The sequence below is a fragment of the Scomber scombrus genome, chromosome 23 (genome assembly GCF_963691925.1).
Source record: "Scomber scombrus chromosome 23, fScoSco1.1, whole genome shotgun sequence".
Lineage (NCBI taxonomy): Eukaryota > Metazoa > Chordata > Actinopteri > Scombriformes > Scombridae > Scomber > Scomber scombrus.
The window spans coordinates 10,362,796-10,429,908 of NC_084992.1; the positions used below are offsets into that span (position 1 = coordinate 10,362,796).

The following is a 67,113-nucleotide window of genomic DNA, read 5'->3' on the forward strand; positions in this document are numbered from 1 at the left end:
TTGCATTTACATGCTTAATTTACAATTAACACAAAACCCCCCACCTCAATTGGATATGTGAAACAGGGAAACGAAGAGTGATCTCTTGCTGCAAAGTTCCCTGTTGGGTTACAGCCTCTCAGAGACGATAAACTTGTATCATCTAAACTGTAAACTGCTCCGGGAAGTAGCCTAATTAGTTTGGCCATTTGTCACTCAAACGTAACTATATGTAATTTTTGGGCGACTGACGTTGCGACCTTTTGTGCCACTTTTCTTGCAAGTAGGCCTACTCTTTCTTGTAAAACAGCTGTATTTACAATACAGTGACATTGAAACTGTAAGAGCTAAATTAAATTCCATAATTAATTGTATTAGTTACACCTGTGCTTTACCTATTGTTTTATGTTATATCTTCCAGGAAAATGTACCATCCGTTGACAATAAGGTGGACATTAGTGCTAAATGATGATTTCAGTTATGTGAAGTTCTATAGCTTTTAATTGATTTACAGATCAGTCTAACATTTTTCCGGAAGTCTTTGGAATAAAAAAAATCTAAATGATCTGCAGTGCTGAACAGATGGTATCTCATTTAGTACAGAAGTACAATTTTTTATAGTTCAAATATGGCCTTGCAGGTGGGTTCTTAAAATAAAGCTTCCGTAATATCCCTTAGGGTACAACTAATCTATCTAATTGGCTAATCTAACAGCGCATAAAGGGTCGGAGACAATAAGAGTAATCCACATCCTCTGACCATTTCTGGTTTCATTATGTGATGGCCGGCTGCCTGTAAGTATTACCAGATTTTTCTCCGGCCGGTTTTTAGACAATGTTTTTAATTCCTTTCAGTCATTTGTTTTGAACTGCAGATATTTATTATGTTGTTCTCTATTATTAGTGAGAACTGTTTTACAAAATAATTTGCAAAACAAATACGCAGTGCTGTGACGAATCATCTAAAAAGTATTTTTGTTGTGCCTATTCATTTGAAACACGTATTAAATTCAGTGTTATTGAACTCGGTTATTTAAAGTATTATTGCGTGTGGTTGAGTACTTTTGCGACTAATACCGAGAAGTTCACTCAGCAAATGCTGACAAAACATTATCATTGTTGCTTAGTTTAGTTCACTGCATGTGAATTTAAAGAGACGGAGAGCAGCAGTGGGTTTCAAAAGGTTAAAGATAATAATTTATAATGTGATTATACATACAAAATAAACTCTAAAATCAACAGGGAGAAATTTTGTGATAAAATAAGATTTGGGAACAGCTTTTGTATTTGACAAAATAATCTCTTATATCGGAGAATAAAAGGAGCACAGAAATAAGATTACAAATAAAATCTCAAATTCCAGTCCATCCAAATATGACACAAATTATCTACAGGACCATTTTTGCTTTGGTTTGACTAATTGACTTTAAATCGAAAAAGACAATTAAGTTTCAGAGACTATCAATGTTTCTTGCAGTTATAGAACTGAAACCGGTATAAACTAATATACATAGATGGCGCCATCTCTTGGACTAGACTGCATGTCATAAAAGCAGGAGTGGCTTTGAATAGTATAGTATAATTATATTTTATAATCTCAGTGTAACCATTACTTAGACAGTCCAGCATTGCATTAAAAGCTCGTAAAATTACTATAAAGTCGTAATATTAAGCACATGAGGAATAATATTCATATCATAATATTACAGGAATAAAGTAGTACTTTTAAAACAAAAGGGGAAGGGGGGTATTGGAGGAGCATCCTGCTGCATGAGCGTTATGTATGTACTTAATGTACTTTTATCTCACAAATAACAAAATACTCCATCATAATAGGCTACAGGGTCTTGAGCAAGAGATGTGTGTTTGATCTTGTAACAAATAGTCTGTGTATCAGTCAGAAAGAGAGATCATGACATAAAAACCACAGCTGGAGATGTGAAGCACAGTCAGATAATAATTTGGAAGACGTAATAAAAGTCTTTAAATATAACAAAATAACATTTTGTCCTCAGGAGAAGATTCAGGAGGAAAGATGAGCAGCTCCAGCCAACGACCCTCTAAGCTGGAGTCTCCACCAAAAGCTGAGAAGAAGAAACAAAAAGGTAATTCAGACACTTATTAAGTAAAAAAAACAACAAAAAACAAAGGTGAGTGAGAGAGGGAGAGAGAGAGAGATTGCATTCCATGTTGAAAAACGAAAATAAAAGCAAGATTTTATATTTTCAATGGATCTCTTTTTTAGAACATCAAAAATATAACTTCTCACTTGGAAAAATCTAAATAAATGCGAATTGGGGAGACCACATTGTGTCGATAACTGTTCAAATGATTTAATTTCATTATCCCCAAATGTGTCCAAATGTACATCAACCTTTAGACGCCTACACTCTAAAAGTCTGATCAATTTTGTAAGGAGTGAAGTCTGGATCAGTTCTGTCTTTAAAAAAAATATTATCCTCAGGAGGAGATTCAAGAAAACGCCCCTCGGAGGTGGAACCTCTGGTGAAAGAAGAGAACAAGAAACAAAAAGGTACAGTAAACAAGAAGCAGTGACCCTCATTGTCAAAACAAATAAAACAGCAGAAATACAGAAATTAATTTCTAATTAAAACAATTACACTCAAAAACGAGCACAAAAAAAAATGAGCAATTACCTTATTTACCACTGCCATCAGTTAAATGGCTTTTAATCATTATTGTTATTCAACCAAGATATGTTTCCAACTCATTGTCAATAATGTATTTTTGTTTATCATCAGGTTTTTTAGCTACTTGGTGGTCTTACTTGTGTGGTAAGTAATGATCACCTCTCTGAAATACAACGGGTGCTATCACCTGAGCTATCACGTTAAAATGAACAGATTATTTCATCAAACCCACAGACTTTTTCAAAAGCAAACAAGCCACACCACACCATGAAAACCATGATGTGGAGAAGTTGCCAGATGAAGAACATCATGTACAAATGGGAACTGATGATGAAAAGAAGACAGAGATGGGTCAAAGTGACATTGGTGAGGGATATGTAACAGGTGCTATCACTTAAGATATACTTTATTAGTAACAGATTATTTCTTAATGGATTACTAACTAAATTACTTTTCCTCCACTTCAAACCCACAGAGCATCGTGTGACCGATTTGGAAAGTCTGACAGACAATGCAGCTGAAAAACAGCACAACACCAGTGATGTAGACAAACAAGATGAGGTGGAACACAAAAGAAAAAAAGTAAAAATGGGCACTCATGATGAGGAGAAGACACAGATGGGTCACAGTGACATTGGTGAGGGATAGATAGATTGATATGAATATATGGACAATAATGTAAGTACTACTTATTTGAGGTAAAAATCTGAGAATGAGGCAAAGCATATCAACAATACTAAATGTGGGAAAATTTGATATATTTACCCATGTAGACAGAATCAATGTGTCTTTACAAAAACACTTTAATGAGCTATAGACGACATTACTTAAACAAATATGAATATTCTTCAATTCAGACTGTTATAAATTAATGAAAATGGTCTAATGACATTTTTTTTCCTAAGATCTCCAAGCCCAACCACAGAGATGTCATTATGGCCTGTACAACCAGGGAGCCACATGTTACCTCAACAGTGTCCTACAAGTTCTCTTCATGACAGCAGAGATCCACAACAGGTCTGAAATAGCAGCTTCCCTTTGTAGCAAAGTACTAGAGAAATAATTAAAATATAAACAGAATTATCTTAAAGGGATCCTCTTTGTCACAATGTACCCATCTCTTTCTCGTTTTGTGTCTGCGTGTAGCCAACCACTCAGTATCACAAAATTTTGGCAGCCTGTGGACAGAAATTCTTTTTTTTCATGACACATGACTTTCAAACAAATGAAAACTCTTTCAATTTGAGGTATCTTCTGTGCCCCCAGCATGTTTTCAGTTGTTCAGTTTTTCAAAAACAGTTTTTTCTATTTCTATTTACTATTTCTGCAACATCACTACATATTTAACCATGACAAGATTTTGTCCTTGTTTTTTTCCTTATTATATCAGTATGTTGAGCTCTGCTGGCAAGTATTTTCTTCATTGTCGATTTTAAAGATATCCTTAAAATTTGTATATAATATAATAAAAATAATATAATTTATGGCTATCGGTTTGAATTATTTTGCCTTAGATTCTGAGAAGTGAAGTGTTAGTTTTTAATTAAACTTGCTTCATTACCTATGAGCCTCATTGGAGGCTTTGGAGACAAAGACTTATATTTACTATTATATCTGCTATTTATTTTTAATTACCCAAATCTGAATGCCACTATCTAAAAGTTTCATAGCGAGTGATTGTAAAATAGGAAATTGCTCATTTAATTGTATATTTCCAAGAATATGTGGCTGAGGATGTTATTTAATATGAAATCATCTTTCCTGAAATATAGAATGTTTCCTCTATTAAGGGATTTCTTTCTCTCTCTCTCTCTCTCTCTCTCTCTCTCTCTCTCTCTCTCTCTCTCTCTCCCTCTCTCTCTCTCTCTCTCTCTCTCTCTCTCTCTCTCTCTCTCTCTCTCTCTCTCTCTCTCTCTCTCTCTCTCTCTCTCTCTCTCTCTCTCTGTGTGTGTGTGTGTATCTAGGGTTTTTTGTTATGAGAAATGTTAAGGATATTGTTAAAATTGGCATAGAGGAAAATAATTCCCAGCAGTGGGTCCTCAGGTCTGCCTACCGGACTGGTAAATAAAATAAAAACATACAAACAAAGATTTAACCTTTTGGTTAAATGTTGAGTAATGTAGTGGTTATAGTAAAAAAAAAAAAAAAAAAAGAGAAATTAATGGGATACATTTTGTGACAATTTCACAAACTGCCATGAGAGAGGGCTGGCCTGTATTATAAGGTCATTCATATATATTCACCAGTGAGCATGTTAATACAAAGAGTAAATTGTTTAACACAACTGAACAAATAAAATTCACATAGAAACTACTCTCTCCCTTAAGGTTGGATCCAAAATCTGAAACAGATCTGCAGCTCAAAAACATCTTTGAAGAGTTGAAAAAAACAACATGTGGAACAAAAAGTATTACAGACACATTCAGGATTAAAAATGGTAAATAAATAAATAATAATCAAGGCACAATCCATAAGAAAGTCACATGTCAGTGGTAAATTGAGTGAAATGCTTTGATGAAATTAATAATCAGAATAAATTTCTTAAATTTAATGTATTCTTTTAAAGTTCATGAACAGCGTGATGCAGCTGAATGCCTGGAGATGATTTTATGCAAGATTAGCGAACAAGCCTCTGAAGTGAGCACTTATAAAATAAACATTATAATTTACAGGTGAACAAATTTGAATGTAAAATAATGCTGTCTATTTATTTTTTAGGCTTTCAAAGGAGAGCTCACAGTCACTATAAAATGCTCTGAAGGCCACAGTATCAACGAAGAGACAAATTCATTCTGGACTCTTCCACTGTCGCTGTCAAAAGATCCTCTGGATAAAAACTACAGTGTGGTGAGCAGAATTTAAAGATCAGAGCTCTAGTTTTTTATTTTTATGTGATGTGAACTTGATAAGAGAATGTAATACTTGTCTATCGTTTGTTTATGTTGTTGTTGTTTTTTACAGGGAACAGGATTTGAGAACATTTTCCAGCCTAAATCATTGAACATGGTGTATTGCAAAGAATGTAAAAAGAAAACAGGGGCAGGCAAAGTGAGTTTGACTTTAAACACAAATTGTAGGCAGGCCAAAAGTTTAAATAGAAATCAAATTAATAATTTGTTTGTTAGTACAATACTGTGATCAAAGGATATAGTGTTTATTAATGTTTCGTGTGGTTTTTAGGAATGTGAGATGGTGAAATTTCCTCAAATTTTGACTCTACTCTTGAAAAGATTTGACTTTGACTACAACACCATGTCACATGTCAAGTCAGACTGTTGTGTGGATGTGCCACGTACATTACAGATAAAGGCAAGGAGAAGTAACTTTTACGTATGATTTATATCTGAATAATGTGCCTTATATTTGCTTTTAAAACCTTTTTATTTGCCTGACTGTGATCTTAACTGTAGGAAAAGAAGTATGAACTCTATGGAACAGTGAATCACATTGGCAGTATAAGAGGAGGCCATTACACAGCCACCATCCTGCCCAAAGGGGAAAAAACCTGGTACGAGTTTAATGACACTGATGTCAAAAAGGTAAGCTGTGTTTTTACCTCATCCACACATGGCACACATTCAAACATACCAATAGAAAGATAAATTAATTGAATGGAAATTTGTTGACATTGATTTTGTTTTTTTTGAATGGTTAGGTTGAAGAAAAACTTTATGAAAAATCCAGCAATCAATACAAGTGAGTTTAATGTAGTCCATTTTAGTAAATCTGACATTTCTTACATGATCTATACAGAAGTGTTTAATGAAAGTTGCACATTTTTGTTCTATACTAACAGCAAATTCAAAATTGCTGTTCAACAGGTCCAGGACTGCATATCTACTGAGTTATATCTACAGAGGTAGGATCAACAATATGTTTATGAAAACATATGAACGGAAAGCTGTAATTTCAATATTAAGAATTAAGAATCATAGAAACATATATCTAACTATCCACAGATCCAAAAGTAGAAGAATCACCATCCCCATCACCACCTGCTGCCCCGACAGATACAACACCACCACCATCGTCATCCCAATTGTCTTCATCACTACCAACACAACAAGCAGAATCACTATTTCCAACATCAACACCATCTGATGATGAAGAAAAATCACAGGTGGAACAAACTGAAGAGGAATTGAACGGAAACGAGGCGGAAGACAAACCAAATGCAGTAGAAATATCCCCATCACCACCTGCTGCCCCGACAGATACAACACCACCAACATCATCATCCCAATCACTGTCATCACTGCCAACACAACAAGCAGAATCACTATCTCCCACATCAACGCCATCTGATGATGAAGAAAAATCACAGGTGAAACAAACTGAAGAGGAATTGAACGGAAACGAGGCGGAAGACAAACCAAATGCAGTAGAAATATCCCCATCACCACCTGCTGCCCCGACAGATACAACACCACCAACATCATCATCCCAATCAATGTCATCACTGCCAACACAACAAGCAGAATCACTATCTCCCACATCAACGCCATCTGATGATGAAGAAAAATCACAGGTGAAACAAACTGAAGAGGAATTGAACGGAAACGAGGCGGAAGACAAACCAAATGCAGTAGAAATATCCCCATCACCACCTGCTGCCCCGACAGATACAACACCACCAACATCATCATCCCAATCAATGTCATCACTGCCAACACAACAAGCAGAATCACTATCTCCAACATCAACACCATCTGATGATGAAGAAAAATCAAAGGTGGAACAAACTGAAGAGGAATTGAACGGAAACGAGGCGGAAGGAAAACCAAATGCAGAAGAAAGATCCCCATCACCACCTGCAGCCCCGACAGATACAACACCACCAACATCATCATCCCAATCATTGTCACCACTGCCAACACAACAAGCAGAATCACTATCTCCAACATCAACACCATCTGATGATGAAGAAAAATCACAGGTGGAACAAACTGAAGAGGAATTGAACGGAAACGAGGCGGAAGACAAACCAAATGCAGAAGAAATATCCCCATCACCACCTGCTGCCCCAACAGATACAACACCATCAACATCATCATCCCAATCATTGTCATCACTGCCAACACAACAAGCAGAATCACTATCTCCAACATCAACACCATCTGATGATGAAGAAAAATCACAGGTGGAACAAACTGAAGAGGAATTGAACGGAAACGAGGCGGAAGACAAACCAAATGCAGTAGAAATATCCCCATCACCACCTGCTGCCCCGACAGATACAACACCACCAACATCATCATCCCAATCACTGTCATCACTGCCAACACAACAAGCAGAATCACTATCTCCAACATCAACACCATCTGATGATGAAGAAAAATCAAAGGTGGAACAAACTGAAGAGGAATTGAACGGAAACGAGGCGGAAGACAAACCAAATGCAGAAGAAAGATCCCCATCACCACCTGCAGCCCCAACAGATACAACATCACCAACATCATCATCCCAATCACTGTCATCACTGCCAACACAACAAGCAGAATCACTATCTCCAACATCAACACCATCTGATGATGAAGAAAAATCACAGGTGGAACAAACTGAAGAGGAATTGGAAGGAAACGAGGCGGAAGACAAACCAAATGCAGAAGAAAGATCCCCATCACCACCTGCAGCCCCGACAGATACAACACCACCAACATCATCATCCCAATCATTGTCATCACTGCCAACACAACAAGCAGAATCACTATCTCCAACATCAACACCATCTGATGATGAAGAAAAATCACAGGTGGAACAAACTGAAGAGGAATTGAAAGGAAACGAGGCGGAAGACAAACCAAATTCAGTAGAAATATCCCATTCACCACCTGCTGCCCCGACAGATACAACACCACCAACATCATCATCCCAATCACTGTCATCACTGCCAACACAACAAGCAGAATCACTATCTCCAACATCAACACCATCTGATGATGAAGAAAAATCACAGGTGGAACAAACTGAAGAGGAATTGAACGGAAACGAGGCGGAAGGAAAACCAAATGCAGAAGAAAGATCCCCATCACCACCTGCAGCCCCGACAGATACAAAACCACCAACATCATCATCCCAATCATTGTCACCACTGCCAACACAACAAGCAGAATCACTATCTCCAACATCAACACCATCTGATGATGAAGAAAAATCACAGGTGGAACAAACTGAAGAGGAATTGAAAGGAAACGAGGCGGAAGACAAACCAAATGCAGAAGAAATATCCCCATCCCCACCTGCAGCCCCAACAGATACAACACCATCAACATCATCATCCCAATCATTGTCATCACTGCCAACACAACAAGCAGAATCACTATCTCCCACATCAACACCATCTGATGATGAAGAAAAATCACAGGTGGAACAAACTGAAGAGGAATTGAACGGAAACGAGGCGGAAGACAAACCAAATGCAGAAGAAAGATCCCCATCACCACCTGTAGCCCCAACAGATACAACATCACCAACATCATCATCCCAATCATTGTCATCACTGCCAACACAACAAGCAGAATCACTATCTCCAACATCAACACCATCTGATGATGAAGAAAAATCACAGGTGGAACAAACTGAAGAGGAATTGAAAGGAAACGAGGCGGAAGACAAACCAAATTCAGTAGAAATATCCCATTCACCACCTGCTGCCCCGACAGATACAACACCACCAACATCATCATCCCAATCACTGTCATCACTGCCAACACAACAAGCAGAATCACTATCTCCAACATCAACACCATCTGATGATGAAGAAAAATCACAGGTGGAACAAACTGAAGAGGAATTGAACGGAAACGAGGCGGAAGGAAAACCAAATGCAGAAGAAAGATCCCCATCACCACCTGCAGCCCCGACAGATACAAAACCACCAACATCATCATCCCAATCATTGTCACCACTGCCAACACAACAAGCAGAATCACTATCTCCAACATCAACACCATCTGATGATGAAGAAAAATCACAGGTGGAACAAACTGAAGAGGAATTGAAAGGAAACGAGGCGGAAGACAAACCAAATGCAGAAGAAATATCCCCATCCCCACCTGCAGCCCCAACAGATACAACACCATCAACATCATCATCCCAATCATTGTCATCACTGCCAACACAACAAGCAGAATCACTATCTCCCACATCAACACCATCTGATGATGAAGAAAAATCACAGGTGGAACAAACTGAAGAGGAATTGAACGGAAACGAGGCGGAAGACAAACCAAATGCAGAAGAAAGATCCCCATCACCACCTGTAGCCCCAACAGATACAACATCACCAACATCATCATCCCAATCATTGTCATCACTGCCAACACAACAAGCAGAATCACTATCTCCAACATCAACACCATCTGATGATGAAGAAAAATCACAGGTGGAACAAACTGAAGAGGAATTGAACGGAAACGAGGCGGAAGACAAACCAAATGCAGAAGAAAGATCCCCATCACCACCTGCAGCCCCGACAGATACAACACCACCAACATCATCATCCCAATCATTGTCATCACTGCCAACACAACAAGCAGAATCACTATCTCCAACATCAACACCATCTGATGATGAAGAAATATCACAGGTGGAACAAACTGAAGAGGAATTGAAAGGAAACGAGGCGGAAGACAAACCAAATGCAGAAGAAATATCCCCATCACCACCTGCAGCCCCAACAGATACAACACCATCAACATCATCATCCCAATCATTGTCATCACTGCCAACACAACAAGCAGAATCACTATCTCCCACATCAACACCATCTGATGATGAAGAAAAATCACAGGTGGAACAAACTGAAGAGGAATTCAACGGAAACGAGGCGGAAGACAAACCAAATGCAGTAGAAATATCCCCATCACCACCTGCTGCCCCGACAGATACAACACCACCAACATCATCATCCCAATCACTGTCATCACTGCCAACACAACAAGCAGAATCACTATCTCCAACATCAACACCATCTGATGATGAAGAAAAATCACAGGTGGAACAAACTGAAGAGGAATTGAACGGAAACGAGGCGGAAGACAAACCAAATGCAGAAGAAAGATCCCCATCACCAGCTGCAGCCCCAACAGATACAACACCACCAACATCATCATCCCAATCATTGTCATCACTGCCAACACAACAAGTGTCAGTTTTGGTGGATGGTGAGATCAATAAATCTTAAAGGGTACCAACACGTTTCGCTTCCTGCAGGATCTAAACAGCAATCAAAAGTACCTTTGTGTTGCATTATCTTCCTTTTTTGTGGAAAATGGGTCTCAGAACCACGTCTGCTTCCGTAGGAAAGCTGCTCTGCTGCCACTTAGTGATTTTATCAACAAGAAAAGCATCTGTATATCTGTAGTTAAAACATCTGTACTGATCTGTTAATGAATGTGGGTGATTCTTACATTTTCTGTTATCCAAAGCTGTTCATACTGTAGGACTGATATGTTGATTATTGTGCAGCCTCTGAGATGCAGCACAGAGCACAGTGCCATTACGCACAGCCACTCACTGTTCATTAAATCAAATGATGAAACCAGGCTGCTACAGTATAAGGGTCAGTGACAAAATAAGTTGGCGAGATGAAAAATGTCTTAAGAAAAGGTTAACAAGCATTCATCAGTTTTATTCATATCTATATTTTGTGTTTTTGTTGGCTTTATGTCATTTGAAATTATACATTTGCTTTAATCAAAAGTAAGACTGAGTGCTGATGAAAGTGTCCCATGGTGTAACCACAAACAATGATAAATAATAAATATTTGAATCACCTACAGTGTATTTAAGTGCATTTATAAAAAAATATTTCTTCATTTTAAAACATCAAATGAAAAGAAAACAAATTGGAGCATTCCTTCATTTAGATTTAAATGTCAATATTGAGCATGACATATCCTAAAAACAACCATTTCTTCTATAAATTGGGGCCAATGATGTAAAATTTGTTAAAAACCCTTTTGTTGTGTTGCCAAAGTGGATTACATTTATTCCACATTTTAGTCCATGTTTTTTTCCTGTACATAATAAGAAAATACTGCTTACACCACACTGGGTTGCATCAATGGATGTAACCAGTATTTTCCATAAAAATCAGATACACTGCCTGACCATGTTCCTTCTTCAGTCAAATGCCATTGATTGTTGAAGAAATGGACATTGAAAAATCAAATATGACAACAAATTCAGTCAAGAAACAATCATTGTAATTTCATTTAATAAATGAGCTCATTCCTTCACCTGTAAATTCTGTGCTAAAATAAACATTTAACAACAACAATCATGGTAACTTAATTTTAAAATGTAACTCATTCGTTGCATCGTAGAGAAAAGAAAGAAATGACCTGACAACAACAACTCATAAGTTAACTCATAACGTGTCTTCTATTGCGAATACAGTTGATAAATATTTAATCTGACAATAAGAATTTTGGATAGTATTTTTAAAAGATGTTTGTGGACAGACAGAAAGAGAGGAACTGGTTCCAGTCCTCCGTCATGAGTTCACAGGTTCTGGCTCAGAGTGTATGTAATTATATTATAAAGAGGTCTGGTGGTTCAGATTATGTTATTATATTATAAAGAGGTCAGGTGAAGACATTCTTTCCACCCAGCTGTTTCATGCAGCAGCATTCACACATGCTCTGTGATGAGCCACGTTTTCCTTGTTAGAAGATGGCATCTAATGGAGAAAATCCATTTAATTTTTTGTGTGTTATTGTTTTAGTTTTGTGTATATTAGTAATGAAATAGCAGACATGTGAATAATTATATTTCACAGAAATGATGTTTTAATAACTTCTCATTTAAATGAATTATTCTTTTTTTAGGCATTTTAAAGCTACTGTACATGTTAAAAAGTAGTTTTTTATGATCCATCTTTAATTAGCATCATCAATGACTGATATCTAACAAAATTAAAATCATAAACCACTGATATTTGACAAAACTGTCCTCTAACAGAAAGGTTTTTTAATAGGACTCAAATGACATAAGCAGAATTTTGACATTTCATTTAAAAAATTTGACACCTGTGTAAGCACATGGCTTTGGTCCCAATATTTGAAATGTGAAATTCTTAAAATTAATATTTTAATGAATTAACAATGTTTTTCCATTGGACATGTAAACAGAGCAAACCTGACTAAGTCCAAAAAACATCAGTTTATGAGTAATTGTTAAGAGCTTCTAACCTTGTTAGGCAGCAGATGTGATCATCAGGGGTCCTTCTCTGTAAAACCACTTCCTGTTATATGGCCTTCTTCACAATTTTAACAAAATGGCCTCTTAAATGGTGGTTACACTTTGAGACACTTCATGTAGTTTACGTGACTTGACATGATTAGATTTAGAACAATTGTATTCCATTAACCTTTATTGAAATGAAAGAGTGATAATGTATGATTATGCCAAACTAGTTGATGTGGTGTTTTATTGAGAATTTCAGGGGTTTTAAGCTGGTTACACCACTGGGACATTTTTCCCATAATCCTCTAATGTAGTCTTTCAAAATGGATTAAAAGCAGAAATTTTATACTCGGTTCAAAAGAAAAGAATGTGTGCAACGTATTCATTTTAAAATTTGAACCTTTTTAAAATTTGACTAAACCCACAAACACACACACCTCTACACTCATCAGACTGGTCGGTTGTATAGATAGATAGCGTCTGACTTCTGTCTTACGAGTGTTTGCAGGAGAAAATTTAATGATAAATGTGTTGTGTTTTTTTTGTGTTTTTTTTTATAGGTGAAGGAGCTATGTTTGGCTCTCTGTCAACCTGTCAGAACAGCTCCTCATCCTTTTTCTGCACTGTACACATACGTATAAATCTTTAAGTAGGATGTGGGTCATTTTTTCCTTTATACGTTCATTTCCAGCATGGATATTTTCTTTATTCCTCATTCCCATTGGACTCGGGTGTCATTATCTTCACATCCACAAGGGGGAGTCAGACTGATCCATACCTGGGGGGTATTCCAGAAAGCGGGTTATGTGAAAACTCAGAGTAAGTTAACCCTTAGATGAGGGAAACTCCGTGTTATCCGTTCCAGAAAGAGAGGTAACTGAAACTCTGAGTCAGTCACCATGGTAACTGAAACTCTGAGTCAGTCACCATGGTAACTGACTCTGTGAACATAACCTGTTCGCTGACAGGTTTTCTTTAAAAAACCCGGAGTTTCTACCTGTCTCCTCCCACCTGCCAGACAGCAAGCTGCCAGACATGGGTTGTCCGTTTCTTCGCAATCCGATAGATATCGAGGCAGAATTAATTCGCAATGCCTTATGTCGGGAGATGTACTCAGGGCTCAATTGGATGTGCTTTCATTCCGAGATGAATATCTGTTAGTACGGTATCACTGTTCATTACAATCAATCCTTTCTTAACATTGTCCGGCCATATCTGCCTTCTTCTTAATCTAATTTTTAGGAAGTATTTTCTTAATTTTCTATTAATATTTACTTTGTTTAATAGCCTACGTCAAATATGAATGAAATCAAAGCGAGGTACAATCATAGCCCAGCAAAATGTGCCTTACTTTTCTGAATTATGTTTTTTTATTTCATTTTTAGCTGCTTCCAAATACGTTACACCACTTTTTCACCTGTATGCTACAATTTTAAGTGAGGTAAGTTAAGTCAGTGGAGTAGTGCATTACAACTTAAGAATTGACTCTCTCTCCTTAGCGTCTGCAGCGGTGTTACTTTTTGTGAAATATATATATTCGCCACAGGCCTGCAGGGGGAGCTCCAGTTACAGTGAGGTGACGTAACTCGAGCTTTTTTTCTCAGTAGTTGCCATGGTGAATCAAGGTATCGGGGCTCCATTGATGATGGCTTTGTATAGTGGTCGCGCACGCGCTAAACTCAAGGTTAACATACTCAGAGTTGATTTACCTAATTCAGATCAGCTGTTCTGGAACCGGATACTCAGAGTTTCCCATCTCAGAATAAGTCAACTCAGAGTTCTGGGTTAGACTCAGAGTTTGTTGAACCTCCTACCTGGAATACCCCCTTGGAGATGTGTTGTATGTACAAACCTCTCAAGAATGAAGTACGTTTTGTTTACTGTCATGTGATTTTGTTAGAAAAATTAATTCTCTTTTAACCATTTTTAATTTCTTAATTCCAAAATGTCTAAAATGATTTTCCATTTTCCAAATTCTGTGAATCAGCTTCATTTTTTGCACATTTAATTGTGATTTGTACCACTTTACTGCAGTTGAAGCTCCACATTTTCATACTGTTTTCCTCCTCTTGGTCTCCAGAGTTAGTGTTGGAAAAAGGAAAATGAGAGGCAGTCAGCTGAAGAGGACTGGAGCAGAGAGATCTTTGACTTCAACAGTCGTTGTTTCTTCTCCAGTCTGAACAGACAGGTTAGGGTTTAGAGTCACTTTCTCTTGTCCAGCAGCTCTGTGGAGGGCCGCTGTTACAGACACAGGTGTACTGGACCTGACAGGTACCAGATCAAGGTGTCTGGCTCTGAATGGATGGACTGTCCAGCTGGAGGAACCATTCAGGTAACTATGTGTGACATCAGTATAAACTAAGGACCTGTATCATGAAGAGAGATTTGACAGCTATCTTTGGGCATAAAGGACAGACACACACTTTTTCAAGTCTGTCTTAAAACAACAGTGAGGTACTCAAATGAACGCTGAAATATGTTTTTCTTTCCTGTTGTTCATACTGACCATTAGAAGATCCAGTCTTCCTCCTGATCTTTGTCTTCTCTAAAAGTTTATCTGAAGCTAATATGAAGCTTCAGTCATCCTAATGAGTCAAATCAAGTAGATATCTTTCAATATTATGGTCTTTTTAGTACCAAAGTCCCTCTTTTTGTTACTAGACTTCCATCACAGGTCAGCAGGGAAACGTAAAGAGGGAATTTGATGCTAAAAAGAAATGTGTCAGATATCCACTTGATGTGACTAAATCAGACTGCTGAAGCCTCATATAAGCTTCTCATCAACTTTTAAATGCATCTTTGCACTAAATGACTTTGTGGACACACTGTGGATTTTGGATGATCACTTAGATTTAAAGTGCATTTGAAGAACATGTACTGGTGTTAAAAATGCAGCATAGGCCCCTGGCCGGATTTGAACCAGGGATGCAGATTAAAGGATATGAGGGTTCACTTTTCTGCCCTGACAGGTTTTGTCTGTACACTGACGTTACTCTCTCACATGTCAACACATTTTCTATCACAAGGTAAGTTATACAAGCACCGGCTTAATAGAGCCTTGCTTTGTTGCCTGTTGTTGCACGTTTTCAAAAGACACTACATTTGGGTAACATGTAATTTTTTTCTGTTCAGTTATTCCTTTCAGACTTCACCCTCAGCCCAGGATGGGACCTGGTCTTCCCTCAGACCTCCTACAGAGGTCACTGTAGTGACAGTGCTCTGCTTCAATGCTGCTGTGTGTCTCCTGGCTGCAGTCATGGTGTCTTACAGGAAATGCTCCTACAGGGTCAGGATCCATACTGAGGATCATGGTGGTGATCTGGAGCTGTGAAAACCTTTGAATATAAACCTTCAGTGTTAAGACTTCAATACATTACTTTGTGAGAAACTTATTTGTTGTTTAACTTATTATTTTGAAATGAAACAGAAATATTTTTTTCATTCATATAGTATATTTTCACTTTTTATTTAACAGGAAATTGAGCATAGTTAAAGGACAATGGAGCAATAAAACAGCATAATAATCAACCACAACAAACACTGATATAAACAGTAGAAATAACACATTGAATTAAGATGTGATACAAATATTACAATAATATAAATTCACAAATACAACCGGTCATTTAAAAAGACTTTGTTGCTAAATGTGCCAGATTTACAGTGTATGTTATATATGTTTTATTATTCGGTGCTTTACTTTCAAACTAACAGCAGTTATGATGATGATGATGATGATGATGATGATGATGATGATGATGATGATGATTATGATGATGGCCTATGTTGTCATTTTCTTTCAAGCAAAACACACAGACCACAGTGTTGCATCAACAGAAGCAGTCTAGTGTTATTGAAATTATCTCCTCTGCCACACAGGTATGGAGGTCTGTCTGGGGGCGACACTGCATGATCTTGCCACCGAACACTCTACAGTGACCTTTAGACACACAAAGCAGAACTCTACATGACACTGGTGACAGATGATGTTTTTACATCCTTTGCTGCTGTGCTCCACCAGTAGACCACAGGTGGGACAGGCTCGGATGCAGGGACAGCTAGTGACCCCCTTCACATCCTTAAAGGGGATCTCTGGACACTTTCTCAGTGTTTCAAGTGGCTCGTTGATGCAGTCATCATTATCACAGCGATCTGAACGTGGAGCTGGACCTTTCCATTCCCTCAAACACTGCCAGCAGAATCTGTAGACTTTCTTTTTCTCAGCTGTGCACACTGAGCAGAGGACACTCAGATTATTCAGATCAGCTCTCTCCACAGAAGAGTTGCAGCCAGGACACTGTTAAATTGTTTTATGAAAAGAAAGAGGTTTTTTTTAATCCTTTTTTTTTTTTAAATTGCAGGAAATATGGTATGAAAACAGGTTTTAAAATTGCACAATTAAAAAACTTACTGGTTTGACATCCTTAGAGTTGTTGAACATTTTCTTTTGAAACTCCTTCATTTCTTCAGGAGTCAGAAGAGCCATTTTACGAACCTCCTCAAAGGACCATTCAGCATTACAGTCAGCTTGACCACACACAAATCTGCTCTTACCCTTTAGAAATAAAAAGAAAAACAGTCAAAACAAAACCTTCAAGTGTGAAAAAATATGGATTTTTTAGTCAGAAAAACAGCACTGATTTACTTGAATGCTGTGTGGTAAAAAGATTTCAGCTGGCTTATTAAACAAGTCAACTTCTGCCATCATTCAGCTGTGGATTCTCTTTATTATAGTACAATGATTGAATTGTCTTTTTCTTTTTTTTTTATCTCAAAATAAAGAACCCAATCTCTTGGAAATTACTTAAACCTTTTGGTTGAAATATTTTAAGCACTTTTTTTTCTCATGTTGGACAAGAAAATTAAGGATTTGAGGCTCAATTAAATGGAGAAATTACTTGATAAAACAGATTTGTGCTGTTAATTTCACGTCTATTTGTGCATTTTGGGACTAATTAGGGCTGAGTTACTGCATTAAAATATATTAATGTGATGAAACATTTTTATCAATTAAGTTAATTTATATGTCACAGAATTCGTGATCAATATAATCATGTACAATACTTAACAATAATTAACATTTACAAACCTGATCCAACAACCTGCGACACCAGTCAGTGAGAGACATCGGAGTGACAGAATGACCACAGGACATCAGAGCTCTGAGAGACTTGTAGTCAATATACAAAACTATGAGACACACAAAAAAAGTTATGTTAACTGTCGCAATGAACCGATTGTTTCTTAGGACAGCAGTCAGTAGCTCATAACAGTAAATCATAGAAGATCACTGCTTGGGAAATTTAGAAATAATCGTCTGATCAGTACTTACAATCCATTTCATCCTCCCGATCGACAAATCTAAGTGTGGAGTCTTTAGGGTTATAACACTTTTCTTCATTTGTCAAATTGCTGAGACGTCGAAGAGCCGTAAATATGCTGACCATCTTGAGTTAGTTCAGCTCACCGATTTTCTCCTTCAAAATAAAGACCGATGGCAATAAACGTTTTCAGTTTCACTCCTTTTCCACGAAGTCATGTGATTCTGCGTCATTTAGAAACCATAAACACCTTTAAAATGCAGCCCCGTGTTTTCGTTTTCTGTTATATCAGGATCGCTTTGTACCAGATCACACACATCTGAAGCTCATCATTTAGCATCATCATCCTCATCTTCATTAACGGTGACTCATCACTGTACAGACTCAGCGGCACAATGTGTATCCAGGTGAATGTAGTTGGACCAATGAAACAGCAGAAGAACATCTTTCTCTGCGACACTGAAGAGCAGATGAACGGGATGACTGTACAGCACCTGAAAAAGAAAATTGTCCATGACATGCCCCTGTCTACAGGTATGTTTACTTTAAAGACTCTTTAATTATCAAGGGGATGATACATTAAATAATGTAGGAAATGAAAGACTCCAAACAGCGCTGACACACTCACACTGAAGCAGACATAATAGTTCAAACAAATTGAAACTATGAACTAAGAACGATATTGAGAATTAATTAATAAAACAAAATACAAGAAATAATAATGATAACAATAACATTAATAATAGTTTATTAAAAAAGCATACAAAGTGATTCTGAGAATGTTCCTGTACTTTCATTCATAATTAGAGTCTAAACAAGAAGCGATGTGGATTTAGAGGTATATCTATGCCAAATATGAAGATGTGTTTTGTGCTGTGTTTTCCAAATCATTCATGTCCATACGGCTCTTAGTCTTATATATTGGTATGTGTTGGATGTAACTCCTAAACAGTAAAAAAAAAAAAAAAAAAAAAGTGCTTGAGGTGAAGATGGATTGCTGTTTTTTAATTATATGAGGATATGATACAAATATTGAACTTAACCTGATAATTAATATATCTGTATGACTGTAACATCATCCAGATTATAGGTTTACAGAACATCTGTGCAGGAGTGTGTTTGATACCCCACATCCCAGACAGTCTTATCATTTCTGCATTAAGTGCAGGTATTCTCAGTAAATAAGACTTCTGAACACTTTTAAAACATCCAAAATTTATGTTAATCCCATTGTTTTCTTTTGCTTAGATGATAACATCCGGATGGTCTTTAAAGCGGAGAAGCTGGAAGAAGGAGCACTGCTGACGACCTATGGGATCAAGCACATGTCCACAATTCACACACTGCTGATACTGGATGGAGGCCTCTGACTGGGACAAGAACCCCCCCCCCCCCCCCCCCCCCCCCGCTGCCAAAACACTTACACTGCTATGATTATTTACGCCTATCAGAAAATTAATGTTGCAATCTCAAAAATAAAATAAAATGTATTGTAAAAACAAATAAAGTTGATTCCTTAATCATTACTAATGGCCTCTTTGCTTTATGTTAAAAAAGTATACAGAAAGCTCAGCACATGCACTTATGAAATTCACTCAAAAATGGAATTTTATTTTTCAAGGGATCATTAATTAGCCTAACTCATCTCTAAATGTTAAAGACGACTTTGACACTGTCAGCTTGATAAGCCAGCAAATGCACATTAGTAAAACTGAAAATTGCATCAAAATGAGAATAAGAAGTCACGTTAAGCCTACAAATATACTGCTGTGCATATCAACATTATTACGTTTAAAACATGTTGAATTAAAAACATCATCTGAAATCTCATATCCCTTTTTCCTGAAAGATTTTTGTATTATGGTTAATATGCCGATTATAATCTGCTTTATCATATGCTTGTAACATTTTAAGAACCGTTAATTCAAAAATTAAAAAATAACACAACTACAGTTGACATTAGTGTTGTTTATCTGCTTCTGTACATTACAGTAATACTGTTAATGTACCTTGATAGTTTGGATAGCTTGACTCATCATGTATTCTGCTTCACGCTCACTCAGACTGTTAAAAGGAAGACTTTTTACTTTTCCTGAGTGAGTGAAGGATTCAGGGGAGAGGAGACAGAAGTGAGGATTAAATTGCTGCTGAAAGAAAAACAAGGAGAAAGTAAACAAAAAGGACCTGATTCAAGATCGAAAGAGAAAGTTTAAAGATAAAAGAGAAACACGTGAGAATTAAGCAGCCAGGCGTCAGGTGACGGAGAGATATGAACATATTCAAAACACGAGGCAGAAAAAACTGATAAGGAACTTTTTTAAAAAAAGTGATCTATTATCCCAGTGTAAATTAAAGGACATCCTGAAAAACAAAGCACAAGATTAAACCCTGATATAAAAGGGTTTACAGATTTTATGGAATACACTGGACTACTAACACTACACATCACCTCTATTAACATGTTTTATTAAGCTGCTAAGAAGTTGTTCACCTCAATAAGTGTGGTAAACAAAGCACTAAAACAGACAGATAGTTTCAGTTTCATGGCATATCTGACAGATTAACCGTAATAGTTGGGTTAGTTATGCTGCAATACGTTTAGACTGCCAAGGGACTTCCCAGGATGCACTGAACTCCCCTCCATTCCTCTTCATCTGTAAACAGTCATGTGCCACTAATTCATGTTACTAACTTTGCCTTTTCCCTGGAGTTTTGTGCTTTCTTGTTATTAGTCATTATTAGTCATACTTCCATTGTTATTATTATTATAATTATTATTATTATTATTATGCTCCTCTGTGTCTTTCTCTCCTCTCTCTCCCTCTTTCCTTCTCTCTCAACCCACTCAGTCAAGGCAGATATCTGCCCACACACAGCCCGGTTGTGCTTGAAGTTTCTTCCTGGTAAAGGGGAGTTTTACCTTGCTGTTGTCACGAGGTCTTTGCTCATGTGGAAATGTTGGCTCTCCTTAAATAAAAGAGAACAGTCTAGATCTGCTCTATGTGATAAGTACCCTAACATAACTTCTCTCAGGATTTGGCGCTATATAAATAAAAACTGAACTGAACTTAATTGCATTTGCTTCATTATCAAGCCATAGCATTCACAAAGTGTAATAGACAGAATTAATTTTCAGATTAATCCCTTTGTCATGTTTTCCTCCTCTTCCATGTCTTTTTAGTCTCTGCCAAACAGAAGATCAGATAGATGCAATTGTAAACCAAGTGGTTCAAGAACACCTACAAAATAATTGATAACCCACATGTTGTTTAATTATTTTAGGACTTGGCCCTGTGTGTATTTGCATGGGAGGTTGCAGGGATCCTGAAGGCTCAGTAGCACCACAATCAAAAAAAAAAAATTGGAAATTCCCCGAAGTCATTTGAGTTACAATAGACTTTGTACCTGACATCAAAAATTGGCGGCAGAGTCCAGAACTTTGCGACTGTATCCACTGTTCGGTTATTCGTACTTGGTCCCAGGGTGTGATGAATTATTATTAATAATTTTGTTGACCTTAACAATTAAGCCCCAATGGTCTCCTTACACTGTATTTTCATCTGAGTTTCACAGAGCCAGTAACCTGTACTTCTAACCTGACCAATTGTTGATGTCTGGTACAAAGGTATTTCAGTCATTTATAGGTCAACTAAAATGACTTAAGGGAATTTCCACTTTTTTTGTGGTGCTGCTGAGCCTTCAGGATCCCTGTGACAACAACAAGGGAAAACTCCCCTTTACCAGGAAGACACCTCAAGCACAACCAAGCTCCATGTAGGCGGATATCTGCCTTGACTGAGTGGGTTGAGAGAGAAGGAAAGAAGGGAGAGAGAGACACAGGGGAACATAATAACAATGACAACATTAATAACGATAACGATAATAATGGAAATATGACCAATAATAATAATAATATCAGGCTGATCTCCTCTTGTCTCTCGGATGAGAGTTTTTTTCTGTTCATTTGGTCCTTAAATGTCTGAAACAGCTGCTCGTTCTTGTGTGTGGCCCCAGGGTTCTGTCTTGGCTCCTATTGTATTTATTCTGTAGGTACTTCAATTTCCTTTATGTTAAGTATTAGCATTAACAATTTATCTCTTGTCACTATTACACTGATGACATTCAGCTGTCTGTCTCTTTTAAACATAATGAGACTGATTAAGTATCAATTTTTACAAATGTGTCTAACTGGAAAGTTTACAGCTTTTTGCAACTACATGCAGATACGACTGAGGTCCTTATCATTGCTTCAAATACATTCCCTGCTGCGAGGCTGTTGAACAGGTCCAGCAGGAATACTCACATGACATCTATGTTATTATCTTTATATTGGCTTCTCAACAAGTTTAGGATTCACTTTAAGGTTCTTGTTTTCACATATAGAGCCCTACATGGTCAGGCATTTGTTTGCATCTCTGACATGTCATCTGAAATTCACAGCACCAATACTTCAACATAATATTAACAGCCGCAATATCAAATAACAATCAATAGCACTTAAGTCAATAAACATCCATTATCCAACTACAAACCATTAAACACAAACAACTATAAACAACAAGCAAACTTATGGAACATTTATGCTTTTTTATACACGATGCCTAGTAAAAATAAATGAAAAATAAATGTAAAATACTGATTGAACATCTATCCCAAAACTACAAATCCCTTACAAGGCTACAGTTACTAGGATGCTGTATATCTTAACTTTAAAGCTAAATTTAAAGCTTTTCTCAAATCAGGAATTGTACAGTGGCTATGAAAGTGATCAGCCAATCCTAAATGTTGACCTGGACTTTACTGCCAATTTTTGATGCCTGGTACAAAGATCTATTGTAACTCAAATGACTTCAGGGAATTTCCACTTTTTTTTTATTGTGGCGCTGCCAAGCCTTCAGGACACACACACACACAGGGCCAACTCCTAAAATAATTAAACAACATGTAGATTAGCATGTCAGTTATTTTCAAGGTGTTTTTGAACCACTTGGTTTCCAGTTGCATCTATCTGCATCTAAGTGTGTAAGTAAACTTTATTTATACAGTATACTCAAAGACTGTCAATTGCATCCTCCAAATAAACAAATAGCCTAAGTGTGGAGCCTTCAGGGTCATAACACTGTTCCTTCTCCTTCTCAGATATTAGATTGCTCTTTAGATGTATAGACCTGTCTTCAATCAGAAAATGACAAGATGATAAACCTTCTGCTTTGTGCACAAACCCCTGAAAACGATAAATCTATGTAAAATGATTAATATGATATTTAAAGTTTAATATGGCCTTGCAGGTTATAAAGCTTCTTAATGTCCCTTAGGCAACAACTAATCTAATTGGCTCATCTAACAGCTCATAAACTGTCAGTCAACAAGTTAGTGAGAGTAAGCCGCATCCTCCTTTGAACATGTGATGGCCGACTGTCAGTAAGTAGCACTTTGTTAACTAGAAATCGATCTTTTCTATATTACTTTTAATTCTTTCCAAACTTCCATTTGTTTTGAATTGTAAATATGTATCATGTTATACTTTGTAACTGGTGTGAACTCTATTACAAAACAATGAGGGGAATATCATACGAGGCAGAAGGTAGAGGTAGAATAGTTTGCGACTGATACCGAGATGTAAAAGGAGCCAAGTAATAAGATTAAAATGAAATCTCACATTGAAAGCACGGATTCAAATTATGAGACAAATGATCTGTAGTTAGTTTTTTCTTTGGTGTGACTGCTTGACGTCTTATTGGGAAATATAATCATGTTTTTCTCAGTGACTACCAGTGCTCCTTAAGGTATAAAAACGCAACAGTCAGTATAAACTAGTAGATAGATAGCGCCACCTAGTGGACTACTAAACTGCACACCATAATGCCTTTGTTGTAGCTGTGAATACAACCTGTCAGAGGTAGGAGATGGGGGGATGTGCAGGGGAAGGTTGAGCGGGATCAGTCACACTAAATGAACCACAATTCATACAGTGAATATGTAGTTTCACAGACACATTGTTGTATTTTTGCTGGGTTGTGTGTGAAATCGTTAAGATTAATATAGTATCAGTCTGCACACCACCAAGAAGAACTGGTTTAGACTCTTGACACTGCTGGGGATGGGTAGTATTGATTTAGAAGTGTGTTGTTCTGTTTGTGTATTTGTGTGATATAGGATTTGTACAATTTAATTTAATTTGTAATATGCTATAAGATGAAATGGGAAATAGTTATACAGTAAACAAACAAAGAGTTGATTTAGAGTCAACACATGATTTACAGTTTTTATCATTTTAACTGTAGCATTTTTTTCCTTCTGGTTTGCTGATTCTCTTATTGCCATATCTGCCTATTTGCTGTGGTCCTACTTGCTCAGTATTAAGAAGTCTTTAAAAAACAATACAGTATGACTATACTATACTACTATACTGATACTCATTCTATTATTTTTCTTCCCCTTCAAATCCACAGTGCCAATGAGACCGACTCAAAAGATCCCACAGTCAAAGTGAAAGAACAACAGTAAAGACATTACTCTGGAAGAAAAGAAAACTGAATAGTCAAACACTGAGTAATGTAATGATGAGTGGAGATAAAGAGGCAGAGGAAAATGGTAAGTGGAGACACACAAAACATCTCAAACAAGTTTGTCAGTAGTCGTAGTGGGGGTCAGGTGTGTGTTGTGGACCATATTAATGAAGACAGAACATATTTGAGCATCATACGAAGAAAATCCAAACAGCAAGTCTGAAGATTTGAATTTAGTGAAAAAAGACGATGCTCCCTTTAAACCTGCAGGAACTTTTACATAGTAAATGAATATCTGTTACATTGCCCAATGAGTTCACACAATGCTGATTAAACCTGTCACCGCCAGGTAAAGCTGTCAGTATACTGGTGATATTTATCTGGTGTTGGCTTTGACATTCCTGTGCTGGGTGGATGAATGCTTACAGCACATATTCTATAGTCAGAGCATGTGCACTAAGACATCAGCCGGCCTAGGTGACTAACTTCCTGTTAGCTCTTTGCTAACTTGAATGGGGATAAAATAATTTAATTGTGTGGCTCGTCTAGATTTTACAAATGTTATTGGACCGAATGGATTAAATTTTGATTGTGAAAGGATTCATTTCGTGGGGGTAGTGTGACACTCAAAACAATGTATCCTCCTTTCACAGCTGTAGTGATGAAGTAGGCCACAGCATGTGTAAAGCGCGTCAACAGTGTTTTTGTAATTACTCTCTCTTCCAGAGGGGGGGGGACAAAAGTTCCACACTCCAAATTTAATTCTGGTAGAAAAGACAAACAAGGACAAATGAGCAAAAAAGGCAGAGAAGGAAACAAAAGTAGGAAACTTAAATGTAAACAGTGTAATGACACAGACTTTGTCTTAAGGTCTCCATCCACCGAGACGTTACGGCCTGTATAATCAGGGAGCCACATGTTACCTCAACAGTGTCCTACAAGTTCTCTTCATGACCCCAGAGATCCACGACAGGTTTGAAATCGCTGCTTTCCTTTGTAGCAAATATAAGTACTAATATAATGTATATAGCATAAGTACAAATAAGGAGAATAATTAAAAAACAAACAAAATATTATATAAAATATCACTCATATCATATAAATTACTGCACAGATCCCTGGTTCAGTTCCATCCAGGGACATTTGTTGCATGTTGTATCTCTCTCTCTTCACTGCCTGCTATTCAATTAATGCCTATGCCTATTCAAATGGATGTCTTAAACTTACAAAACTCTACCAGCGAGCATGTTAATACAAACAGTTAGTAGTTTCACTGAGAAACTACTCTCTCCCTCAAGGTTGGATCCAAACATAGAAACAGATCTGCAGCTGAAAAACATCTTTGAAAAGTTGAAACAAACAACATGTGGAACAACAACTATCACAGACACATTTGGGATTAAAAATGGTAAGTTAGACAGTAATAATAATGAAAAAGCAAGACTCAATCTATAAGAAAGTCACATGTCAGCAGTAAATTCAGTGAAATGCTTTGATGAAATTAATAATCAGATTCAATGTAATGTATTATTTTAAAGTTTATGAACAGCATGATGCAGCTGAATGCCTCGAGATGATTTTACACAAGATTAGCAAACAAGCCTCTGAGGTGAGCACTACCAAAATATAGACTGTGATTTACAGGTGAACAAATCAGAATGTAAAGTAATGATGTCTTTTTATTTTTAAGGCTTTCAAAGGAGAGCTCACAATCAGAATAAAATGCTCTGAAGGCCACAGTATCAACGAAGAGAAAGATCCATTCTTCACTCTTCCAGTGTCGCTGCCAGACGATTTGGACACAGTCTACAGTGTGGTGAGCAGAGTTTAAAGATCAGAGCTCTAGTTTTGTATTTATGTGTTGTGAGCTGAAGATTTTATCAGAACATTTGTTTGTTTGTTTGTTTGTTTGTTTGTTTGTTTGTTTGTTTGTTTGTTTGTTTGTTTGTTTGTTTTACAGAACACAGGTTTTAAAAGTGTTTTCCAGTCTGAATTATTCAGTGGAGACAACAAGGTGTACTGCAAAGAATGTAATACATTTAAAGATGCAAACAAAGTGAGTTTGACCGTAAACACAAATTGTAGGCAGGCCAAATTTTAAATAGAAATCAATCACTTTTATATTGGTTTACAATACTGTGATCAAAGAATATAGTGTTTATTAATGTTTCTTTCAGGAATGTGAGATGGTGACATTTCCTCAAATTTTGACTCTACTCTTGAAAAGATTTGACTTTGACTACAACACCATGTCACATGTCAAGTCAGACTGTTGTGTGGATGTGCCACGTACATTACAGATAAAGGCAAGGAGAAGCAACTTTTACGTATGATTTATATCTGAATAATGTGCCTTATATTTGCTTTTAAAACCTTTTTATTTGCCTGACTGTGATCTTCACTGTAGGAAAAGAAGTATGAACTCTATGGAACAGTGAATCACATTGGCAGTATAAGAGGAGGCCATTACACAGCCACCATCCTGCCCAAAGGGGAACAAACCTGGTACGAGTTTAATGACACTAGTGTCTACAAGGTAAAGTGGATTTTACTTCTTCCACTCTATGAGGATGAGACACATTAAAACATACCAATAGAAATTTGTTTATATTGTTTTTGTTTTGGTTGAATGGTTAGGTTGAAGAACTCCGGAATATTTACAAGTACGTTTCATTATATCCAATAAGTCTGACATATAGTACATTGTTTTATACAGAAACGTTTAATGAAAGTTGTAAACTTCTGTTGTTCTATGCTAAAAATAAATTCAAAATTGTTGTTCACCAGCTCCAGGACTGCATATCTACTCATGTACAGAGGTAAGATCACACATATTATAAAGAAATCAACAGAAAGCTACGACTGTGATATTAACTAATAACTATATATATTATTTTTCCTGCACTTCAAATCCACTAGACACAGGTGAAGAAAAACAACAGGTGGAACAAAATGAAGAGGATGAGAGAAGAAAAAGCAGCAGCAGCAGAAGAAGAAGAAGCAATAGAAGAAGAAGAAGAAGAAGAATAAGAAGCAGAAGAAATGGAAGCAGAAGAAACGGAAGCAGAAGGAGCAGAAGAGGAAGAAGAAGAAGGAGCAGAAGAGGAAAAAGAAGAAGGAGCAGAAGAGGAAGAAGAAGAAGATGAAGAATAAGTGATGTCTGCCCCCTCCTCTCCCTTTTCCTTACCTTTTGCTCCTAATACTTTTACCCCTCTAATTGATTAAGTCTGTTAAGTTGACCCTTGATTTTATCTGTCACACTGTAAAGTCTGAACGTCAATACCTCCTTGTTTTCTTTTGATCTGATTGCAATGCCTTTACCCATTCATCAATAACTGTGTTAATATACGGTCTGATCACCTTTCCCTCAGCACACTCACCCATCCTCAATCCAGTAGATGTTGAGATATTTCATGCTATTACTGACAATAGGTGACAAGATCTTTGAGAATTTACATTTTTGCTTTTATGATTATGGAGCAGCCCAATTATCACAATAAAATCTGTCATTTACAAAATTTTAACATTCTCCTTTTTTATCAGTGTATCCAAGTTTTTTGAGTGGCAATAGTTGGCTGTATATGTATAAATACTAAATAGTATTTATACATATATATATATTCAATATATGTGGCAAAATATAAATTATAAGCCATGTATTTCATTTTCAACAGGATGTTACTTGGAAGTATAGGCTTACTTCAACAAAAATACTAGAAATATGTATTATCTGATAAATTAATGTAGTAAAACCAACAGCATTAATTATGAAACTGCATGACCTCAGTGTTATACTGTATGTCGCCTATAATATTATTGGATTACTATTGCTGCATAGGATTAGCATTTTTATGGTGTACTTAATGAGGTGAAGGAAGTTAATGCATCTTTTTTTAATGGTTTCATAACCATTCAGGATACATCAGCTCAACCATTGCTTTGATGTGCCAAAGTATCTGAGCATACGAAGACCTGATCTATGGACAGGCTGGGGACACGATGACAAACCATTTTGACTCACATGAAGCACAGAAATGTCACTACTTATTTTGCCTACTGGTCACATAAAAACAAATTAAAGCACATAAAAAGGCATTATTGTCCTAAGAAGACCGCTACTGAATGCAGAAAAATGAAAAGACTATATATGTACAATATGTGCACACATACACACACATCACTTGGAAGTGATATCAGACCAAGAATGTGCTAGTGAGGGTCAACCAGAAGCAGTCAAAACATCTACACTGATGCAAATTATTTCCTACCAGGCAGTCAAAGAAGCCACACAGATGGACAGGAAGATGTTCTATAAATCACATTAACAAGTTTCACTTCATCGGTCCAATTAAGAAGAGGGAAACAAAATATTGGAGTAAGATAGGCTGATGTGCTAATTGAGGGACTGTCCAACCTTTGAAATATTCTCATTTAAAAACATGCTCTAAATATGCCGTAATCTGCACCAGTTCTTATTTGAATTTTGTTATTTTTAGGCACATGTGATATTTTCCAGACCTTGGTATATAACTGATGCATTTTTAGGAGCTCATACTCAAAGAAAATGGGACATAAGTGTTATCATTGTTCATGGGTCAGGGTTATTTTGGGATTGAGCTGTGGAGGACGTAACTGGGCCTACTGGATTATTTTAATAATATAATATTTATTTCATCAGGTTTTGTTTAGCATGAAGGGTAAAATGGATATGCAAATCTTAACACTTCATTACCTTCTTTATGACACATGTAAATATGTTTGATATTTTGTATTTTATATTGCATATGAATACATGTTGTAATTTCACTGTTGTTCATCCTGTACAACATCCACGAAATTCAGTCTGATATCTATTTGGAGAAAACTTTATTAAGTGATGCAGATATTAATGATGAACCATCACTAAACAAGTGCCAATATAAACGTTGTGAAATATAAATAATTAAGTGAATACAGCAGATATATTGTAATGATATTCTGTTTTAATGAAGACTACACAATGGCTTAGTTGCAATTATAATCTTACGATGAAATCTAACAGGAAAAGTTTAGTTTGTGACACAATAAAGCTGTGAATACAGATAACAAGTACAGGTTGTGTGTGCATATCCCTCTTAGTTTCTGTGCCACACAGGTATGGAGGTTTGTCTGGGAGCCACACCATCGCTGCAGGGGATGAAGTAGCAGCTTGTTTCCATACACTCAGGAGTTAGCTTCAGGCACACAAAGCAGAACTCAATCTGACAGCGAGGACAGATTATGTTCTTGCAGCCTGTCTTGTCGTGCTCCACAATCTTTCCACAGGTGGGACAGGCTCGGATGGAGGGACACTCATCTACTCCTTGCACCTGAGGGAGGTCGGTCATCTTGCAGTTAAGGAGAAGCTGAAGGTCTTGGTTGGCACATCCATCATTTTCACAACGGTCAGATTTTCGATCTCTACCTTTCCACGGCTTCAGACACTGCCAGCAGAACTCACAGACCTCCCGCTTATCTGCTGTGCAGATTGTGCAGTGCACACTGAGATTGGTGAGGTCCTCTCTCTCCACACAGGTTTTACACCCAGGACACTGTTGGGAGGGACACGAGAAACATAAAGGTATTTACATATTTTTCTGTATGTTGTAGGGACAAACAATCTCTGATAAACTCATAATTGAACTAGTCTGTATCTTTTTAAAGGGTAGAGGACACTCACTGTTTTGAATTCACAGTACTCTCTGGCAGCCAGACGAGCCATGTTCTCTTCAAAGTACTGCATCTCTGCAGCTGTCAGCACTGCCAGTCTGCGCACCTCTTGGTAAGGCCACACTTTACCACAGAGCTGCACGGTGCCATCCTTCAAAGCAGGGCACTTAAATTTGTACTTGCCCTAGAAATTGAAGGACAGAGTAGGTTATATTACAACTCAAAGATTATATATTCAATTAATATACATATTTGTCTTTTAAAAACATTTTTTGTGCTATGTGTACTTGAGTTTGCAAGCTCCCCTGGGGGATGAAGTATTTTGAGTTTAATTGTCAAAATGCTATTGAGGGGCCTTAACTGCCCTGAATGGCCATATACTGCAGTAAATGCAAAATAATTCTTCAGAGTGTTTCAACACTACATCTTATAACATGGAGCGAAACACAACCAGTTTAGTGTAAGTGAGGTGATGGAAAGTACCTGATCCAGCAGGCTGCGACACCACCCAGTGAGAGACTGTGGAGTCACAGCGTGACCGCAGGACATCTCTGCACGGAGACCCAGGTCTCCTTCCTCCGGGGCTGGGGAGCAACAACAACAAGACAGTTCAACATCACTGATCCCACATGCCTTTAGAGAAGAAAGGATACAATCATATTTGACATTGCCATAGATCGTTATATATCAATAAAGGGACACTTTACGCATGTGTTTCCATTAATTCTATATATCAATGCCAACGTCTCAGTCCGAAAGGATGCGTTAATTGTACTGCTTAAGTTAACCTAATGCAAGCACCACAATAATAAAGCCATTAGTCTACATCAGGACTGCGACAGGTTAAAGACTTTGGGTCATTTCTTCTTTTCTTCTTAGGACTTACGTAGTGGATCCAGATCATCTGGTCTGTTGACAAATTTCAGAGTCGTGTCTCCGGGGTCGTATCTTTTTTCCTCCTGATTCTGTGTAGACATTTTGCTTCAGACCAGTTGCTCTTTCCTTCACGGACACACCTCTGTGTGTGTGTCTGCACTCAGTGAACACTGAGGCTGCCTGCTGTGGCAGTAATCAGTAATACATCCAGTGCACCAAGATGTATTTCTACTTTCGTTTTCTTCCTGGTAGACTAGTTACAAGAAGTCACGTGAAAGCAGGTTGGCAGATGATGATTCTTTGTCCATATGTTAAATTTGATTTACATTAACACACTATTACAGACAGGCTTGATGTATGCACTCATTTGTGGGGAAAGATCTTTACTTGACTTAAATTAGACTATAAAGGTTATAGGTCCTTATTTCTAATTTAACTCTAATATCTTCCTCAAATATTCATTATGAAAAATGTTGTTTATAAATATTGTTATTACACTGTGGTATTAATACGTTGTTTCACTGCAGCTTTTAATGAAACATCCAGGATGTGCAGCAGGCGGGTAACACACACTGCTGGAATATCAGGGGCTTTCCAACCATCATTATAGTGTAACAACAACGCCACATTGCGAAGTTGAACAATGACGACTGAACAAACTCTTGAAGTAATACTTTAAATTAGGACCCATAGCAAACATTAGACAGAATTTTGACTTGGGCCTCCCACGACCCATCTACATTTATATTTTAAAACAGGATTTATAAAAACAAAGGCGGAAAACAATGATATGAAGTAATTTGGAACAAAGTTATTATCGTTGTTGAGTGTCTTTAAATTAATTAAAGAGTACTGCTATAAGAAAAAAGTCTCTCGAAAGTGAAAGTATCCTTTGCGCCTCTCTCTGACGTCAACTTCAGCTGGTTATTTCACTCTCTCTGCGCTCAGAGCCTGAAAGGATCCCGGCAGCAGCCCGCACACAGAAGCAGCGCAAAATGGGTAAAATCTACCAAGTCGTGGTGCATGGTATAAGGGGGGAGAAGATGGTGATCGACCTGTGTAACACAGAGGAGCAGATGCAGAGCATGACAGTGAAACAGCTGAAGGAGAAGATAGCAGAAAGGCTTCCCGGGAACGCAGGTAGGTAGATGCAACTAAAAACAGAGAAATGATAGGCTAACTGAAAGTATGAAAGTATGAATTATCTTCCTATATGTACTTTTTTGTATGTTTCAAATATAGCATTGTTTCTATGTACAATTACAGTGCATGTTCAATATGGCCAGATTATGAGGAAGCTTTAGTTTTGTTTTCCAACACTTATCCCTGACACGTGGGCTACCCTGTTTTCAGCTGACTCAGACCTGCAATTTAAAGAGCAAAAACAAGCTCTCCAAAATTGTTAACAAGGTGATTGGCAAGTCACAAAAAACAACTTGGTAATATATTTGACAGTGCCGCACACAGGAAAAGTAAACATATAACTGCAGATACCTCACTCCCACTACACTCCATACTTTGAACGCAGTATAACTGTATCAGGGAACACTTGTCACACCTGCCCATTTGCACTAGTTTGTTGTATATGCTCCATGTTTTGTAATATGTGTATGTACTCTTACTGCACTTTGGGAGGAAACAAAGATACATTTACACTGAGGTGAACAATAAAGTCAATCTAATCATTATTGTTTTCAGCCACATTAAAGTTCTGTAAATAACTAAACTGTTCCGTGGTTGCAAGACTGAAAACTTTATTTTGAACTTGAGCTTGAAAGTGAAATGTTTCTGTTTCTTTCCTTCTGTGTGTGTGTGTGTGTGTGTGTGTGTGTGTGTGTGTGTGTGTGTGTGTGTGTGTGTGTGTGTGTGTGTGTGTGTGTGTGTGTGTGTGTGTGTGTGTGTGTGTAGGAGTCAGTCTGGAGAATGTGCGGCTGATCTTTGCAGACAGGATGCTAGACGATGACTGCTCACCATTGTCTGAATATGGGATCCAGCAGCAGTCCAGCATCCACATGGTGATAAAAGTTCCTGGAGGACTTGAAGCTTGATGTGGACAGAGAGAGACCAGCATCATCTTCATCTCCTGGTGCTCTGCCTCCTCCTCATACTGCTGCTGCTTTTATTCCATGCGTTTGTTTACAGATGTCTAGATTTTACTGTACAGGCTTTTTTATTGTAAAAAATGTATGTTGCTTGTCCAATCAGTGGCAACTGAGCGACCTTCCTCCACCTCCTCATCCTCAGCCAGCAGACTCCTCCACATCATATTATTTGTTCTTTGTTGTCCTTTAATAAACTTACCTACTTTAATTTTATGTAGTTCAGTTTACCTTTGTTCGTGTTACTTCCACAAATCAGGTTGTAACATTCCTCCTAAAATGTTTGTTGTTAAATAAAAAGGTAAGAATACTCTCTAATGCCTCGTCTTTATTGATGCAGATATTAGGAGGCCTGCGCTCTGAACCAACATATACAAGACACTTAACAATAAGAAAGTCTCATTGCTGTTTTCTACAGAAGAGGATCAGGGCAACATGTGAAACATTTGAGTTATGAGCAAACCCATTGGATCAAATCTATTTAAAAAATGATGATTGACAAACAGCTTAAAACACTGTGATTGTCATGTAGGTTCTGGACGCTTCATAACATTTCAGACAATAATCATGTCAATACACAGGTTCCAGAGCCCCTCAGTCGCCCATGAATGAAATGAGTGACAGCTCATAGATGCTTTTAGATGGTGGCCTAATAATTCTGAAACCGTCTTATCAGAATATTGATAACATGTCAATGTTGTTTTTGTTGTTATTTTAGAAACGGTTTAATGTGCTTCTCTTTAAATATCACCACAATCACCAGTCTGGTACTGACAACCCCTTCTGCATGACTGTGATGGTGTTTAATGTTATTAGTCATTCCACTGTCAGCTTCCTTGCCGCAATCCTGTGATGTGTTTGTTTATTTGTTCTGCTGGTTAAACCCCACCTAAGATCATATCATGTAGATTTTGAAAGGACAATTTGTAGCAGGAAATTTCAGTTTCACTTTCAGTCTCTACATTTACAGGAATTAGAATGACTTCTAGACAGTCTTGTGTGTTTTCCTCCTCAGTATTTTCTTTAATTGAATGTTGTAATGGAAAAAAAATCTAATAAACACACAAAAACTCACGTTCAGTTTAAATCTGTGGCTGTATAAATAGTTCATATGTACGGCAGCATATTGCTGCCACGCCAGGAAAAAAAACGGATCAGTATCATGTTATAACGTGAATCGTTTCATGTTATAACGTGTTTGTTTCTTGTTATAACATAAAACTTTTCATGTTATAACATGATAAAATCAGCAGGGGGAGGCGCGTAGAAACAGCTATTTGCAGCTCACGCTCCCCCTTAACGCAACAAACAGCGCTGTCTATGGTTCTGAAACAACAGCTAAGCGATAGTCACATATATCTCGGCCAATATCTCGGCCAACCAAAAAAAGTAGCTAAATTGCTATTTTTCTATACATATATAAATCTTAAACAGGGGGGGGGGGGGGGGATACAACTGAGGGGTTAGGGGCCCCTTGTGTCGCCGGGCCCGGGCAAACTGAGTACAGACAGATACTACGGAAACGCTATCCAACATCTTTAGTAGGCTGCAGCCTACAAAAATAGGTGCGCTCCAAAACCCGACCGGCACATGCCGGCTTTGTTGATGGTACATGTTTTAGCTAGCCTAAATCATGGTGAGATTGTCATTGAATCACCATCACAATGCTGCAGAAGCATAAAGATGGTTTTGACGTTTTGCTTTGACACAATTAAAACAGAAAGGCTGTAAACAACAATCCGTGTTTTGGGCCATGGTGTTGCCGGTTCACTGCAAAAGGCCAAGTGCCAGTTCACAACCTGATTACCCGGGGTCCACCTCCGCCTGAGACCAATTTATCACATTATAACGTGAAACGTTTCATGTTATAACAATATAAATTATAACGTTATATGGTGAAATGTTTTATGTTATAACAAGAAACTATCACGTTATAACATGAAACGTTTTATGTTATAACAAGAAACTATCACGTTATAACATGAAACGTTTTATGTTATAACAAGAAACTATCACGTTATAACATGAAAAGTTTTATGTTTTACTGATCCGTTTTTTTTCTGGTGTGGCAGCAATACGCTTCCGTACATATGCTGTATATACTACATTTATTTATTAATTTATTCACAATTCAACCCTCTCTGTCCTGTGGAATTCATGAACTTTGCATCCACAGTAAAATTAAATAACCTACCTGGCAGTAATCATTAGAAAATGATATTTAGTCTGACATGAAACGCTTGAGCCCTCCTAGTATTAACTGTTAAAGACTGAAGGAAAAACGAGCTTTTTTCTGACTAATGTCCTATACTTTAGACTTAGATCTGCACTTAAATTAGCTAAGCTAAACAAGCAGTGCTTATCTAGTGAAAGTGAAACATAAATTAAGTGTTTCACTTTATTTGTCCACTGCATGTATCTGCTAAAGATCATTTTAGGGGTATACATTATGTAACCGTCCTGGTAGGCTAGGTCATGTGAGCTCCTAATTGCCATATTTCCGAAAACCTTGAATGCATCTTACCAGCAGCAGTGACATCAAGTGAAAGAGAAAGTATTCTGACACTTGTATTCAAGGCAGAAAGCCTGCTGTATGTTTGCGATTGCTCCTGCAAAATGACTTTGCAATTGTTATTGTAAATAACTTAAACTAGCTGAAAGTATTCTCATTTCTTTCCCTGCTGGTCTTCATCTGCATTTGCTGTGTTCAGTGGGTCAGTTAAGAGAAAATCTGGACGGAAAATTAAAGGAGTCAAAATGAATTTGGTGGAAAAAGGTCGACAATTTGTCTCCGGTATGTTTACCTCTTCGGGTAAGATATACGTCTACAAACTTGATTGCAAACTTAACATTTACTTGATTGTATTGTCCGTATTGTACATCTATGAGCTGTTTGGTGGCAAATGAGTTTCCCCTCTAGGGGATTAATAACGTTTTACTAAACTAATCTAATGTAATCTAAACCTACATGTTGTTATAAGGACAGTTCTGCTATTGACTTTGATTATTAATAATCTCATCCCAGCAGCCATTAATCATGGCTTGATGAACCAAGGAGCGACGTGTTACTTGAACAGTGTGCTGCAGGTGCTGTTCATGACCGAAGAGTTCAGAGAAGCCGTGACAGGGTTTGTTGCAAGGTCCGACTTCATTTTACTGGTTTGACTTAAGGTTACAGTGCACGTATGCGCGTTTGAATCTCACATGGTCATTTTGTCTTATTTTTGTGTAGGTATACCTTTGAAAATCCTGACACTGACCGCATTGATTGCCATCTTAAAAACTTGTTTGATGATTTAATCAAACGTACAGCATACACCTATAACATCACAAGGACGCTGGGCATTGACAGAGGTACAGTTTAACATTTAGACTTTGAATTATGTGCCAAAGTACCCAGCATTGGGAACATTTAGGTGAGATGTATACAGAAGCCTTAAAATCTTAAAATGATATGTTACTATTTATCTATCTGCAGATAAAGTGTTGACATACAGTAAGCTAGACTAGCGAATATCTGATAACCCCTTTAATAATAGAGTATCTGAAGAAATGTATTTTGACTTATTCTCTTTACACCTCAGTGTCTGAACAACGTGATGCTGCTCAGTACTTCGAGAAGATTTTAAGTCTGACCAGTCCTGAAGCGTCTAAGGTAAAGACATCCTAAATATCAAATATAATAAACATTACCTCAAGGAAAATTATCTTTAGCTGAAATGAAAAGTAACACTTTTTTATCAGTCTCAGGTTTTTTTTGTTGTATCTTTCAGATTTTCCACGGAGAGTTGACACACACAAAAGAATGCTGTGTATGTCATCTACAGACAAACACTGGAGGGCAATTTTGGCATCTTCCTCTTGCGTTGGTGGATTCCTGCAGTGAAAACTATAGTGTGGTGAGAATCTGGCAACCTGAAAAATGTGAAGCTTTTTTCTTTTTTGGTGTGATTGTTTGTTTTCCAGTGAACGTTGAGTAGACTAAATGTGCCATTTGCCGACTAGTTATTCAGGTCTACAAATGTCTGGTCAGAAATAACATCAGTTGAATGAAAGTCCATTAAGTGAAATATATGTCATATATCAAAAACTGGAAAATATTGCATCTAAAAATGTAAGCTAGGTGAACTTAACATGGAGCTTAAATCATCCACCAGCAGACTTCATTATATCATTTAAACAGATGCTCCCCAATAGCTTCCTCAAAGTTGTTACTTGTCTTTCAGAGGTCCACAGAGAAATGCTGCTCTACTGCCCTCTGCTGCTTGGGTTGCGTGTTGAAACCTTTGCCCATTACAGCTGAATAGTTAATGATGCCACAGCAAGGCTTTGATAGCCTGTAATGATGTTCAAGTTTGATCATAACATTCAACTTAACAAAAACAGCTTTTAGGTCACTGAATTGTCAAAATCAAAATGCATTAAACTTTATTTGTACTAATAACTTTTCTTTGTTTATATGTGTAGGTTAAAAGGTTACATTTATTCATCCTTAACGGCATGGAAATTATAGTGCTTCTGTCCTAATCAACCATTACTGAAGTGCAGTAAATAAATATGTGCATGTAAATTAAAAAAAATAATTTCCAAGCAACAATGTCAAAATATTTTAAAATCCCAGTTTACTTTCATACAAAGTTATGGTTGAAGTATTGTATCCGCTGCAGGATAAAAGAGTAAGAACATAATTTAGTATGTGAGAAAACTGGTTTCGACCTGCCAGTGCATGCAGTAAGAAACTCCAAACCCCTCATCCCCCTTAATCATACAGAACATGGGAGAGTTCACTGTCCTCTCACAAGGTATAGAAGAAATAATCATTTCACGATATTCATTATAATGCTCTACTGCTAAAGCTTCTAAACCACTTATGTGGTATGTGCTAAGCCAAGTGCAGGTAGTACGCATCTTTTTAAATGCCTGCCTTTTTAAAAGGTGTCTTCACTGAGAAGATGTTTATTAACATTGTACACTTGTTAAGCTGTGATGGAGCTGATTTCAAATGCAAACAACATGAGTTTATTGTTCAGGTGGATGGCATTAAGAATTTTTTCAGCACCTCAAACGTCAATGGACAGAACCAGATGTATTGTGACAAGTGTGATGACAAAGCTGATGCTACTCTTGTGAGTATATCAACTCTATAATTCTGCAATGATAGCATTAAGTGTTAATGATATTTTAGAGGAATTACATAATAATAACACAATAACAAATGTTGGGGACTTCTCTCTTCATTCAGAGATCTGTAATGACACATCATCCAGATGTTTTGACGCTGCTTTTGAAGAGGTTTGAGTTTGACTACCGTTACATGGCGTATGTCAAAATCGAATGCACTGTGGATGTTCCCTGCACCCTTCAGATACCAGAGGTATGCTTAATATTTTAGTTTTATCATAACACTTTTTCCCCCCATTCCTATCCTAAAGACTGTCATTTTTCTCCATTGTTGATCAGAATCAGACATATGAACTGTATGCGGTTGTGGATCATTTTGGAGATCTGAGAGGTGGACATTACACTGCAACAATCAAGTCTCATGATGACAGATGGTATAACTTTGATGATACGAATGTCTCAGTGGTAAGACCAATAACTTCAACTCTGTTAAAGTTGTTCCCAAATCATAGTTAACACTTTCTGTGACAATAATTTAATAATTTAATGTTTTGTTATTCTTTTCATCAACAGCATCATTATCAGCCATTCCAGATGGATAACCAGGTGGAGAAGTAAGCGTCTCTCCGTCTTTTATTTCCCATCATACATTTTGCTGAATATGAAAATAACCTTACTTCTTTCTGTGTTTTTTTTTTCTTTAGATCGCAGAGTGCTTACCTGCTTTTTTACAAGAAAAAGAAAAGTAAGAGGCATACATTTTCATTATGCTTACAGATGTGTATGTGTGAATTACCACATCAAATTGTTTGGTGACTTGTCTGAATTGATTTTATTCCTACTTTCTAGTGGAGGATGCAGATACTTGTACTCAAGATACCAGTGAGACGTCCACTCACGAAAGCCTACCACTAGACATCAGTGATAACAACCAACATCAAGATGCTGACAATATCAGAGAGAAGCATGAGGGTGAGGGAGAAGCAGAAATGAGTAATGACACTGCTGAGTTCTGTGAGAAAGAGAGCAGAGACATGGACAGTTTTGAGTCTAGGGGAGTGGAAATTATAAGTGATGCAGAGGACAGTGGAAGAAAGACGGGAGCTGAACTGAGAGAAGTAGACTCTGAACGAACTAACCTTGATGAGAATTTAGAGGTTCAGAGTAATGGCAGAGGAGGAATAGATGGTGTTACACAGAGGATACCATGTGAGGTTTTGGTAGGAGATGAACAGTTTGAAAAGGGGACAAAGACCTCCTCAAACTATCTCACCAAGGATGACAGAGAGTATGAAGGCAATAATTGTCAAAACATATGTAAAGATCAGGAGGTTGAAAAGAAACATTATGGCAAACAGGAAGGTGAGGAAAATATGGAAGTAAACCTTGAAGGTGACGAGGAAGGAAAGACTAAAGATGATGAACTGACATCAGGGAGTAACAAAGAAGTAAAGGGTCAGGACAATGAAAGATCAGATCATGATAGCCAGGTCATACATGACGGTCAGGAACGTAAACTGGACAAAACTGGACAACATTATGGCCTTGAATGTGTTAGTGTGGAAAAACAGGGAGATGAGGAGATAATAAAATTAAAACTGAAGAAAGACAAGAGAAATCAGGAAATGAATCAAAGAGAATCAATAGGAAGCAGAAGACTGACAGAGAACCAAAGAGGACAGATGAGACAGTTTGATCAGCACAATACTCAACCAGATGTGAGGTCTGGATCACACAGTGTTAAAAGACGTATGAAGGAGGGTAGTGACCATTCAAAGGAAGAAAAGGCGAAGAGAAGTGATAGTAATGGTCAAAGTAGCAGTAAAACAAGAGATGAGGAAGTGAACACAGAAATGAGCAAGAAAGGCAGCAAGAAAAGCTGGAATGATGAAGTAAATTCTGAAAGAAAATCAAACCTGAAGACTGATAGTTTGGCAAAAGGTGTTAACAATTTAACACTAAGTCACACTGAGTCACCAGAACCAAAGGAACATAAAATAGTGCAATACAGTAACAGTGCTGGTCTATCAAATGCAGAAGAGATGCAAAATGAGCCTACGACAGGATTACTGTTTGCACATGGTAAAACAAGTAAAGAAAAAGGTAGAAGAAGATGGTGGCATCTCAAACATCCACTGAAGTCAGACAAGAAGCAAAAAACTCCTGGGTGCTTCTGTATGTTGAAAAGTAGGAAAAATGAAGATCAGATGTCAGATTAAGATGAACTACACACATGATTTTACAGGGCTTAAGGTTCATAGTGTAGATCCACAAGATTCTTGTATTTTTAAGCTTTTGAGTGATGCTTAACAAGTTTGCTGTGTATTTGACAGATATCAGTTAGTTATCATGCAGGACTGTTATATATTTTCCTACTGATTATTTGTGTTGATGTAATTTGACTTTCTGATCATAACTGTTTATTCTTTGTTCAGTTTACTTAGTTTTTTAAAATTAATTTCCTGTTTGCCACAGGACTGTTTTGTGTGTGTAGAGCAACACATGTAAAATGTTTGAATGAGTTACTTTTACTGTAAATTGACTTGCTGCATTATTACATCTGTCTGATAGCAACACTGTGGACCTACACTACATTATTGTTCAGTTCTGACTCTCACACTGAACACTGTATATTTGTTTTGCATCACATACAATTATGCTTATACGAATGATATTCATTCTTTCATGAGACATTTCAAACCAATCACAAAGTATAAGATAATAAATATCTGAAATTCAAAACAAGTGTATGTTTGGAGGAAATTAAAAGTATTACAGAAAAGATTGCTTTCTACATTTCTTTTACATTTTTTTCCTGTTTTCAGGTCTTTGTGTTCAAAGCCGAAGGTTTATGGTTGTCTCATTAGTCCAGTCTCACTAGTCTGGCCCTAATGAGACACAGCAGCCCCTAAGTAGAAAAACACAGGTGTAAATAATAAAAATGTATGATGGCTAAATTGACCTTCACCACAGTATTGTTGCAATACTAACACCATTTTATTTGTACAGTTTTGGAAAGCATAACAATGATGAACAGGCCCATTCTGAATGCCCTACTCAGTAGTGTTAAATAATACAACAGGTCCTGCGTTCTTTTTTTCAAACCACAATATACTACTATGATGTTGTGATGTGTGAGTTAAGCGGATGAGATATGCTCAAAATATTAGTGCCAAATTCATTATTTTATTACTTCCAATGTAGCTAAACAGGGAAACACAAAGGAGGGGATGGGGAGCGTTGCTGCACAGCTATTTTCAGGTCTTTCTGGAGATGTTCAATCGGGTTCAAGTCTAGGCTCTGGCTGGGCCACTCAAGGACATTCACAGCCATTCCTTTGTTGTCTTGGCTGTGTGCTTAGGTTCGTTGTCATGTTGGAAGGTAAACCTTCGCGCAGATTAAGGAGAGCTCCGCTCTGGAACAGGTTATCATCAAGGACCTCTTTGTACTTTGCGCCGTTCATCTTTCCCTTGATCCTGTCTAATCTCCATGTTCCTGCTGCTGAAAAACATCCCCACAGCATGATACTGCCACCACCATGCTTCACCATAGGGATGGTATTAGCCAGGTGATGAGGTGCCTGGTTTCCTCCAGATGTGAAGTTTGGCATTCAGGCCAAAGAGTTCAATCTTGGTTTCATCAGACCAGAGAATCTTGTTTCTCATGGTCTAAAAGTCTTTTAAGTGCCTTCTGGCAAACTCTAAGTGGGCTGTCATGTGCCTTTTACTGAGTAGAGGCTTCCGTCTGGCCACTCTACCATAAAGGCCTGATTGGTGGAGTGCTGCAGAGATGGTTGTCCTTCTGGAAGGTTCTCCAATCTCCACAGAGGAATGCTGGAGCTCTGTCAGAGTGAACATCGGGTTCTTGGTCACCTCTCTGACCAAGGCCCTTCTCCCCCAATTGCTCAGTTTGGATTTTCTAGGAAAAGTCCTGGTGGTTCCAAACTTCTTCCATTTACGGGACCTTCAATGCTGCAGAATTTATTTTGTACCCTTCCCTAGATCTGTGCCTCAATAAATCCTGTGTCTGAGGTCTACAAACAATTCCTTTGACTTCATGGCTTGGTTTCTGCTCTGACGTGCACTGTCAACAGTGGGACCTTATATAGACAGGTGTGTGCCTTTCCAAATCATGTCCAATCAATTGAATTTACTACAGGTGGTCTCCAATCAAGTTGTAGAAACATCTCAAGGATGATCAGTGCAAACAGGATGCACCTGAGCTCAATTTTGAGTGTCATGGCAAAGGGTGTTAATACTTATGTACATGCAATATTTCAGTTTTTTATTTTTAATACATTTGCAAAAATTGTGTGTAGATTGATAAGGGAAAAAATGAATTTAATCCATTTTGGAATAAGGCTGTAACATAACACAATGTGGGGGAAGTGAAGGGGTGTGAATACTTACCAGATGCACTGTATATCAAGTCTAGCTTCAGTGCCATTAAACACTCAATTAAAGGAGATACTGAGAAGAAAAAACAGTCATGTGAATTTCTGTAAATGTTAGAGACTGAAAGTGAAAATCTAAGTGAGCACTGTTTAGTAAATATGTATTTAGGACTGCTTTATGTGGAGCAGGGCGGAGGCCAAGTGATTGAATTCTTAGCCTGGTGTCTGAATCAGTGACAGAGGTATTTATATCTCAGAGAACTATTTCCTGGTACAAAGAGTCCTTTCAAAGTCCCCATGATATGAGCTCAGGTGAGGTTAAACCAGCATAACAAGCCAACACATAAAAATAAAAGGACTGCCACAAGGAAGCTGACAGTGTGAAGGAGACTAATAACACTGAACACAGTCATCCAGAAGAGGTTGTCAGTATCAGTCTGTGTGGTTAATGTGGTTATTATCAAGGATAAACGAAATAAACCGTTTCTTTAAAAAAAAAATTAACATATGGTCAATATACCAATAAAATGCTTTCAGAATTATCAGGTCACCATCTTTCCATAGTCCAAAGTTATACTGGTCAGTAATGAATTACAATTGTAATGTTTTATGTTAAACAACACTGGCACCAAAAGGGGAGTTATTATAATTCAATACATAACAGCAAAATAATAAAATACATAAAAAGCAAATAAATAAATAAATATTTATACAATGATCTGCATGGTCAAAAGATTGAGGATGCTCTATTGTTGTACAGATTTGAAGACCATGAGGCTAATTTGGAATAGTTTCTTTCTTTCTTTATTTATTTATTCATTAAATCATTTGTTTGATTAAAGTGGTAAATATAAGATCTAAAGCCTCTTGCATGACATTACTCTGTGGACAGTATTCGTTTATAAGTGTAGTGTGATTTGCAAAATTATGAGACCAAAATGCTTATTTTAAGATGATTAATTTAACACAGTAAAATAAGAAAACACAAAAGGTGAAAATGCAAAGTTTTTCATTGAAAATGCCATTCCAATCTGTTGTTGTGTAATATCCACTTCTCAGACCTCCAGATTCTGACCATGGATGGAAAAAATGAGCACACCTCTGGTATGTAGGATGAAGGGAACATCCACCAAGTTAAGTTAATTTTGACTTAAAACACATATTAGACGTAATAGTTTAGTCAGCAAGTATTAGTCATGACGAGAGAAATATGCAAAAGACTACACCTGTATCAAAGCCAAATGTTTAAAAGTATGCATGAAGACAGATGTATATAATAGATTCAAAATAAACAAATATCCTTATAGAGCTACATATGTCATATAGCACACATACCTCTATAGCAGCTGGAAACATGTTATAGGATGATAAATAACACATTTCCAACTAGAATACTGAAGCTTATATCATATAGAGTTCTTTACTTTTTGCTTATCACAAAGTCCCTGATAGGCACACTTACAGGAGCAGTGATTGGCCGTAATCCTGTTCTGAAGATAACAGCAATGACACTTTCCTGTTGTTGTTAAGTGTCTTGTATATGTGGGTTCAGAGTGCAGGCCTCCTAATATCTGCATCAATAAAGATGAGGCATTAGAGAGGATTTTCACCTTTTTATTTAACAACAAACATTTTAGGAGGAATGTTACAAACTTTTGTTCAACAATTGTCATTAACTTGTTAATTTGTGGAAGTAATATGAACAAAGGGAAACTATATTAGATAAAGGTTTATTAAAGGACAACAAAGAACAAATAATGTGATGTGGAGGAGTCTGCTGGCTGAGGATGAGGAGGTGGAGGAAGGTCGCTCAGTTGCCACTGATTGGACAAGCAACATACATTTTTTACAATGAAATAGCCTGTACAGTAAAATCTAGACATCTGTAAACAAGCACATTACATAAAAGCAGCAGCAGGACGAAGAGGAGGAAGAGCACCAGGAGATGATGATGATGCTGGTCTCTCTCTGTCCACATCAAGCTTCCAGTCCTCCAGGAACCGTTACCACCATATGGATGTGTGACTGCTGCTGGATCCCATATTCAGACAATGGTGAGCAGTCATCGTCTAGCATCTTGTCTGCGAAGATCAGCCGCAGTTTCTCAGTGTCTCCTGTACGTACACACACACACACACACACACACACACACACACACACACACACACACACACACACACACACACACACACACACACACACACACACACACACACACACACACACACACACACAGAAAGTAAGAGAAACAAAAAACATCAGTCATCCAAAACTAAAAACATTCTTCAACATTAAAATGTAACTTTCTAGTTCAAATTTCCCTAAGGGGACAATACAAGTATATATCATATAACTTTCCTGTGTGCATCACTGTCAAATATATTACCAAGTTGTTTTTGTGACTTGCCAATCACCTTCCCTGCAAAGTTAACAGTTTTGGAGAGCTTGTTTTTGTTCTTGGATGGATTTAAATCGCAGGTCTGAGGCAGCTCAAACCAGGATAGCCCACGTGTCAGAGATAAGTGTTGGAAAACAAAACTAACGCCTCCTCATCTTCTGGTCATGTTGAACATGCACTGTAATTGTATTTACATCCTGTTATATTTGAAATCATACAAAAAAGTACATATGAGAATTCATACTGTCATACTTTCAGTTATCATTTCGCTGTCAACCTACCTGCGTTCCCGGGAAGCCTTTCTGCTATCTTCTCCTTCAGCTGTTTCACTGTCATGCTCTGCATCTGCTCCTCTGTGTTTGACAGGTCTATCACCATCTTCTCATCCTTTAAACCATGAACCACGACCTGGTAGATTTTACCCATCCTGTGTTGCTTCTGTGTGCAGGTTTCTATTCCTTTCAGACTCTGAGGGCAGAGAGTTAACGACACTTCAGGGTGTTGCCTGAAATAACCAGCTGACAGACAGACAGGCTCAAAGACTTTCACTTTCACTGTCTTAACAAAATATATGTTCATAATAATAAATAGGCCTATTTTAATATATTCACCGTCAAAAACGACTTTAAAATTGTATTCAGCCTTTATTTATTCACCTTAAGAATAAAGACACAACTATAAAAACACGGAGTGCAAACAACACAAAACCTTAACCCTATTTTGCAATGCAAAGTGAGAGCCAAGTTCTCTGTGTATGTCTTAACACACGTCCAGCATGACCTTTGATATAGTTCATTCCTTTATAATGGCACAGTATTTGTTTTTATTGCGCCCTATTTTTTTTTATAACTAGGCCTTTATCTATAACATAAGGGACTTCACCAGCTTTGAAGGGTTTGTCCTCTCGTCTTGACTTTGTTCAACTTTAATATATGACGCTGTTATTATCAGACAGATAACCGGAAATCCCCTGACATTCTAGCTGTGTTTGTTCACTAGCCTACCTGCAGCACTTTCTGGAGGTCTTTTGTTTTGGGTTTTTTTTAAATTAACATTTTATCAATATCACAGAGTAAAATCAATATTCATGAACAGTATCTAAATAATTATTAACATTGAATAAGATAGAAGAGTTTATCTGCCAGTTTGAAACAATGCAATTACAAATAAAGTCAAAGTTAAGTCAAGTGAATACATCAAGGAAACTTTAAATGTTAATCAAATGAAACGTAGAGACATAGAATCAGGTGACTTCTTGTAACTAGCCAACCAGGGAGAAATCGAAAGTAGAAAATTCATCCTGGTGCACTGAATGTATTGATACTGCCACAGCAGGCAGCCTCAGTGTTCACAGAGTGCAGACGAAGTTTGTCGGCGGAGGAAACAGCAGCTGATCTGAAACAAAATGTCTACACAGAATCAGGAGGAAAAAAGATACGACCGCAGAGACACGACTCTGAAATTTGTCAACAGACCAGATGATCTGGATCCACTACGTAAGTCCTAAGAAGAAATGACCCAAATTATTAAAACGGTCGGGCTTTATTAATGTGGTGCTTACATTACAGTAGGTTAACTTAATCAAGTCAATTAACGCACCCAGTGGTAACTATGGCGTCTTTGCTGAAAAGGAAATGCATGATTAAAAATGTCACTTCATTGATAGGCTATGTAACGAAAGATGGTGTTAAGCTTTCTTGTCTAAATGAATTATGTGGGATCGGTTTCCTTCTCGTGTTGTGCAACTATATGACCGTGATGTTGAACTGTCTTGTTGTTGTTGCTCCCCAGCCCCGGAGGAAGGAGACCTGGGTCTCCGTGCAGAGATGTCCTGCGGTCACGCTGTGACTCCACAGTCTCTCACTGGGTGGTGTCGCAGCCTGCTGGATCAGGTACTTTCCATCACCTCACTTACACTAAACAGGCTGTGCTCCATGTTATAAGATGTAGTGTTCGAACTCTACTAAGGATTATTTTCCATTTACTGCAATATGGGACACAAAACACAAAACATAAAAAAAACATTTGAAATTCTGCTGTGTTAATGGCACAGAATAATTTAATATCCAACACCACAAAGCTACTGTATTTCATATTTTGATTCATGTTCCCTTAAAATTAGTAATGGCAAACTGACTTTTAACTACCACTTAAATTTTATTTCATTCTTGTACATTAAGACAAAATTCCACAGTATCATGTTCTCAGTTTGTGTGAGTTTTGCCCAGGTCTGTTCTGATGAAACATTTGTAAGTAGTTTAAAGTGTTGTTGATAAATTATTCTGAATTAAACTTTTCTTAAGTCTGTAAGATATGTTTAACTGGCTGCTGTCATGACAACCGTTGACAGGTACACCACATCTTTGAGTTGCATCACTTAACTATAACTTAATCTGTCGTTTAATTTTTAGGGTCAGTACAAATTTAAGTGCCCTGCTTTGAAGGATGGCACCGTGCAGCTCTGTGGTAAAGTGTGGCCTTACCAAGAGGTGCGCAGACTGGCAGTGCTGACAGCTGCAGAGATGCAGTACTTTGAAGAGAACATGGCTCGTCTGGCTGCCAGAGAGTACTGTGAATTCAAAACAGTGAGTGTCATCTACCCTTTAAAAAGATACTGACTAGTTCAATTATGAGTTTTGTGGAAACATCCAGAAAAATATGTAAATACCTTTATGTTTCTCGTGTCCCTCCCAACAGTGTCCTGGGTGTAAAACCTGTGTGGAGAGAGAGGACCTCACCAATCTCAGTGTGCACTGCACAATCTGCAAAGCAGATAAGCGGGAGGTCTATCAGTTCTGCTGGCAGTGTCTGAAGCCGTGGAAAGGTAGCGCTCCACGCTCTGACCGCTGTGACAACGTCGGTTGCATCAACCACGACCTCGAGCTTCTCAAGAACTGCAAGATGACCAACCTCCCTCAGGTGCAAGGAGTAGATGAGTGTCCCTCCATCCGAGCCTGTCCCACCTGTGGAAAGATTGTGGAGCACGACAAGACAGGCTGCAAGAACATCATCTGTCCTCGCTGTCAGATTGAGTTCTGCTTTGTGTGCCTGAAGCTAACTCCTGAGTGTATGGAAACAAGCTCCTACTTCATCCCCTGCAGCGATGGTGTGGCTCCCAGACAAACCTCCATACCTGTGTGGCACAGAAACTAAGAGGGATATGCACACACAACCTGTACTTGTAACGTGTATTCACAGCTTTTTTCTCTCATGTGACACGTGCCAAACGTTTAGTCTTCATTTAAATAAATATTAGAATGTATCTGTTGTATTCTCTTAATTCTTTATAATTCACAATTGTTTATATTGCCACTCAAAGTTCATTCTGAATTAATGTTTGCTCAATGATGTTTCATCATTAATATCTGCATCGCTCAATAAAGTTTATATTTAGATTAATGTAAAGTGTCTTTGTGGTGTTTATGTCCTATGAATTGGTGTGTGACTGAATTTCCTGTATGTTGTACATGACATGTATAGCATAAAGTCTGACACAACGATGACACTAATGACAAACAAGTTCATTTCAAATAAAAGCAGAATTTGAAAATATGTAATTTAATATATTACACTATTACAGTGTAAAAAACAACCAACAGACCCCTCGTCCTTCATGCACGACACTTTAAAATTTTCTTTACATCTTTCTGAGTCTCATTTTCTGAACATGAACCCATAAAAAATGTTTGTTTTATACTAATGTGTGTAAAGTCTCATAGGTGTATATAAAATAAAGAATAATTTTTTTAAAAACTGATGCAGATTATGCCTTACCCTAACCCTATTTAAGATTTAAGGATAACATTTAGATGTTTTTAATCAGCTTTATGGTCAGAATAAACAGCTCCAAAGTGTTTATTATCATTTAGAGGAACAACACAAGGTAAAACAACTTGGTTTTAATTAGGTTAGTACAAAGGTTGTTTTGCAGCTACATCATTTAGTCATACGTCAACTAATATAAGTCATAAAACACGATACAACCTAACAGAGTCTAACACAGGTATTGTAAAAAATAAAAATAAAATGAAATTAAAAGATCCCTGATTGTTTCATCCAAACCCTGAAAAAGGACTCAAATCCAGCACAAAAAACCCCAAAGTCACTGCAGGATTTAGTCATTTTAGTTCATGCAGCCAGAATCCGGAAGTGACGCCCCGAACTTAAACTCCCTGAACATGGTGGGATAATTTTGCTTGCAACATCTTGATTGGAGTGCTGAGGTTACCAATTGCCAGATGATTAGCAATAAATATACAGTATGCAAATATCAATGAACATATCAAATGCAATGTAATAAGACAATTGTAATATCCATGAACATGTACTGCAGAGCGTGTTTCTCTTTTAAGTTGTCTTGCTACAGAAACGCTGTTTTCAATGGGTATCATCTTAATACCAGATATGTTGTTCAGAGTAATAAAAATCACAGGGCTCCTCCTGTTCTCTTTCATGACCTCCATGGATCTTTTCTGACTTTGCAAGAACTCTTTTTAGCATTTCTTTCTCCTCTCAGACTTGCAGCGTTTTCTCCTTTAGTTGCCTCCAGTTTGCAGCCGCCCTCTGCAAGGACAACATGCTGCACTTTCACCTGGTTCCTCTTTAAGTTGCTTGATTTTCTGCTTGGATTGTGTGAATTACACTCGTTGGGTTCCTTTGGTGCCAACAGACTGCGTGAGTGCGGACCTGAGGAAGAGTAGCCATTGGAGGAAACACCAGACGACTTAACATCACAATCTCCCTTCTTTACCCTGACAGCAGCATCTCTTCTCTGTTTACTATTGTCTCTTTCTATGTTTACATCTGCTACTGCCTCCTCTTTATTTTTCACACCTCTGGTTTCTGAAAGCTTGACTGTATTTCTTATAAGGCCATGATCAGTTTTTGCTTTTGTCCCAGTCTTTGTAACAGAGCTACTCTGTGTTTCCCACTTCATCTCATTTGCTTTTAGTCTTTGCTTTTGGGAGTTGTGGTTTTGCTCTAATGGATATCTTCTGAGTGTTTTCTTATATATGTCGTCAGGGGTCCCTCTAGTGTTCAGATGACAGATGTTCTCTGAGTTTGTAGCATGCTGCCAAATGTTTGGTCCATTACATGTTTGTGCTTCATATTTTTGTGGCTCTGCAAAATTAGACACACTGTAAATGTCTCCATCCAGTACAGAGTCTATTTGAGGCCAAATGTCTTCATGCGCCCAATCGCATGCTGCTCTCTGATTTGTCTGTTTTTTCAGCTCTACGGGAGAGTTCGTCATTTTCTTCGAAACTGTATCGTCATCGCTCTTTAAGATATCACCATTCAAGTGTCTCAAGTTTTTTTCTCCGTTGTAACTATCGTCCTTCAGCTGATCTCCTCTCTCTGCCCCGTCACGTCTTCTTTCAGATCTGACATCTGAATGTACAAACGGAGCTTTGTGGTCACTTTCATCGGTTTTTGTGGGATGTTTGTTCACTTTGAAGAGAAAGAAGGGCGGTTATAGTATAACATACATACACACACAGCACAAGTGTACAGACTTAGCCTAGTAATAAACTATATGAAGTAATCTCTGTCTTTAATTGGCTGACAAAGGTCTAATAAAAGGGATCTAAATAAAGTATTGGGCTGATTTTTAAAAGCAAATACAGCAAATTTAACTAGAAATTAAAACAAATCAAAAAACCAAAGAGAGCATGTTATACATTTGTGAACTTACCCTTCCTGTACATGAGGAGGTAAGCTGAGGAAGACCTGGGAGATATGAAAAAACAACAAAAGCAATATTGAATGTTAGATTTTTGTTAGAGGTTTTAGATTGCAATAAATAATCTCTGTTGGTCTGTGGATTGTTTTCAAGTGACCACAGAAATTCAGTGGTGATTGCTGTTGTCCACAACTACTGCGCCAATTTATGTCCAAGTATTTTAAGTATTTATAGAGTTGGTGCACAGGCTTTAAGATAAAATGTAGTTTAATGTCCCACAAGGGAAATTTGTCCTGGCCTTCAAGCTGCTGCATCACACAACATACATGCCATTAGTGAAGTGTTTAAACATGCTTAGATTAACACAGTGAGTGAGACAGTATATATTTTGCACAATAAAAATGGATCATCATTGTTATATGAATATAACATTTTGATTGAGTGTATCTAAAATTTTTAATGACTGTTCAAGGTTTTTGCGTATATTAATTTTGCTTTTTAAATTTGTATTTTGTGTATTTTCAGCTTGTTTATAGGCTTTTATGGCCTAAAATATGTATTATTTGCAAAAAAAACTGCAAAGTGTCCATGATGAGCACAAATTATGCTCATCTCTGGTTATAACACAGGCAACATGTACCTCAAAAACTTCTTTCCAGACATGAAGAGTGATCGTTGGACCTGTAGGAAGTAAAAATGACATCTCAATAACTGATATGTCGTTAAAATTGATGTTGTTTTTTTAAACTCTGAAATTAGACAGCTTGTGGAATAAGTGATAGAAAACTTGACTCACTTACACTTTTAACAGTGTGGTCATCAAACTGATACCAGGCGCCAGTTTCAAACGATTTGATTTGTGCGATATAATGACCTCCCATTATGTTACCAAAGTGGTTCACTATGGCATAGAGATCATACGTGCAACTCTGAAGAGAGAAAGAACAAAGTAACTTCAGTAATTTTAGAAATGTTAAGTTTAAACTATTTTCAGCTGAGAAAATCAAAACCTACCTCCATGTGTAAAGTCTGGGGTACGTCAACTTCACAGTGGAGCTTGACGTAACATCTTCGCTTGTAGTCGAATCTGAATCTCTTCAGCAGCAGGGTCAGATTTTCTGGATTTTGTGTCATCTCACATTCCTGCCCCACAGAATGAAAACAACTGCATGAACGAGAGGAGGCCATAAAATCAACTATCCTACTGAAGAGTTCAGAAGATCAAATGTATCACTCACAAAGCGTGCATCTTGCTTTTTATTACAGCGGTTGCAGTACATCTTGTTGTCCCCGCAGACATTTTCTTTTTTGAAGAATGCCTTCAACCCTTTCTTCTGTAAACATAATACATTGATTAACTTGTCATGTTCTTCTTTTCTCCCTTAATAAAAAAAATGTACCTTAGTAAAGAGAATGTTACCACGCTGTAGATTTGACCAAATGGGTTTTCCACCGCAAGTGGCAGAGTCCAAAAGAGGCTCCTGCAGTCGTTCCTCTCCTTGCACTCGAGGCATGTGGTCTTGTGATTCAGCTCTCCTCTAAATATCTGGACACAAAGGTACAGGAAAGATTCAATAAGTGCTGTGTAGCCTGGCAATTAAAGGAGTACACCACTGAAAATAATCCCTTTTTTCCCTCCTTTTTTTTTTTTTTTTTAAATGATCAAAAATAAAGACGCCAGCACCACTTGGAATATTCTGATCTCCTTCTCTTTGACTGATGTTGCATCTACACAGCGTAGTTCAGGAGCTTTTTCTTGATGAGTTCAAGAATGTCAAGAAGTTTGGTTCTGATTGTTGTGTGCATCCACCAGATTGTACTTTTAATATAGTTACATGTATGTTCCTTATTGCAAAGACAAGAGTAGACTGTATCCACTTTGCTGAGAAGGTATGACTTCCTTCTAGTACCTGCAGGATGCAATAATGCATTGTTGTATTCATTAATTAATGGGTATTAATGAACCCTGTTAGTTTGTTAAGAAACGGCTCCAAAATACTAATAACAGAGTATTTCTTTGTAAGGCAGACGTCACTGTGAATTCATGGGAACACTCATGTTTAAGGAGCTTTGCTAGTTTGTTGTGCTACATATTGAAACCTCTTGACTTCAGCACAAAGTCAGGTGCAATGATGCAACTTATTGACGTGTTTTTAACAGTTTTTGGACAACAACAGAGGTCTACAGCACAGAGGAATACGATATATCAGGCGTTGGATGCACACACACAATGCTTGTAAGTATATCAGTTTGTTGTTGGTTTGGTTCTGCATGCAACAAGATTTGTTAACAATAAGAAAAATGTAGGAAAAACATCAGCCTTATCCTTTAATTGCATGTTTTGTGATTTTTCCCTACCTTTGATGCGTCCGGATTGGTCAGACACAAGATCTTCTCAAAATACTCAGCAGCATCACGTTGCATGTATACTGAAAGTAGAAATGATTGGACAAGCAAAGGGATTTTATGTAAGGCTAGTATCATTACTATGTGTGTAGACTTGTCTGAGACTGTGCCAGGCTCAAGATCCACAAGCACCTACAGCAGCAACATGATGTTTATGTTTATGTTTTATCATAACTTACCATCTGTGATGCCCAGCGTTTCTGTGATGTTATGTGTTTTGGCCACATTTTTCTCTAAAACAGTGAACAAGCTTTCCAGGTGTGAGTCAATGGCTGTTGAATCTCCATTGCAGCATCTGTGGCACATATGAGAAATGTCACTTTAGTTAGTATATGAGTCAGATGTGAAACAACGTCAGACATTTTCACATTTGAGCCTTGAGTTAATATAAAAAGACGTAAATTAACCTATTTCTTTTGACTCTCATTTGATCAAATCAAAAAGCAACCCTATCAAAGCTGAAGTTACAAACCTTTTTATTGCCTCCCGGAAGTCTTTCGTCATGAAAAGCACCTGAAGCACGCTGTTCAAATAGCACGTAAGACCCGGACTGTTCAGACCATTGTAATCTAAAGACAAAGAAGATCAAGAGAGAAAAAAATGAACAAAATCAAAAGAAGTGAAGCGAAGTGAAAGAAACACTGACATGCATATTATTATAAAACGTATTATTTCATGTCACTCACCTGAGATAGTAATGCGGTCTAATTTGTGTATGAAATGTTCAACAATATAGTGATTCATACTGATGTCCTTCGAGTGAGAGCGTTGACATTTTTAGATCACTGATGGATTCAGCCTGCTGAGACACATGATACAGCAGAAGGGACAGAAAATAAGTTAATACAAAACACATGCAGAAGGACAAGTGTGGCATTATTTACACTTACTGCTTATAAACTGGAGGAGAAGCGTTCATTTTAATGATGATGGTAAAAACAGCCAGGGGGAAGCGTTACAGGATTAAACTATAGTGTATTTTTAACCACAGGGTTTCAGAAATGTACGTTTTTGAGTCAAGCTAAGCACAAAAAAGGATAATTGGAGCTCAGGTTGGGCAACGTGAGTAGATACAGAAGGTTTTACAATTGTTTTGATACCATTTTAATTGCTAACATTGCCGGTAAAATTATTGTTAAAGAACAGAACAACTGGGATGAATTTTTAAAACTTACGTGAACCAAAAAGCCCAACAAATTACATCTGATCCTGTTCATCCCCTTTTTAATAAAGTCATAAAAACACCCTCAGGAAGACGCCATAGAGCCGCTGCAGCAACCAAGAACATTTACAAGAGGTCTTGCATTTAAAATCAGATAACTTTGCTTAAATCATGACATCATTCACACCAAAACAATGTCCGTTATTGGTGTTTGTAGTATGCCTGTTGTTATTTATCATTGTATGTGTGTTGTGATTTAGTATTATGTGTTTTAACCAACCTATTATTAGCACATACAATATAGCACTTATTATGATTTGAGTAACATTGGCATTAATTAATTTTGACTGAGGTTTTTTTTAAAAAAAATTTTACTATTACTCTATTGTTATACAGGTTGAATGCAGAAACATGTTACTTTTTTGTAATTAGATATAGCTATGTATGTGTTAAGAGGTAATTTAGCAAAAAATAGCCTGTAATCTCTGAATTAGTAAATCTTTTTTAACGTAATCTCTCAAAATCTGTTGATCTCATAGCTGTCCTGCCTCGAAATGATTAGGCTATACAATGATCAAGTTTTTGTCAATCAAATATAAATTAGTTGACATGACACACAATCATTGCGACTAGTGATATTATGAACCGCTCCTTTAAGAAAGTCTGCACACAAGGATACCCTAAAATACTTGTGAGCATGCATATTAATAATGTAACAAGGCAACTTCAAGCTGAAACTGTAACTTTAAGACTCAAAGCAACTCTACAGCAGCAGATTAACTTCATAAAAAAAGGGGAAGCATTGAACGCAGATGGTGTGTTTGGGTGTTATGGAAACGCATGCAGCCTCAGTCCTCCATTACCCACCGCCTCAAAACACAGTTTAAAAAAGGATACGCGTAGAGGACCGTGAACCCACAATAAATACGCCTTAAAGTGTCCCACACAAACACTAAAACTCTTACGGTGTGTAAAGAGGATGGTGACTTTATCCATGTGGTCAAATGGGAGGGTAAAACACTAGAGAACTCACCATGCAGCCTATCTACGCCCGACGCCTTTCCTTCAGTCTTCTTTCACTTTCGATACGAGCTTTGATGAGGAAGAAACTGACTGACGGACAGAGGGAGGGGGCAAACCCTTAAAAACTAGACCCAGACCCTGAAGACTTTACTCTAAAGTACTGAATTCATGTGAAAAGACAGAGTTAGCGTAGTTTCAGGTGTGGCTGTCGTGCTTCCGGTCGAGCTAGACACTAAAGGGACAATCCTTATAAAACTATAGAGAGAAAAAGCTGCGCCACTAAGGTAAGACATAACATTTCTCCTCATAAATCCACTTTTATTCAGCAGTCTAAGGATTGAGGAGGTTTTATCTTTAACTTTAGGCTTCAACACTTCATCTAAATTAAAATCCACCTGTATTACTTCACACATTAATGCAATAAACTGTGTTGAAGTGCATATTTGATTTTTTGTTTTTTAAGTGAGAACATTTTACATTTTCTGTAACATTCACTTGAATAATAACTTAAATTCCGAAATAATTTAACAAGGTGTTTTTCGTAGGCATGTTTAACTATCACACCTTTGAAACCAGATGGAAATCCCCTCAGGATTAGTAACGCTCATGTGTGCGACCATAATAACTCAGATGATAACCATAGTCATGGCATTTAGTCTATAAACTGGGGTGTTACTTTAAATCACATATTTCCACACTATTAAAAGTGTAATTAATCTTTCAATTTGCAACTCTTTGCATTTAGGAACATCATAATGAGCATTCAAGAACAGGAACAGCTGCAGAAGAGATACGATCCACTAGATACGACTCTGACGTTTGTTAACAGGGGGGATGACTTGGACCCACTGGGTAAGATTTGTTTTCTTTCTCACTGAGCAGAGGGACAGAAAAGTGCAACAAACAAGGACATATTTATTAGTTATGCATGCGGTTAATATTTTATCAATGACATACAAACTTAAACGTCCTGTTTAAAGTATTATTGTTTCATTTTCTTTTAATGAGCTGCTGCATTTTACTGAAACTCATTGTTACCCAAAGCACTCCTCCTCTTCCTCCTCCTCTGTATCTGGCAATCGCACAGATGATATTTCTCTAATGTTTTTATTTTGTGCACTTCAGGTTCAGATGATGAAGACGACTGTCTCAGAGCTGAGATGTCCTGCGGTCACGCTGTCACTCCTGAGTCTCTGACCCGATGGTGTCGCAGCCAGCTGGATCAGGTACCTCACATCTTAAAATCACATTTTTCAATATGTACACTTTAATTAAAGCAATCTGATCCAACTAGGAAGGAGAAAGGGACTATGCAAACAGCTTCCCCCATCAGACTGTGCAAGAATCAGCAAAACAACACTGGGAAAAGAAACCTCCATGAAAACTCATGAGCTCCGTCCATAGATAGATATACACGTGTATCTGGACTCAGACTAACAACTAGTGTTATTCTCGCTGCCAGTAATATACAACATAGTGCTTATTCTGCCATCTACTGGCGACTTCACGACACATGTAACTCTGAAACTAAAACTAGATTACAAGTTTTAAGAATGTCTGCAACACTAAAACATGTGTTATTATGGGATGACAATCTGCCAATGAAAGATTATGTGATAAAAACTTTGCTTTTTAACAGATTTAAGTGAAAACATGTTGACTGCACTGTTGCTGATATTGCTTCATTTTTATTATTGGCATGTGTCTTTATACGCCATGCCATTACATTGGCATGTAATTTATTTCAGAGTTGACTATTTTTTGTTTTTTCGGTTCTTCCCCACAAACTTCAGCAGAAAAACTTTTGTTGAGACATTGTTATATTAACGCCAAAAGCCAGCAGAGAGTCTCTGCCTGTTTTCTGTGATCCTGAACTGATTCTTGTCTTTGTTGTTTTTTTATAGGGCATTTACAAATTCAAATGCCCTGCAGTGGTAGAGGGGACCAAACTGTGCAATGAACTGTGGTCATACCGAGAAGTGCGCAGACTGGCTGATTTGTCTGTTGAGGAAATGCAGTACTTTGAGGAGACCATGGCCCGCCTGGCTGCTGCAGAATACTGTGAATTCAAGCCGGTGAGTGGTCAAATGTTTTAGGTTGTTTTGGATGTTGATTTTTCTGTGGGATATTTAGATATTTTCAACAAACAAAAGAAAGCACACTGTGTTTAAAATACTATGGATGTTCTTCCACATCAGTGCCCATGTTGCAAAACAACAGTGGAAAGGAAAGCTCTCTCCAACCTGTGTGTGACCTGCTCCATCTGCACAGCGGATCAGAAGAAGACCTACCAATTCTGCTGGCAGTGTCAGAGGCAATGGAAAGGTCCGGGCCCTCGTTCTGATTGCTGCGACAATGACGGCTGCATCAATAAGGACCTGCAACTTCTGCAGACATGTAAGACCATCAGTCTGCCAGAGGTGGAGGGGGTCACTGACTGCCCCTCTATCCGAGCCTGTCCCACATGCGGCATGAAGGTGGAACATAGCAGGCAATACTGCAAAAATATAAACTGCCCTCGCTGCCATCTGGAGTTCTGTTTCGTGTGCCTGAAACTGAAGCGTATATGTGGCCCCACCAGCTCACCATACAAAATCTGTCCTGGTGGAGTGGCTCCTAGACAGACCTCGATCCCTGTATGGCAGAGGAAATGAAAAAAAAGAAGCTCTGTCTTTACTTGATTAATGATTGATCCATTTAATAGAAAATCTAAAAAATGAGAGGTGAAAACCAAGTTTTTAAAAGGTAGTCATAGATATTTACAAACAGCTGTCACAATTATGCTATCTGCAACTTTCTTTTCTTTACCTCCCTTAAATTGCACGTAAAAAGAGGATTTTATTGGTGTGATTAATACACGAGAATAAGATGTAAGAACAATGTGAATGGCAATCACCGTGTATTGACCTCATATTTGTTACCAAACTTTTGATGAAATGAAATGTGAAATCAAAGTTACACATTGGAAAATTAAGAATTAAGAAAATGCACAATTCTGCTTAACAATATATAAAATGTACAATAAACAAAAAGTATAATTTTTTTTATATTTTACTGTATTTAAAACACATTCAAACAAAATTCATAACAGGGCTGATGAGCACAAGTATAATATTACTTAAAATACTCTAGAAGTAACTTTTGATATTTTTCTGTTAACTGTATTATATTTAATGTTCTCCAACTTTACCTTACCTGTATACCTGATCTACCTTAGCACACTCTACCTGCTGGTGAAGGCTGATGTGACTGAAACCTCAGGAGAGTGGACCTTGAGCCAAGTGTTTTTGTTTTTTTGTAAAAAGCCAGTAATGAACCTCCAAAGCTGAACTTCATCTTGGTTTTAATTGATATCATACTTTAACGTGTGCTGACGTAGTTACATGTATCTCATATGATGTCACATCTGGAAACTGTCCAGATAACGAGGAAGAGATTTGTTGGCTAGTTCTGTTAACGCCACAGTGTAACTGTCAGTAAACCACCATAAAACTAGAAGTCTGCTCATTTATGATCTATGTGGTGTCTGCTTGTCCTCCTAATTGTTGTCAATTAAGTCACAGCACATAGATTTACACACACTTAATTTCCCTTTTCTTTTCCTTTGTTGTGTCCCTCTCTCTGTGTGCATGACACTTCGACTGTGCTGTGCATGCCATACTATATAAATAAAGCTGAGGTGAGTATGCATAGATTATAAAAATAAAAATAAAATAAACTTTTACGATCACCAGTTTCATTTATGCCACCTCAATATTTATGTTGATTATATGTTGACATCGTACAAGGGTGCTTTATGTCTGATGTGTTAAAGTGTTAAAGGCAGTCTGTGCCCCTGATATACAGTAATGTGCAAAAGTCTTAGGTCACCATTAAATGTGTTGTTTTAGCAATGCTATAATGACCATGTATAATTATTTCTCAGTCTCTTGATTAGAATACTGGAGTGCCATTGTCTGTGACCACCTGCAGGATTGGACTGAACTTGTTTAACTGAATTTCAAGACCAGGGCCCTCTTTTAGCAAAATTATATTTAGGCTGAGGTAACAAATAAAATCCAACTTTCCTTGAGAAAGGTGTTTCCTCCTAGTGTGTGTATTGTTGTGTGACTGTAGGAACAGGGTGGATGTTTGTGCATGCATTTGTATTGGTATCATGGCCCAAGCTTGTGAAATTATGGGGGGAAACCCACATTCATCTCATGTTTTAATGGGTTTGAATTCACATTGTGCAGAGAAAACTGTGCAAGGATTGATGGCTTAAAGCTACCCTTACCTTCGTTACATTTTTACACTTTTTTTTTTTACACTAAGAGTCGCTTTAATAGAGAATAATATTTCTGAATACTGTGAAGCTGCAGGGGACTTCTCATGGGGGTTTTAAATGTAATTTGTGGAGCTTGTCACACATTGCTACACAGTGCAATGTAATCATATGATATGCTCTGCACCATGCTGGCCATTTCAGAGAATGCAGGTTTAAGGCTCTTATACATTGGCTTCACCGTTCACACCTGGCCCTTTCAAGTTACGCCACTTCGCATGTGCAAAGTTTCATGAGTTTTTGAGCAACACTTCAAAAAATGCTGAAAGATATTAGGGGGCTCAACATTTGGGAACGACCCCAATGCAAGTTCCTCACACTGTCACTATAAATTAATTTCATTTTGATTTGGACACTTATATCCTACATTATGGGACACCGCAAGACCTAAATGCACTTCTTCAGTATACTGTTTAAATCTGCTGCATTAAGTTTAAAGTTGGGGAGCTCTTAGTGTGGGAGACACTGTGCACTGAGTAATAAATACATAAAGAAATCACACGATCAGCGGTTCTTTTTTTAAGCATATTTCTTCTCGCCTTAATTGCAGTGACAGTGTCGCCTTTTGCTCTAATAATGTCTTTATATTCTAATCTTCATAGTTCTCCGTTATAATTACTTGTTCCTCTTGACTAAAGTAGACGGCATGTGATAGGTCTATTTTATGCGGAAGAAGAATAAAAACAGGAAATGGTTTGGTTAAAAACGAAAGTGGATCGAGCTCACATTAACAAAGCCTTTTGCTGAACTTAATTCGTGGCACACGTCTTTAAAATGAGTGCGCCAACAAAGTGCAAAGGTGAAACCATCAAGGTGGTGGTTTTAGACCGGAGGAAGACAGAGATAGACTTGTGCGACACAGAGGAGGAGATGCGGAGTATGACAGTGCTGCAGCTGAAGGAGAAGCTGTTAGAGAGGCTTCCTGAGTACGCAGGTAAAGACACTAAAAGAAAAACATGATTGAGCTGCTTTTATTTAGACCAAACAGCCATAATGTGCAAATGTACACAACTTTATGTCTGTACTAACAGTGAACTGTGAAAATATGTATCTGCGAAACTATGATGCAGGGGTGTCACACGCATTTTAGTTCAAGGGCCATAACCTACAGCCAATTTGATCTCAAGTGGGCTGGGCCAGTAAAACCTTTGCATAATAACTTAATAGGGGTGGCGAAATTTCTCGATTATACTGTAACGCTGGGTGTAAGTTAGCGTCACCTTAATAAAGTCTATTTTTGGGGTCGTGGGTAAGAACAGCACGGGGACAGCTTCTTCAGAGCAACTTGTGTATGTTTTATTCTCCGCTCAAGAAAACAGACAAGTGGCACCCTTGTCGCCGGTAACAAACTTGAAAACTAGACTCTTGTGTGCGGCGTATCACTCCGCCCAATCTAACTACGGTGAACCCTATGGATACAAACTACATTGGAAGAAGTAGTTACCCAATCTCAATAATAATATAAAGAATATATTTATCAAATCATTAACCATCATAGAAATAATATTTTATCCTCTTACAATACGATGCATTGTGATGCGGACGTGGACGATAAGTTATAAACATTAGTTCATGTTGACGGACGACAAAGGCGGTGTCGTGCCAAAAAGTGACTGCCTCCCAAAAGTGATTCCCGTCCGCGGGAGCGCGCGCAGCCTGTTAAAATCTGAAAAGCGCAGTTTATATAGTGATGGCATGTATGTGTGAGACGATAACGTTTATTTCCACAGAATTTGCGGCCATAAACATGTTTGCTGTTAATCAGACATGATATTAACGGGATTACAGTCAATAATGTTATGTTTATGTTTGTATGTTTGTTATGTCTCATATATACTTGTTAAATAGACTGTAATTGACATGATTTATGTCTGGCTTTTGTATGCAATAAAGACATTTGGGACTGAAAGGGTTTTCTCCCTCAAAATGACTTCAAATCACTCACCACAATTATGATTTGAAGATTATACCATAACCAGTAGCTACTCTTTACCTGTTGAAAACTGCATAAAGGGCCAGTGCAACGCATAAAATGCAGTTTTTTTTACTTGCCAAAAATTGATTCCAGCTCTTAATTTGATACTGAAATGTTTTTTCTGTCTCAATATGTCTTCATGTAACTCATCAGAGTTACATTTAGAAGATTTCTTTTAACCAAATTATCGCAATTGCGGTCAACTGTTTGCCATTTATAGCGTAACCAGGAATTATATTTATATTTAAAGTAAATATATTTAAAGTAGCATAATGTAATTTTGAATGTGTGATCTTGCATTTAAATGTCAGAGGACAGTCAGATTGTGTTAGATGCAAAAAGGGACCCAACAAAATTTGACACCCTGACCCTCTTAATCTTTGTCCTGTTGCCAGTAGTTACAAATGATTTTGTATATGAGTAGTAGAGGTTGAGAGACTGAGTGATTTCAGTGTGAGTCACAGCTTGCATTTTTAATATCAGGTGGGGGGTCAGACTTTTGGTTTAAAAACTAACACGACTCTCCCCTCAGTCGCTCACGTTTCTACCAGATATGTCAACAAAGGGATTTTGTCTGTGTTGCACCTTAAATTGTATAATACAGACTTTTAATACAGGGGACTTTAATTAATTCCCTGATATTCCGATGAGAGCTATGACTCCTGGAAATTTCATGCATATCAGAGAAGATTTTTGGTCACATGACCTGACGTTTGGGGGCTCCATGGAGTCCCCCGGCCACACTCGCACCCAAGCACGTTAAATAAACATTTTCACCAGATGTGACGTGTGCAGAATTTCATGACTTTTGAGGTATGGCCACCAAAAAAGCGTTTTTTACTATGAACAGGAATAATAATAATAATAATAATAATAATAATAATAATGATAATAATAATAATTCGGGAAATAACAATAGGGCCTTCGCACTGGTCAGTGCTCGGGCCCTAATTAAGTGAAATGAAAAAAAAAACATTCTACTGTTGATTTAATATTCTTAGCCTACATTATTCATCCTTGAGTAAACCACAGATAACAAGACAGTAAACATATTTAAACAGAAGTATAAACTGTGAGCAGCTTGTAGCAGGAAGTGTGTGCACGGTCATGTGAAAGAGAGTCTGAATATTCTGTAACCCCGGTCCCAGCGGATAAGTTCAGGGCTGGATTTCTTTCCCACTACACTCCTGACTGTGTGTGTGTGTCATTTGTGTGTTCCTCTTTGTGCAGATACATATGGTAAGCCTGGCATGGATCTGTGGCTGAAAGACGGGTTTCTGGAAGACTTCGAGCTGCTCTCTGAATGTGGAATCCAACACATGTCCGTCATTGACATCGGCTCCTTCCCTGTCTTTGTGAGAACACAGACAGGAAAGGTGATTACGATTAAAGTATCCAATCACATGACAGTGGAGAGCCTGAAGGCAAGGATAGAAAAAGTGGAGGGCACCCCCATAGGTAACTCACTAAAAGAAAAACATGATTTGAACTTACAGCTGTTATGGTGAAAATGGAATCAAACACAAGTCCATCATTGATGATTTTAGGCACATTGTTCAGTTGTTCAAAGTTCCTATTCAGGATATAGTTCATCTGGTTTTGTTCTTCTCAGTGACCCTGTAGGTCTGAATGAGACAGTAGGGAAGGCTGGTTATTGTTATGTTTAACTGTCTTTTTAACTATTTTCTTGTTGCTGCGCTGTGATTTGTCCCCCTCAAAACTGAATACATATATTTTAAATATATTGTACACCATAATGTGGACTTCAGATATGGTTGCAGGTCCAATATTCACTTGACCTTTTATGAATTATAAATTATATATCTTTGGAATTAATTTTGTTCAGTCTTGGTAGATAGTTAATTAACCTTTCTTACCCCTGTGTGTGTGTGTGTGTGTGTGTGTGTGTGTGTGTGTGTGTGTGTGTGTGTGTGTGTGTGTGTGTGTGTGTGTGTGTGTAGATGATCAGAGACTGATCTTCGCTGGAAGGCAACTGGAGGACGGCCGCACACTGTCTGATTATAATGTCTCATGCGAATGTACACTTCACTTACAACTCAGGCTTCGGGGGGAGGTCTGCCAGAGGAGGAGGGCCAAAGAGACATTTCAGGGACTGAAGGTGGTGGGATGGGTGACAGGGAGGGCAGGAATGTAAGTATGGAACAGCTGGCAGGTTTTCAAACCCCCCCAGGACAGAACTGTGCCCTACTGTGAAACTTTCATGTCTCATTTTCTCTCTACTGTCACACCGATAGTGGTCTAAGTGTCCCTGCAGGTCGCTCAAGCTCTGCTCAGGTGTGTGTTAGAGAACCCGTTCACACCAAATCCTCATCAGTCAGACTGGGACACTGTTTTTAATCTTTGTGTCTTGCACAGAAACCCATGTGAATATGTATATCTACACTTGTTATAAAGAAGAAAAGTTTGAGTCTGCCCCAGTGCTTCTGTTTATTCTGCTTTGATTTGTATTCTTTGACTTTACAGACTTTAGTATTAAACCGTAGCATTTTAGCTCATTGTCTATTGTTTTTATCCTGAATTGTAAAAGAATATTGAATAATGCTATTTTGTAAAACTGTTTCTGAGTTTGTTGGAACTTACACTATTTTGTCATCATTGTTAAAAGTTATTTGAGGACTGACCTATAGAGGGAGCTACAGCTGCTCCTGGGCATCAGCAAAATCAAGTTTTGTTCACTATGGGAGTTTATAGCCTAAAATGAATGACATTTTCACACTTTTGTATTTGTGTGAACAACTTTGCTTTATTATCAGCTACACTATATACAAAATATTTTTGATATTTGTATTGCATGTGAATAAATGTTATAATGTCATTGTTATTGTTACATTTGGAGAAACCATCAAGTAAACATTTTTTTTTTTGTCTTGGTTCTTCTTCTCATTAAATATTATTACATCATTAAACTTATTTTGTCAATGATTTTTGATGGAGACTTAAAAAAATTAAATACAATTGTAGCCTCAGTGTTTTATGGAAGATCATCATGTTTTTAGATTAAAACAATTAGATGAGTGTTTCATTGACATAAATGGGAGGGGGCTGATGTGTATTCTTTGTCAATAGGTTGTATTTCAGTATAAAGTTGACACAGAAGGAATGAATGTGTTACATGTCAAAGTCTTCTCTGTGTTAAAACAGCAGTCAGGTGTCCATATGAACAGAGAAAGAGGTTTTCCTTTTTTTGTTTAAAGAAATGACTGATACTGAGGTAACTGTGTAACTATAGTTAATATCTGACTGGGATTCATTCTGATATTAAACTCTGTTAATTAATTCACTTTGACATAAACTGAATGAATGAGGAAATGTCTCTGCAGGACAGAGGAGACACACATGACATTGAGCTGTTCTGATTAACAGACTAAGTTAACTCAGTAAACTGACTCAGAATCAGTGTTCAATAAATTTGTAAATGATGAGGCTTTAAAAAGAAAAAGACTCGATGCTGTTATGAAGTTTACAAAAAGGGTGTCAGCTATACGATTTCATTATTGTAATTATCACGAGGAACATTTTGTTAAGACGAAACTGAAAGTGTCATCTGCGCCTCTCTGACGTCAGTATGTTTAGTTTTTTACAGACAACACCCTGAAGTGGCAAAAGCTGAAAGAAGAACAGCAGCTCATTATAAACAGCGCAAAATGGTTAAAACCTACCAGGTCAAGATTTTTGGTTTAGGTGGGGAGATGAAGATGGTCAACCTGTGTAACACAGAGGAGCAGATGCGGAGCATGACTGTGAAGCAGCTGAAAGACAAGATAATAGAGAGGTTTCCAGAGTACGGAGGTAAAAGAAACACGTGCGTTGAACTCGCAGCTGTTTAATGAAGCTGGTGACTGTTAATCTACTTAATTTAAATACTGTTGGTCATTTTTAAGCTATAAAAACTCCCTGTGTGTATGTGTGGTGTGTGTATTCCTCTGCGTGCAGTTCATTCAGATAACATACGACTGATCTTCACAAACAAGGATCTGCATGTAGACTCCGCCCTGCTGTCCGAATATGGAATCACACATTTGTCCGTCATTCAAATGGTTATGAAGATACCGGGAGGAGGAGAGTGGCCCGAGCCTGGGACTGGAGATGGTGGGATGGGTGACAAAGATGGCAGAAATGCAAGTAAAGAAAGACTTGCCAATTTTGAAACCCCCTGAGATCTGAACTGTGTCCTACAGTGAAACTTTAATGTCTCCTTTTCTCTCTACTGTCACACCAGTAGTGGTCGAAGTGTCCCTGCAGGTCGCTTAATCCACTTATTTTTTTAATCATCAGTGTCTTCATTGTTCAGGGTTATTTAGGGATTGACCTGTAGAGGGAGCTACAGCTCCTCCTGAGTTATTCAGTATGAAAGGTTAAAGCACTATTACACTTCTACTCCTGCTTGAATAAAATGTTCCCACTTTTCAGCTACACTGCATGTAAAATATCTGTTTGATAGTTTGAATTTCATATTGCAGGTGAATAAATGTTATAATTCACTGTTTATCTTGTACAGGAAGTTAAGTCCCATATATATTTGGAGAAACCATATAATTGACTTTTTTCATTTTATTATCTTGGCTCTTATTATTATTTACTATTGTCATGTCATTAAACTTTGATGAAGAATTAAGGACATATATAAATCATAGCCTCGGACCAGTGTTTTATGAAAGCTCATCATGTTTTTGACATTGAAATGAATACATGAGTGTGTTATTGATATAAATGGGAGGGGGGTGCTGTGTATTCTTTGTCTATAGGTTGTATTTCAGTATAAACTTGACATAGGAGGACTGAATGAGTAACATGTCAAAGTCGTGTCTGTTAAAACAGCAGTCAAGTGTCTATATGAACAAAGAAAGAGGTTTTCCTCTCTGTAATCATTCCTCCTGTTCATACTGGCTGTTAAAAACTCTGCTTCAAATGTGGGGCCAGAACCACAGGGGCCCAATTTTTGATGTGAGCTTCATCAAACTTTGTGCCAAATAATTAAACTTGCTTAAAAAAGCTAAATTCTCAATAAATACACATCATGTAGTTTGGCATGATCTTAGATTATAACTGTTTTATATTATATAAGGGTAATGGAATACAATTGTTCTAAATATTCAATTTAACCTGAAAAATCATTTAAACCAGGAACCATTCATTCAGCATTCAGTCTTACTTTTGTTTTTGTTTTTTTAAATGGTGCAAATGTCATTTCAAATGACATAAAACCAAGACAATTATTAAAGATATTTTTGAATTGCTCATCTTGCCAACCGTTTTTTCTTTACTGAGCCATACATAAACACATTTCTTGCAAT

The 67,113-nt window shown here is 37.5% G+C and overlaps 7 protein-coding genes and 2 long non-coding RNA genes across 9 annotated transcripts; 6 read left to right on the plus strand and 3 right to left on the minus strand.

The window, feature by feature from the left end:
* Positions 1-16,575: 16,575 nt before the first annotated feature.
* Positions 16,576-18,267, minus strand: LOC134005529 (uncharacterized). The gene is made up of 4 exons (XM_062444452.1): positions 18,153-18,267; positions 17,910-18,010; positions 17,241-17,375; positions 16,576-17,117 (listed from the first exon to the last, which is right to left on the minus strand). Exons 1-4 carry the CDS (start codon positions 18,265-18,267, stop codon positions 16,680-16,682), a joined length of 789 nt encoding a protein of 262 aa, XP_062300436.1. The 3' UTR covers positions 16,576-16,679.
* An 11,497-nt stretch (positions 18,268-29,764) lies between these two features.
* Positions 29,765-31,315, minus strand: LOC134006016 (uncharacterized). The gene is made up of 4 exons (XM_062445071.1): positions 31,225-31,315; positions 30,822-30,922; positions 30,349-30,522; positions 29,765-30,220 (listed from the first exon to the last, which is right to left on the minus strand). The coding sequence occupies exons 1-4, from the start codon at positions 31,313-31,315 to the stop codon at positions 29,765-29,767; spliced, it is 822 nt and encodes a 273-aa protein (XP_062301055.1).
* Positions 31,316-32,118: 803 nt separating this feature from the next.
* Positions 32,119-33,613, plus strand: LOC134006024 (uncharacterized). The gene is made up of 2 exons (XM_062445081.1): positions 32,119-32,354; positions 33,123-33,613. Exons 1-2 carry the CDS (start codon positions 32,210-32,212, stop codon positions 33,260-33,262), a joined length of 285 nt encoding a protein of 94 aa, XP_062301065.1. The 5' UTR covers positions 32,119-32,209; the 3' UTR covers positions 33,263-33,613.
* A 2,802-nt stretch (positions 33,614-36,415) lies between these two features.
* LOC134005406 (uncharacterized) lies at positions 36,416-36,933 on the plus strand. Its single transcript, XR_009927861.1, has 3 exons — positions 36,416-36,453; positions 36,546-36,667; positions 36,898-36,933. It is a non-coding gene; the product is annotated as an uncharacterized LOC134005406 (long non-coding RNA).
* A 1,426-nt stretch (positions 36,934-38,359) lies between these two features.
* Positions 38,360-38,823, plus strand: LOC134006003 (uncharacterized). The gene is made up of 3 exons (XR_009927901.1): positions 38,360-38,439; positions 38,556-38,687; positions 38,774-38,823. It is a non-coding gene; the product is annotated as an uncharacterized LOC134006003 (long non-coding RNA).
* A 15-nt stretch (positions 38,824-38,838) lies between these two features.
* On the plus strand, positions 38,839-42,287 carry LOC134005530 (high mobility group nucleosome-binding domain-containing protein 5-like). The gene is made up of 5 exons (XM_062444453.1): positions 38,839-38,896; positions 39,008-39,048; positions 39,139-39,179; positions 39,284-39,946; positions 42,169-42,287. Exons 2-5 carry the CDS (start codon positions 39,029-39,031, stop codon positions 42,285-42,287), a joined length of 843 nt encoding a protein of 280 aa, XP_062300437.1. The 5' UTR covers positions 38,839-38,896; positions 39,008-39,028.
* Positions 42,288-46,615: 4,328 nt separating this feature from the next.
* LOC134005972 (uncharacterized) lies at positions 46,616-48,557 on the plus strand. Its single transcript, XM_062445019.1, has 4 exons — positions 46,616-46,721; positions 47,017-47,117; positions 47,637-47,810; positions 47,923-48,557. Exons 1-4 carry the CDS (start codon positions 46,631-46,633, stop codon positions 48,376-48,378), a joined length of 822 nt encoding a protein of 273 aa, XP_062301003.1. The 5' UTR covers positions 46,616-46,630; the 3' UTR covers positions 48,379-48,557.
* A 1,118-nt stretch (positions 48,558-49,675) lies between these two features.
* On the minus strand, positions 49,676-55,539 carry si:ch211-212k18.13 (ubiquitin carboxyl-terminal hydrolase 47). Its single transcript, XM_062444455.1, has 12 exons — positions 55,510-55,539; positions 54,001-54,113; positions 53,787-53,883; positions 53,494-53,609; positions 53,267-53,337; positions 52,329-52,454; positions 52,147-52,242; positions 51,923-52,051; positions 51,709-51,837; positions 51,549-51,589; positions 50,921-50,955; positions 49,676-50,676 (listed from the first exon to the last, which is right to left on the minus strand). Exons 2-12 carry the CDS (start codon positions 54,056-54,058, stop codon positions 49,676-49,678), a joined length of 1,899 nt encoding a protein of 632 aa, XP_062300439.1. The 5' UTR covers positions 54,059-54,113; positions 55,510-55,539.
* Positions 55,540-55,705: 166 nt separating this feature from the next.
* Positions 55,706-58,166, plus strand: LOC134006001 (E3 ubiquitin-protein ligase RNF19A-like). The gene is made up of 5 exons (XM_062445052.1): positions 55,706-55,783; positions 56,245-56,351; positions 56,625-56,725; positions 57,404-57,574; positions 57,698-58,166. Exons 2-5 carry the CDS (start codon positions 56,255-56,257, stop codon positions 58,151-58,153), a joined length of 825 nt encoding a protein of 274 aa, XP_062301036.1. The 5' UTR covers positions 55,706-55,783; positions 56,245-56,254; the 3' UTR covers positions 58,154-58,166.
* The last annotated feature ends 8,947 nt before the right edge of the window (positions 58,167-67,113 follow it).

Coding starts and splice junctions, on each gene's coding strand:
- LOC134005529 (XM_062444452.1), bottom strand. CDS start 18,267: ATGGTCAGCATATTTACGGCTCTTCGACGTCTCAGCAATTTGACAAAT. Junction 18,011..18,152: donor TCGGGAGGATGAAATGGATT/GTAAGTACTGAT, acceptor TGTGTCTCATAG/TTTTGTATATTGACTACAAG. Junction 17,376..17,909: donor GTCGCAGGTTGTTGGATCAG/GTTTGTAAATGT, acceptor TTATTTCTAAAG/GGTAAGAGCAGATTTGTGTG.
- LOC134006016 (XM_062445071.1), bottom strand. CDS start 31,315: ATGTCTACACAGAATCAGGAGGAAAAAAGATACGACCCCGGAGACACG. Junction 30,523..30,821: donor GTCGCAGCCTGCTGGATCAG/GTACTTTCCATC, acceptor TTCAATTTCTAG/GGCAAGTACAAATTTAAGTG. Junction 30,221..30,348: donor AGTACTGTGAATTCAAAACA/GTGAGTGTCCTC, acceptor CCCTCCCAACAG/TGTCCTGGGTGTAAAACCTG.
- LOC134006024 (XM_062445081.1), top strand. CDS start 32,210: ATGGGTAAAATCTACCAAGTCGTGGTGCATGGTATAAGGGGGGAGAAG. Junction 32,355..33,122: donor AAGGCTTCCCGGGAACGCAG/GTAGGTAGATGC, acceptor GTGTGTGTGTAG/GAGTCAGTCTGGAGAATGTG.
- LOC134005530 (XM_062444453.1), top strand. CDS start 39,029: ATGGATAACCAGGTGGAGAA. Junction 39,180..39,283: donor TTTTTACAAGAAAAAGAAAA/GTAAGAGGCATA, acceptor CCTACTTTCTAG/TGGAGGATGCAGATACTTGT. Junction 39,947..42,168: donor CATACATGACGGTCAGGAAC/GTAAACTGGACA, acceptor TTTACTGAGTAG/AGGCTTCCGTCTGGCCACTC.
- LOC134005972 (XM_062445019.1), top strand. CDS start 46,631: ATGTCTACACAGAATCAGGAGGAAAAAAGATACGACCGCAGAGACACG. Junction 47,118..47,636: donor GTCGCAGCCTGCTGGATCAG/GTACTTTCCATC, acceptor TTTAATTTTTAG/GGTCAGTACAAATTTAAGTG. Junction 47,811..47,922: donor AGTACTGTGAATTCAAAACA/GTGAGTGTCATC, acceptor CCCTCCCAACAG/TGTCCTGGGTGTAAAACCTG.
- si:ch211-212k18.13 (XM_062444455.1), bottom strand. CDS start 54,058: ATGAATCACTATATTGTTGAACATTTCATACACAAATTAGACCGCATT. Junction 52,243..52,328: donor TTGGTCAAATCTACAGCGTG/GTAACATTCTCT, acceptor TTATGTTTACAG/AAGAAAGGGTTGAAGGCATT. Junction 50,956..51,548: donor TCTGGAAAGAAGTTTTTGAG/GTACATGTTGCC, acceptor CATATCTCCCAG/GTCTTCCTCAGCTTACCTCC.
- LOC134006001 (XM_062445052.1), top strand. CDS start 56,255: ATGAGCATTCAAGAACAGGAACAGCTGCAGAAGAGATACGATCCACTA. Junction 56,352..56,624: donor GGATGACTTGGACCCACTGG/GTAAGATTTGTT, acceptor TGTGCACTTCAG/GTTCAGATGATGAAGACGAC. Junction 57,575..57,697: donor AATACTGTGAATTCAAGCCG/GTGAGTGGTCAA, acceptor CTTCCACATCAG/TGCCCATGTTGCAAAACAAC.